Source organism: Gorilla gorilla, chromosome 14, assembly GCF_029281585.2.
Source record: "Gorilla gorilla gorilla isolate KB3781 chromosome 14, NHGRI_mGorGor1-v2.1_pri, whole genome shotgun sequence".
In the NCBI taxonomy this organism is placed as follows: domain Eukaryota; kingdom Metazoa; phylum Chordata; class Mammalia; order Primates; family Hominidae; genus Gorilla; species Gorilla gorilla.
In genome coordinates, this window is record NC_073238.2 from 36,181,807 (window position 1) to 36,253,895 (window position 72,089).

A 72,089-nucleotide genomic window follows, 5' to 3' on the forward strand; every position below is an offset into this window, starting at 1 on the left:
AGCTCTGTTAGGCTCAGAATCAGAACAGCACAGATTTATAGGACAATTTGTCATTTTCTGGGACTGAGAAAAGATGAAGAATTCATCCATAGGGGCTACTTTTGGTGGCTTGGAATCAGAAAGGTTTACCTAGCCCAGTCTGTGCAGATGGAATTTCTAGAAGACTTTTGGAGAGACCAGAAAGCGAATGAAAAAATGGTACATTTTTGATAGGAACAGAAGAAAATGATGTGTGAATTCACCTAGTTATGTGGGACTTGATGAATCCAGATGGACTCTAAATCATTCTTTTATTTGCTGATTAGTGCCAGGGGTTTTGAGCCTTGTAGAGGGGCACAACACTGAAGCTCTGACATCAAACAAACTGGTTTCAGTCCTTGGTTCTCAGTCAGGGCAGCTGTAAAATCAGATGTGAGGACCTGAGACTGAGGAGCAGATGTTGTGTTTGCACTGGGCCTTTATGGTAAACAAGCTGCTCCTGGGCACAGCCCTTCACTCCTGCCCCCTCCCAGCCCAAGTTCGTGTTCCTTACTGATGCTATTGAAAGAAGCTTCCTGGGGAGCCCAAAATGCATTCTTCGTCGGGCCATGTTAATTATTGTTTATAATCACCGAATACAGTTTATATCCAGATCTGACTTGGAAAGTAAGCTCAGGCAGGGGAGAGGATCTGAGAGTGGATTGCATACTTGGAATTCTAAATCATCGTTCCTTGTTTTAATTTTCCCATCAGGAGGATGTTCTTGGCCCTTCATGGGCTGGGTCACCTCCAGCTTGCACATTAATTCACAATGGAATTTCTACAGGACAAACAGGAGGCGGGAGGTTTAGGACACTATTGAAAACTATTTAACTCTCTTTGGTCTCAAACTGGAGTCGACAGGCATTAAATGCACATGGGCAAACATATTGACACATGATTGGCTGTTTCAGTAAGCAGGGCCTTTACAACAATTCCAAGCTGTTGACACTTTAAGAGAGCACTCCTTCCTCCCAAGTTACACTGGAGGATGCCTTGAATCTGTCTACACACTCAGTGGCTGCTCCTAAGTCTCTGTGTGGTGACCGATGTTGACCGGGGTTAGCAGAAGCTGTTGAGAACACAAGGAAGGAAGCCTCAAGGAGCTGACAGCCTGGGCGGCCAGTACACCTCACCTGAAAGATGAGGCATGGGCCAAAGCTTGGACACCAGAGTAAGCCCTGGCGTTGAATCCTAGTTCTGTGACCTTGGTCAAGGAGATTAATGTTTAGTAGCTTTGGTTTCTTCATCTGTAAACAGGAATCAGAGTGGTAGTGACACTGCAAGGCCCTTACAAGAGGAAGTAAGCGGCTTTAGAGTCCTTCCAGCTTTTGTTCTGAATTTGCCTGGTAACTGGCTTTCTAGAAGAGCTCATTGCTGGATGGTTTGACTCCATGGCACGCGAGGAGTTTTGGCACCTGCTACCATCCTCATTATTCGTTCACACGCTGGATAGTCCATGGAGTGGACAGGCAGCAAGAAGGATAGCAGCATGGAAGTAAATTGTGGATTTGTCAGCACCAGTGCTTTATTTGGACAGTTTTGCTGGAACTCAGCTCCTTGTGACTGCACCATTCATGAGTGAGTTCACTCAACAAATACTGACTGAGCACCTGGCAGGTGGCAGGCATTGTTCTGTGAGCCAAGCAAAGTCCTTGCCGTTGCGGATTTACCTTCTAGCATGGAGAGAGAGAATAAACAGATAAATATGCAATATGGCAGAGGGCAGTCCTCACTGGAGGGAGAGATTAAGAAGGGTAGAGGGTAAGGAGTATTGCAAAAGGGGTGTGCAGTGCTTCTGTCCATGGGGTAGTCGGGGCAGGCATTTCTGGTTAGGCACGGAGGCAGGCAGCTGGGCTGGGCTCTGAGGAGGACATTCCAAGCAGGGATGTAGCAAGTCCGAGGACCCCGAGGTGGGAGCTGACTTGGTCCTTTTGAAAAGCTTCAAGGACTGTGATACCTGGGAAGCAGGGAGAGCTGGTGAGAAGTGAGTTCAGAGGCGGCAGGAGGTGGGCAGACCACCGTGAGCATCCTGGCTTATTTCTCTGGGTGGGAGGGGAAGCCATCGGAGGGTCTGAAGAAGGTAAAACTGAGATCTCTGCAAGGAAGCTGCTGCGATTGTCTGGGGAGACAGGATGATGGCCGGGTTGGGTGGCAGAAGTGGAGATGGTGAGAAGTGATCCGATTCAGGACATATTTAGGATGTAATGTGAAGACAGAAACTGTGGGTGGGTTGGTCCTGATTGTGAGGAAAAGAGAATGGATACGGGTGACTCTAGGGCTTCTGGCCTGGGCACTGAAATACGTGTGTGGACGTTTCTGAGGTAGAGACAGTGACAGGAAACGAGGGATTGTGTGTATGTTCAGTTTGGGACACACTAGGATTGAGACGCCTGTTACCGAAGTGGCCTGTCCAGGCGGCAGTTAGCTGTCTGAGTGTTGAGAGACGCTGGCAAGTATACTTACATCTTACTGTGAATTTGAGGAAGGAATTGGGGCTTAGAGTAGAAATAAGGAGCCGAGTAAATTTTGCCAACATTCCCTAATTGTCATAGCCTTTGTCACCCGGATATCTCTCTAGATTCTAGAAAGTTTCCTCCGTGGGCATCCACCATTTGGGCCACTCAGAGGTAACCTGGAGGGTCAGGTGAAGTGAGTGTAGAGAAAGACCTAGGGCCCCTGGGAACTGTTCGCAGTGCGTTTGGGTGCACAGGTTGTCATGAGGGGAATTCACTGTTAAAGCGACCATGAGGAAAAAGAGCACTGTTCTCTGTCATTCTCAGCAGCTTCAAGCGTTAGAAAGAAGAGAAGAAAGGAGCCAATCGTTTTAGTGCCCTAAAGTGAGAGCCAGAATGTCTTCTCATAATGTTTATTTCAAGGATGGTGTGTTATTCTGGAATTGGGGATGTTTCTAAACTTTTCTCCTAATTGATTTTTAGCTGGCCATTAGTAAAAAGAAAAATGATGAACAAAGTGATAACAGGTGGAAGGTTGATTCACCAAAGCAGGATTGCTGCTGCAGAGGACGTTGAACACAGTACTGGAAAGAGCTCAACTCGGAAAGGTCAATTTGCAAACAGCATGTAGTTTTCAAGATGGCATTTCCAGTCTTAACCCAAGGGATTGTGCTAGCTGGCAGGACATGTGGGCAAGAGTCTTTGCTTGTTGGTCTTCTCAGTTGCATCTTCCTATGAAGCTATCAGTAGCACCATTTTTTGGAGATGAATGCTGAAATCTTAACAGTAAGGATTGCACTGGCTTAACAGGAGTATTTTGAAAACGAACACATTTATATACACAAAAGCTTAGAATCTTCTTCCGGTGATGGGTGTTGGTGGTGGTGGTTTAGTCTGCAAAAGAGGAAAACCTAGGAATATTACATTACACTTATGGATGATGGAGAGTAAGATTAAATTGGAGAGCAAGGTTAAAATGGAGTAATTAAAATGACTCAATTGGAGAGTAAGATTAAAATGTTGAGAGACATTAGCAGAAATGTACAAAGTCTGCCTGTAGTGCCGGCTTCCTGAATCAAGGGTGTACAAAGCACATTGGGAAACTAACTTTTCGAAACAGGAATCCAGATAATTTTCTCTATCATTAAAACCCCAACTGTGATTCCACTACACTGATGATAGATTGCTTTTTGCACTTAAAGTTGGAAAAGCCTTAGTGTAATATGAAAGAATAAAGTCACTAAGAGTTAGCTTGGAATCAGTACACTTTTTTTTTGTTGTCTAAAGAAAGACTTCATTGTACAAAGTTGAGACTTGGGAGCACAGTTACAAATATATGGGAGAATTTCCTTTTTCACACACACACACACACACCCACACACACACACACACCCTTACATCTGATGATGTATGGCATTCAAAGCCCTGTAGACTTCTCACCTCTCTGGGAAGCACTTTCTCCAACAGAGCCAGTGTTTCCAGCGTGTTACTGGTTGTTTATGGGCGAATGGTGTGGGTTGATGGAGGGTCCCCTGGGGCTGCCATCCACTTTCTTGATGCTCTTTGCCATCTGAGTCTGTGTGTGTGTGTGTGTGTGTGTGTGCATGTCTGTTTTGATGAGGCTTCATGGTGAGGAAAAGAAGAGCTTTCATATTTCATAGGCAATCCGAGGCAGAATTATTTTTATTTGCAATAACATTAAACTCCTGATGTATCTCTGAATCTGAATAATATGGAAACAGTGAGTAACAAAAGCAAAAGAATTCTACCAGTGAAGTGGGGAGTATTGGATTTGGAGGAAAGAGACCTCATAAGATTTTCCTATTTGCCTTTAAAGGAAGAATCTGTCTATAAACGCAGAAAGGTATAGCTCTCCAGATGTTTTGAAACAATTGGTCATGTATTAAAAAATGTAAGCTACTGTTTTGGTCTTTGAAATGGGAAATAAAAAGACTTCTGATTGTTTCTGAAGCCTCAACAGGATCGACATATGTTTTCAATGACCATGGTCTAGCAGGCATTAAGTTCTAACTATAAATTATTTGTTGCAAATGGAAAATGAGTTGTCTGAAACAGGCAAAAATAAATCTGTTGCTGTGTATCGTTGTGCTCGTGAAATTTCAGGCTTGGGTTTGCACACTGATGGCCTTAGGTTTTCTTACTAAAATTTCTGGTTTTGTCCAAAAGGCTGAAAAAAGTCCCAGGAGCTAGGAGCATGCTGTAGAAGGAGTTGGATCAAGGAAAATAGTGGACCACCTACAGCGTGACACAGCTTTGGATGAAAGGGGCGTAAAATTGTGGGAATCGTCCACCACAGCCTCCAGTTTTAAACCAAGCGTCGTGCCTCACGTTAAAAACGAAAAAACAATGAGTGCGATTTAGTTCTGCTTCAGTAAATTTGGAACCTACCTCATTTATTTTATTTGATTCAGCTTTTGTGCTCAAATATTATTCATGAGTGTATAACCACACTTTGTGGCTCAAAAATGGCTGGAAGATCTAACCATGGTAGTGATGTCTTAAAGTCAGATTTACTTTCTTCTGTGTTTTAGCAAGGATTAAAGAGTTATTTCATCCTTTTCTTTCCTGTGTTAAAGACCCGTTCTTTTCTTTTGCTCATATATATGAATCCATAGCAGTAGCTGTCATGTTAAGTGGGTTTGCCTTCGGAAAAGCATTTTCCTTCTTCTTAATTTTTGGCTTTTACAGCTCTCGAAATGGACCAAAAAATCCCTCATATTCTAGACAAATGAAAGCAAAAAATTGTAATTACTTTTTTAATCACTTCATAAATTTCCAGATCATTTTCCAGTATGTTTTAGACAGCCAGTTAAATAGCTTCTATTTCTTCTCCTTCCTATTTGATAAAAAGTACATAAATTTAAGTAGCAGCAATCCCTCAAAATACTAATATCTATCAATCACCTTTATTCACAAATAAAGGAGATATAGATATATATGTGTGTGTGTGTGTGTGTGTGTGTGTGTGTGTGTATGTATATTGCCCAGATTTAAGGGAAGAATGAAATAAGTGGTATCTTGGTCGATTAGCTCCAAAATCCATAAAAGGTGAGGGCAAATTAGAATCAAATTTTAAAGAATTTATTTCATTTTTCCAATTACATAAAAATTCAAAACAGACGCATCTACTTTGTGGATTTGATTTTCATATGATTGCGATGCAGTTAGTATTTTGGAGTGAAGGCTGAGGAAATCTTGAAGCAATCTGATGAGATTTCCTGACTAGGACACACCCCAGGCTGCCCAACTCAAAGCACTTTTGGCATTTCTATTAAAGACACAGGCTGTCTGGAACAGATGACTTTACCATAAATACTTGTCTCTGAGCCATATGGCTTGGCTAGTGGCTTGGCAAGTGCTGTGTCCCTTGCAGGTGCCTGTGGGCTTTGGTAAGGACCATACTGGAACATGTAAGTGTGTGTGTGTGTGTGTGTGTGTGCTTGTGTAGGAAGGAACATTTACTCTATGTATACAGAAGGCACACATACACACCCACATCTACACATGCACACACCAACATACACATACACACTGCATACAGAACACACATGCATAATACATACCTGCACAGCTACACACACTTAAACACAATACTTCCACTCATACATACACACATTTGCACCCACACATATACACATATGCATACGTGGCAAACATGCAAACACAGGCACACATTCACATATACACATGCATACAGAACACACATCCATGCACATCCACATATACACTGAACACAGAACACGCATACATACACACATGCACACACATGCATACAGAACACACATGCATACAGAACACACATGCATACATACACACATGTACACAGAACACAGGCATACAGAACACACATGCATACAGAACACACATGCACACAGAACACAGGCATACAGAACACACATGCATACAGAACACACATGCATACATACACATACACACATGCACACACACACCCACATACACACATGCACACACACAGATACACATATGCATACAGAACATAAATGCATGCATAACACATGCACACCTACACATGCACATATACACAACCCCCCACACATACACACTTGCACATCTACACATATAGACACCTCAACACATGCACACATACACACATACACACACACCTGCACATACAGAGCACACACGTATACATATACCCACACCCCATACACATACACACATGCACAACCCCCTACATACACACACACGTGCACACATATGTACAAAACTCACGTGCACATAGCTGCACACACATACACAAGTGCAAACAGTACACAGATGCATACACATGGACGCCCACACACACATGCATATACATACACTCACATCAACACATGCACATGTATGCACACATATACACATAACACACATTCACAATACACAGATATAACCACAGGCACATACACACAGACACACACATACAGATACACATGCCCACACCCTTGCCTTATTGTCATATAACCTACTGTCTGTAGCACTAGCCTCTTTTTTAGCGATATTGTCTGCAAAATGTCGTGGAACATTCTGGTTCCTGTTCATGATAACAACTTCAGGCCTATCCTGGCCCAGGGCAGGGTGGGGAGCCTGTAGGGTGCTATGGACTGTCTTGTGATTTTTGATAGATAGAGAAACTTCTGGTGGTGGTAAAACCCAAATGTTTGCCATCATGGAAGATGCAGGAAGGGGGGCAACCCCTGAACACACTCCTGTGTCCAATTAAAGGCATGACCTCCTAGAATCAGGCCACGTCCTCAGCTAGCAGCTGCTGCCCTCTCCCCTTTTCTGTTTCATTTGCTTTTTAAGCCCGGCATGATACTAGCTCTAGCTAGTATCGTTTATCATTGTTTCTTTCTTCTTGAAGTCCTGTCTTCTCTTTTCTAGGTTTGGATGATATTATTTCCCCATTGTTAGAGTTCCTAGAAAATGGCTTGTCATGGAAACCTTTTCCTGACTTTTCTGTCTCCCCCTAGTCTCACAATGGGCCCCTCCATCACCCTTCCATCCTTGGAGCCTGCCAGTAGGATGAGGAGCAGGTGCTGACTTGACCTGCCTCTTGCCGCAGGCTCCGGGAGCCGGGGAGTCAAGATCCTCTACAGGCGACTGGCTCCAGAGGAGATCCAGAGGAGATCGGGAACCACAGGGCACCTGCTCTTGCATAGGCCTGAAGGGAAGAGGGAGCTGGGTTAGACAGAGGGTGAGAGAGCAAGGGAAGGATGAGCAGAAGGAGGGACTACGGGCAGGAAAGCCCGGACAAAGCTCATGTTTCTGTCTTTTAGCCACTGGCTACGTTCCCGCCCCTGGGCTGACGGTGACAACATTTCATCCTCACTAACATTTGTCCCTTGCTGTGTGATTCAGCCCAAGCATGTTTTGGATATTTGCATCCATGTGAAGCCTTACTTCCTAATTGGTGGTGTTGTGCAGGCTGTCTGCCTTCTTGTGGTCTAACCTCCTTGGGCTTTAGGTCCAGGACCATCTAAAAACAGGAGAATCAGGAAATCAGCAGAAGCAGCCACCTTCAGGCTTCTGGAAGCAGCTGGGCTCCGGTGTGGCTGGGCTAGAGCCAGAGGTGCCCTGCTCCCCCTCACTCCTTCCTCATCAGGCTCCCTGGTGCTGAGTGTCCTCTCTTCCTCGACAGCCATTGGCCATGTGACTGGGCAAAGCAAAGGTAACATGGAACGAGCAAGGGAACAGAATGTTAAATGAGGGGAGGAGGTGGCTGCCTTTAACAGGAGTCCAGGAAAAAAATCCCTCTCTCTAGAGGATTCATTGATTGCAGAACATCTTAAAATAGTGGATTTTAAAATGCAAAAGGCCAGGAATTCCCAAATGTTTTGTGATGAGGGGATGCGGAGCATCTGGACTTGTGCAGGCAGAAGGCTAATGGAGAGATCTTGGTTGGGCCGGTGGTGGTGGGGCCTTGCGGGGTGTGGCAGGTGACAGGAGAGATGGGGGCTTCTGGGGAAACGCCCATTGGAAGGAAGCAATTGAGATGCAGATTCCTGGATATGGATGCTGTTAGGGCTCAGGAGTTGTGGAGTTGGGACTGTTTCACTGCCAAGAGGACTGGGGACTGGAGAGTGACCTGTGACTCAGCTGTGGCAGGCCTGGAACTCAGCACTGCTGCTGCCGCATCTATGTGGGGCCCTCAGCTCCTCTGCGCTGTGTTGCAACAAGAATTGGGGGCCGGGCACGGTGGCTCACGCCTGTAATCCCAGCACTTCGGGAGGCCGAGGCAGGCTGGTCATGAGGTTAGGAGATCGAGACCATCCTGGCTAACACGGTGAAACCCCGTCTCTACTAAAAAATAGAAAAAAATTAGCTGGGCATGGTGGTGGGTGCCTATAATCCGAGCTACTCAGGAGGCTGAGGCAGGAGAATGGCATGAACCTGGGAGGTGGAGCTTGCAGTGAGCCAAGATCGTGCCACTGCACTCCAGCCTGGGTGACAGAGCGAGACTCCGTCCCAAAAAAAAAAAAAAAAAGAATTGGACAATGACCTTGACAAAAGGGAAAATCAAGTGATGGTGGGCATTCAGCTGCTGCTTTTTTTTTTTTTTTTTTTTTTTTTTTGAGATGGAGTCTGGCTCTGTCACTCAGGCTGGAGCGCAGTGGCACAATCTTGGCTCACTGCAACCTCTACCTCCCGGGTTGAAGCAATTCTCCTGCCTCAGCCTCTCAAGTAGCTGGGATTACAGGTGCACGCCACCACTCCCGGCTAATTTTATATTTTGAGTAGAGACAGGGTTTCGCCTTGTTGGCCAGGCTGGTCTTGAATTTCTGACCTCAGGTGATCCACCTGCCTGGGATTACAGGCATGAACCACCACGGCCCAGATTCTTTCCTTATGCCCTGGTCTCTCCCCTTGGACTTAACAGGGTGGGCTGTGGGGATGCAGGGGATTTAGGGCCTGACGTATACCCAGCAGCAAACTCAGTGTGTGGGGAGCCCCGGGCGTTAAGTACAAAACAGAAAGCGCTCCTTATCCATGGCTGGAGCTCAAATGCCCAGACCTTCCTCATTACAAAACTGTTTCTGCTCTCGTCCTCTGCTCTTCTCACACCCCCAGAGCACTCTTTTTCCTTTCTCTTCTTTTTTTCTAGATTTTATTTTTTCTTTGTAATCATCAAACCCTCCAGGGTCACTATGGCCCAACATATTCCACCAAATCAGAACAAGGGAAATATCCTGTATTGCTGGTGGCAGTGCTTGGAGGTCCTTTGTCCTGAGGGGTCTATTTCTCCCCCAGCATTGCAGTCGATATTAATTCTGGAATTCTGGGAATGTTTCTGGAGGGCTTCAGAAATGAAGGCAGTTTGCTCACTGTTTCATCTAGCTTGAGAGAAACATTGGTTTAAGCTGAGGGGACCTGAATAGCTGCCTGTATTTTCCTATGCATGTGGGTTTCCATGAAGTCCAAACATTAACAAAGAAGGGAGAGGCGCCATATAATAAGCATCTCGTTGACGCACTTGACTTTCATTAGGTCTATGACACCTAGCCAGGTGCTCGTTTATGGGGCTGTTTGAGACTAATTGCTGAGGCTTTGTGCCAGTGCATGTGATTATGAGGAAGTTTCAGAACTACGTGCAGTGTGGAGGTGACGGGCTATGGTGCTCCAGGAGGGGGATGCATGGAGCTGCTGAGCAGACATAATGGAGTGCCCGCAACGTAAAATGGTGTCTATAATTGGATACTTTGCTGTTAAAAGCAGCTTGGAATCATGGTCACAGATGCCACTTCTCTGTTTTCACGGGACAGAGAGTGCAGACAGAATGAAAGTAAGCTGGAATCGGCAAGGGGGCCATTAGGAATTTCTCTCCAGTATCCACCGTGTATCCTTTGGGTGGTCACAGGGTGGCTGTGCTGGGGGCCACACTGAAGCCCCAGGTGATGCTGGCCACAAAGTCCAGGGGCTTTCTGAGAAGTTGAAACTTGAAGGAGAATCAAAACCCCAAATTGGGTTTTCTCATGAAATCATCTGGTCATTTCTGGGGCTGCAGATTAGTGGGGCCTGATGTTGAACAAATGATGATTTTTTCAGGTAGCAAGTTTCTATCCTTCGAAGTTTCTAGAATGAAAATCTGAAGAATTTATGGAACTCATTGAAGCTTGGGTTTATGTGCTCAGATTGGAATCTGGTAATATGTAAGGATCAGCAGTTCTGTCTCAGAGAGGCCTGATAATAAGAGGGAGTGGCAAAGCTTGGAAGGACAGGCAGAACACTGCCACTAACCCTCTATAACTGAAGACATGGGAAAACATAGCTAGTCCCCGCGACTTACTGGGCAAAGAGAGGAGTCAGTAATTTGTTGGGTGTCCCGAATGAAGTTTGTTTTGTGTTTTCCTGTTAACAAATTCTTCCCAGGTGGAAGGGAAGATTCAATAAACATCTGTCCCAATAGAGCTGTAAAGTGAAGGAGGGAAACGGGGAGAAGGAGAAAGCAACTGCTTCATTATCACCTTTGCTGATGAGCAGAAGGAGGGTAGAAATGCCAATCAGAGTTTGTGATTGTGCAAGTTTTTCGAGAAGCTTGCATCACAAAGCAATAAGAAGAAATGAGTTCCAGGAAGCAATGGGGGTGACGGGGGGTGCGGGGGGAGGGGCGGGGTAGGGGAGTGGAGAAAGTCTTTTGAAGATCTCGTGGGAAGGCAACCTGACAAGGATCCATGCCTGTGTGCTGAGGGCAGCCACCAGGCGAGCTCCAAATGAACCCCAGGATTATTTTTAGCTATCATGATAGAAATGAGGTGCTATTTTAAGCACTGATTGCACGTGTACCTATAACGTTATGTACAGGTGAGGCACTGTAGATAAAAATAACTTTAGAGAAGAATAGCCACGTGAAAGTCACGGTGTAAATAGGGACATCTTTTCAGCGCACACTAGAACAGTGTTCCCGAAGCCAGGGCCTCCCCTGTCACCAATCCACAGCCACGCCGGCCCCTCTACTCCAATCTGTAGGAGGGAAAAGACATTTCCTATCTTGCTTCTGCCTTCTCTGGATTAAATTCTCCCTAGCACACTCTGTTCACAAGCTATTCTTTAAGCTGCGGAATATTGTTTCAAAGAGGGGACTAGCCCTTCCTTTACTTTAACTGACATTTTATTTTCTTGATTCTGAAGGTCTCCACCCCCTATTCATGTTATTTTTAAAAACATTAAAAATGTTATTTTTAAAAACCACCGTGCCACTTTTCTCCCCACATCTTTATCCAAAGCCTGGAGTGGACGGGCCTGGTGAGTCCAGAGTCTGTCTGCACTTTGATGAGGGGTGGGGCGCGTGAGTCAAGAACATTTGTGGAGGCAGCAGGCAAGGCCAAAGGTCCAGGACACCAAGACGAAAAATCAAGGATTTTGCTATATCTACGATCAAGAATTATTATTGCCACACAGATGTGCAGGAATGATAGTGGCATATGTGATAGCTTTCATCCTATCAAGGCTGCTGAGGAAAAGTGGAAAGAAATAAATGTGCTTACTTTTCTACCCAAAGAACTCTAGCACTGTCCAAAATCACACCTGCACATTTCAACACAACTTACTTCAAACTTTAAAATTGTTATGAAACAACTAACTTCTTGCCTTCTAAGTTTTAAGAAACTTCAAGAAATTCAATCAGTTCTTTTTTTTAAGAGAACAAAATTTTCTTTTTGTCCTTGATAGTCTTAAATTTTATGATGATGTGAAAAGGTGTAAGTCTGTTTTTATTCAATGTGGCACACACGGAATCTGGGGATGGGGACCAGGGATCTGTTTTATACACACGCCCTCCTTGTGAGGCTGATACAGCTCAGATGTGGGGATGATGAGGGCTTCGGATTAATTTTGCAACTTCAGCCACCGCATGAAGTCAGGCATTGTGGTGTCCTAGGGGGTTGTCTAGATGTTTGGATCAGTAGTTCCCAAAGTGTGGGCCCTGGAAACTTGTGAGATGTTGCAAGCTCTTGGGCCTTATTCCAGACCCCCCCAAAGCAGAAATGCTGGAGTGGGACCCCCACACCCTGGTTTTAACCATCCCTCCCTCTGATGCACGCTCCTGTTTGAGAACCACGATTCTAGACCATTGTTTCTCCAATTCTGTGCATATAAGGATCACCTGGGGATCTTGTTAAAATGCAGTTTTCATTCTGTAGGTCTGGGTTAGGGCTTGAATTTCTGCTTTGCTAACAAGTTTCCAGGTGCTGCCAACACTGTGGATTCGTGGACCACCCTTAGAGTAGCCAGGTTCTGAAATATTATGGTCACTGCAAATATATATTTTCTATTGTAAATGGATAACGTGGCATTCTGATTTAAATGTCATTCTCCTGTGGGGCAGCTGGAGTGAGAGTCAAGATCTAAAATAAATCATCTCCTTGAGTGAACCTGATAACATTGTGAGTTCCTGAACAGAAATGCCTGAGGCTCTAACTGTGGCTGTGGTTTCATTTCTCTTTGGCATCTAGTAGGCACTTCATAAATGCTTATGGAAAGAATTAATGGGGACCCCAAGGTACTCCAAGGGGCCTTTGCCTGAGCAATGGGCAGCATCGTTCTGTTGACTCTTTTTTTTTTAATCTGCCAGGATAAGGGACTGAAGCAGGAGAGAGTCACACGCACAGCCAGATGACCCCAGGGCTCCAAGGGAAGAGCCAGAGAGGCCTCAGCACTTGAGCCTCTGAGGATGCTTTTCCGCCGTCAACACTTGGCTCGGTTTTTTTCCCTGGCTCAGATTCACCCTTTTAATCAAATTTCATTTATTCAGTGCCTCTGTGCACTCAGCACTAGTCATTTTTGCTAAATCCCATCTCTTCCTCCAGCACTTTATTTAACTGCAACTGAGGCAGAAATACTTGGATGAGGCTTAGCAGGAACCCACAGGGGTTAGCTGCTGGCAGCCTTTGTTTGCAGGGGGGAATCCAAGGACACGCTCTCCTTGTCCCTGCCCGTTGATGGCGTCCTTCCCCCATTCCACCTTTCATCCTGGCCTCTTTGCATTTCTAGGGTTTCATCCTTTATTTTAGACAAATTGATTGTTTTCTCTGCAAAAGGTCTCCCTGCCAACCCACTTGCACCTTCCTTCATTCTTCTGCATCTTCAACATGCCCTTGTTGGTAAGTAGTGGATGTGAATCCTTGTGCATGGGAGGCTTACAGCCTAGTGGTTCTTTCTAGTAGGACTCCCTTTTGGTTGAGAAGATCCAGGCTGTTGGTTCTCGACCTTTTGCAAATCTCAGGAAAGAAGGAAATGTGTGTGCCAGCCTAGTTGCTGGAATGTCTGGGACTCTCTGCTGTTTGTGGGGGAGTCCACCATACAGGAGGTTTACAAGTGCCACCATTCCCATTGTAAGGATTCTGAGAGGCTTGCAAAAATCAGCTGTGATTCAAATTAAGTCCTAGTTCTTTGGCTCATCTGGATCCCCCAGGGAGCATCTAGAACCCTCCACTGGTCAGGCCTAGCCTTTGCAGAGTTGATTGCCAGAAGAAGCTGCTGGAGCTTCTGTCTACCCTCCTTGCAATGACCTCCTGTCTTTGTGCTGATTCAGGCTGTGCAAACAGCCTAATGAAATGGCATTACAAGCTTCCCAAAGCAGTTTGTTTTCCCATATATATATAGCCCTGTACTGTAAGCATCTACTAATACCTTACAAAAAATATAAAAGGAGCTTGAAAAGTGTTCATCCTTCTACTTTTTAGGGCAACAAAACATTTGATTCCACAAAGGGACAAGTAAATAATATCTATGGGAAGACATTAAGAAGATAGATTTTGTTCCTTCCCCTGCCACAAAAAAGTGAAGCTGGCATTGCATTTTTTGAGCTCAGCAGACTAGAATCAGGCCTTCTAGAGTGAACCCTGAGTGTCCTGCCTTGAGTGCATTTTAGTCTGGTGTGGAGTTGCGGGCCTCCTTCCACCGTGTAATATTAGTAGTGCTCTCCACTGTGACAGAATGCAGCAGGCACGATTCGTCAGCCCATTCAACTCACAGAAAATGTGACCTCTTCAAAGACAATGGCATCAGGTCCCTCCCACACTTCCTCACCTGTTCCACATATTTTCTATAATGCATCCATAAAATGCCTCCACATCAATGCTCCAGTGAGGATAAGAATTTGATTTCACAAGTAGAAAAACATTCGGAGGAATGTCCAGCAGTCAAATCAACCTACTTTCAGATTCGTGGGATTATTTCTGAACACATGATATGTAGACTTTCATTACTTTGTAAATACATGCTATTAAATTTACGGCTTAATTCTGGCATGTAATGTGGCTAAATTATGGTTGCTTTGTGGATCATAACTTCCCTGCATGGATTCTAAATCTTTATCTTGTATGAATATACGTGTTTTTTTCTCCTTTTGCCCTGAGTCATTCTAATTTTTTACAAAGTGAACTTCAGACTCAGAAGAGTGCTGGCGTCTCCAGGCACACCCCCAGCTCCAGAGGTCTTTGCAGAGAGTACAGAATTGATTCTCTGGCTGAAGCATCCTCTGCAGTGCAGACTGACAGTGCAGAACACGGCCCCAGGAAAGAAGCATTTCAATCTGCTTGTAGGAGGGAGCTTCAAGGACAGGCCTGCGACACACCCAGTGACTGAGCGTGGTGGTTGCTGCGGAAGCTGCTCTGATTCCCAGTCTCAAAGCACCTTTGGCCAGGGGTCTGTTGGGACTGCAGGGAGCTCACCCAAGAAGCACCCAAGGCTCAGGTAGGGCTCAGTGCTTTCTGTTGGATGGTCCCAACCACTGCCATCCTTCCTACCAATGCTGGACCTTCCTCCAAGGCCCGCTTCTGTTTTTCTGCTCTGAACTGTATCCCACCCACTAGCCTGGAGTTTGAAAAAAAGCAAACAGGCCAGACAAATTTTACACCCTCTCAGAACGTTTAATGGAGTTGAGATCAGCCTCCTTCCCCACGTCCCCAGGAACTCCCATCATCCCTCTCCTGCCAAACTCAGGGACCTTAAGCTCAAACAGAGGATGCTCGAGTGACTTCATCAATTAAATATAGGACGTCCAGAAAGGAAAGTGACCATGTTCTCTGTATGGGATTCTCCATCCTAGCTGAACAAGGATAATCATAACTCGTGAGTGGCTCTATTTTAGCTGGCTTCTTCAGTGTGCCAAGGTCTTGACACAAGATGCACCCCGAAGCTGTGGCAAGTGCCCCAACTGGCCTCTGTGTCCACCCAAAGGACTTTTGAGGTTATCTGTCCCCTTTGCCCTGTGCCCAAACCATTCCCTGTGGACCTGTTATTGGTCCATCTCTCATTTCTGAAATGTGTGTACTGGCCTAGTTGCTGGGATGTCTGGGACTACTCTGCCATCTGTTTAATGCAGCAGAACTTTGAGACAGGAAGCTGGCTGCTCCTTCGGGTTTAGAGCAATTTGCACAGGGTCACATGAAGTTAGTGCCTTTCATATTTTCTGAAGATGCCTTCATTTGCAGTGATCACCTGGTTTTATTTTTTTCTATAAAGAATCTTAAGGGACATGGCATTTCTACATTTGCTCATGCATGATGACAATTCTTTGGTCATGTTTTGGCTTAAACTGAGCTTAAGTAAGTGGCTAAGAAACATCTATCACAACTGAAAAATCTTTCATGCCACTCTTCTTGCCACAGTGATTCCCTTTCCTCCAGTTAATAAACAGTGCTTGGGGAGGCGTTCCCTGGAAATAGTCGCCCAGAGTTCATCTGCTGCCTCTGCCCAGGGCTCCCTCCCTTGGCTCCTCTGGGGGTGCGGTGTGTGGTTGTTCATGGGCGAGAGGACTGCCCGGCTCCAAACAGAGATTAGGTGACAGGCCACAGCAGCAGAAGCACCAGCCTGGCTTTCTCTTAAGGAAGCAGGGTCTTGTGAATGTCATAACAAACAACCCCATCAAAAAGTGGGCAAAGGATATGAACAGACACTTCTCAAAAGAAGACATTTATGCAGCCAAAAGACACATGAAAAAATGCTCATCATCACTGACCATCAGAGAAATGCAAATCAAAACCACAATGAGATACCATCTCACACCAGTTAGAATGGCGATCATTAAAAAGTCGGGAAACAACAGGTGCTGGAGAGGATGTGGAGAAATAGGAATACTTTTACACTTTTGGTGGGACTGTAAACTAGTTCAACCCTTGTGGAAGTCAGTGTGGCGATTCCTCAGGGATCTAGAACTAGAAATACCATTTGACCCAGCCATCCCATCACTGGGTATATACCCAAAGGATTATAAATCATGCTGCTATAAAGACACATGCACACGTATGTTTATTGCGGCACTATTCACAATAGCAAAGACTTGGAACCAACCCAAATGTCCAGCAATGATAGACTGGATTAAGAAAATGTGGCACATATACACCATGGAATACTATGCAGCCATAAAAAATGATGCGTTCATGTCCTTTGTAGGGACATGGATGAAATTAGAAATCATCATTCTTAGTAAACTATCACAAGGACAAAAAACCAAACACCGCATGTTCTCACTCACAGGTGGGAATTGAACAATGAGAACACATGGACACAGGAAGGGGAACATCACATACTGGGGCCTGTTGTGGGGTGGGTGGAGGGGGGAGGGATAGCATTAGGAGATATACTTAATGCTAAATGACGAGTTAATGGGTACAACACACCAGCATGGCACATGTATACATATGTAACTAACTGGCACATTGTGCACATGTACCCTAAAACTTAAAGTATAATAATAATTTTTAAAAAATGCTCTGCTGGTAAGAAAACAGCAGGGAAGCAAATCTCCCCACTGTGGCCTGAGTTGGAGAGAGTGCTGGGGTGTTGGTTGGAAGCCACATGCTGCTTTCAGGCTCTTTCCACGTGTTTGCTGGAGGAGGTCCCGCCTGCTGCCAGCCTCGCTTCATCCCTGCTCTGAGGTTATTCTTCCTATTGGAGATTTGTTCCCCAGCCCCTGCTTCTCATGAGTAGATTGGGGCATGGCTGGAAAAGGCACCTCTTTATTCCAGAGCATTGATCGTTTTCAAAACACAAGGTTGACATTTCTTAAACCTGGCCATTATGGCACAAGGAAATCGGCTGGCATCGGATGGCAAGGCAGAGTTGGCACGGCCTCGTGGGACTGGCACCCCTAGTTGTACCTGCCCTGTCCTCTCCCCTCTTGGCTGTGCCTTTCAGAGGGCACTCCTGGCCACACAGGCAGGGCGCACCCCAGCTGCGGGGCTCCGATGACAGATGCTGGAATGTGTTTTTCCAGCAGCAGCCGTGGCAGCGGTGGCAGGAGCAGCATGGGGCATGTGGAACTCACTCCCTTCCTGGCTCCTTCTCAAGCTTCTCCGCTGGCTCTCCTGCAGAACTTTTGCTTAAGAGGACAGGCTGACAATCTGCTGGCTGCTTTGCTGGATGCCATTGTGTTTTGACTTGCTTTTGATGGCACAGACTTTATTGGCTCTGGGTGTAAAGTTTCTATGCAAACCTTTGCTACGGTGCGTGCCGAGTCAGTGAGTTCAATGTCCATCAGAAGGCCTTGCCATGTCTCTTAATCCTCTGGGTCTTTCAGGGGGATGGATGAGCCAGCCAGAAATAATTTGGAGCTGGCAGGAGAAGACGAGCCGAATTCTCCTCCTGGGCATGGAGAGAGGGCCAATCTAAAGGCATAGAGGGGAACCTTGTATATCCTTGGATGTCCTCGTGCACGGGGTGGGGTGAGGAAAGGATGGGTTTCTTTCTCTCCTCCTCACATTACCCGTGCAAGCAGTATCATGTGTTTCCTGGGTTCCAGAGTCCTACAAAGTGGGTGGAGTGAGAGGCAGAAATTCCATTCACTGCTCAGCAATTCAGAGGCATCGACTGCCAAGTCAAGAGTTTCCTCTCAGACATCTTTTGGAAGCTTTGCAGCCGGAGAATTTGGGTTGCATAAAGCTGATGGCAGATGGGAGGAGGGGAGGGAGATAAGACTGTCTCTCTGGAATGGGAGAACACCATGATGCTGCAGGACCCAGCCCCTGCTCCATGTAAGCTAGCTTTGAGGCAAGTTACTGAATGATTAGGCACAGATGTTGGGAGAGCTAACAGATCTTTTTGTCTTCTGTGCCCAGAAGGACTTCATTTCAAATGACTCCTTGTGGACAAAGAGAAGAAATTGAGCTTGAGAAGTTTTACTTGCTGTGATAGGAAGACGATCTAGGCGTGCTTTGGGTGTGGCTAGATTTCCTTTTACGGCTGCAGCCTTGTTTCTCATCACCTGCCCCTCACATTCTTTTCTCTGGCCTGTTCCACAGTGGGCAGGTCTATGCAAACCTACTCACAAAGTCCGAGGAAGCCAAGAGGCTGAAGAAAGAGGCTGATGTATCCAGTTTCTCAGAAAGAAACATTTAATAGGGACTTACGAACAGGAGCCCCGTCAGCATCTCAGGTGGCGGTGAGACAGGATGGTGGGTCCCCTGCTCCATGACCCCCAGACCCAGGGCTTATAGATCATAGGGAGGGTTGGTTCAGAAGGGAGGTGCAGGACGATTGAAGTATGATAACATCAAGGTTGGCTGACCTAAGGGCAGGATTTACAGTAAGTACTTGCTCTTATACAAGGAACAATAGACAGACTGAAAATCTTAGAGGTGTGCCTGGAACAGAGGTTAATCGGAAGCCAGTATGATGGATCATCCTCCAGATGGAGTCACTGTAGCCTCCAAACGGCCACTGCAGTTCTCTGCATGCACCGTCCCTCCTTCCCCCCCCGCCTCTGCACATACCGTTCCCCCTCTTTGAGCTCGTCCTCCCCTCTTCATACCAGACTGTCTCAAGTCATCTGAGAGATCTCAGCTGCCACATCACCTCCTCCAGAGAGCCTTCACAGATGCCCAAGGACTCACATAACAACCTGGGTTTCTCTCTACTAGAGGCCACCTCCACTAGGCTCTACTTTATGCCTCTGACTCCTCTTCTAGCTTGTTCAGCTTTGCTCAGGAAAGGACTCCTAGGTAGTGATTGTTAGACTTTCAGATAAATATTTGCTGATGTTGAATGCAGGTCTAGGGCTATCGTCCCTTCCTATCTAGACTCATATTACGCCCCAAACATCTTGTAAGTAAAAATTAATGTAATAACTGCTACCATTTCCTGAGCATTCACTATGTTCAGGAGACCACAGAAGAATCCATAGGAACCGTCCATACATTATTCTGACAACAGCGCTGCAATCTAAGTGCTCAAGTTTCTGATTTGCACACCGCACCATGCTGATGATGGAGCCCCTCTCCCAGGAAGCAGAGAGGGAGCGGCTTGGTGGCACTGGGACTTAGCCTTCCTTTGGCCCTATCCACTTCTTTCGCTCTGCTAGCAACCTAGCATATCAGGCAGGGTCAGCTGGATTACGCTGCAGTAACAAACACCAAAGAGCCTCCAATTTCAGCAGCTTTACAAAATCTCTGTATTTCTCATCCACACTGTGTACTTGTCTCACATATGTGTGATGCTCTGCTCACTGTCGTTTCTCAGGGACCCTGGATGATGACACCGCTGCCAAGTCAAATGTTGAGGTCCCATGAAAAGGAAACTGAGCAATGGAGCATCTTCCATCATCGATGAAGCACTTCAGTCACTATTCATCACAACTCGTTGGCTATATGGAGTCTCTCGGTCCTACCTATAAAAGAAGGGCTAAACAATTTAATCCTCCCTGTCTTCAAAATGAGAAGAAAATAGTTAGGCATGAGCTAGCTACCATTAATTACTGTTCCATTGGGTACTATATACTCGCAGATACGGATACAAAGGATGGTTCCGGGTGGTGCAGGAATCCAGCTGTCCTTCCTTCAGGACTCTGTTTCTCCATCATCACTGAAGGTTTACAAATGAATAGCTTCACGTACAGTAAGTCCTCACTTAAGGTCACCAGTAGATTCTTGGAAACCGTGACCTTAAGCAAAATAACACAATAAATCTAACCTTACCACAGGCCAACTGATATAAACAAGAGTGAAATTCCTAGGACACATTTCTGTTCACAAAAACATCACCAAACTTCTAAATAAAGACCCAAAACACTGCAAATATTAAACGTTGAAATAAATGTGAGCTATACATTTAAGAAAAATTAATAAAGACAAATAAGAGAATATACCTGAGTTTTGCTGCAACAGTGAGTGACGGTGGTCATAGTGGTAGTTGGTTAAACTAAGGAAGAAATATTTGCAAAGCATAACTTGTAAGGAGCACCTCTTTGCAGTGCAAAAACAAGCCATCATGAATACGAGGGGCTTGTTGAGCTCTTTCAGACCTCATTGTTTATTGTTGTGCATCTGTGAGGTTATTGTAGACTTGATGCATTTTTATTTTACAAGAATTTGTGAAATTTTTTTCATTCATTCATTCATTTATTCATTTTCTAACACACTTATTCCAGCTCAGAGTCAAGGTGCAAGGGGGGAATAAGTCCTGGCCAGGATGCCATCCCATTGCAGGGTACACACACTCTCACACACCCACACTCACTCACACTGGGACCAATGAACCTAATGTGCACAGCTTTGGGATGTGGGAGGAAACGGGAGTACTCAGAGAAAACCCACACAGACATGGGGAGAACTGCACACACCACACTGACAGTGACCCCAGCTGGAATCAATTTTTTTTTCTCACCAATATTATAATGAAACGACATTGAATGACACGAGGTTATTTGAGGACCTGCAGTATATTACTTTTTACCTTGGATCAATGTAGTATCTTAAAGGGGTCTCAGTCCAGGGTGTAGTTATGAATACAGATTAAAGGTAAAGACAACCTGTAACATCTGCCAATTCATTTCCATTCCTTTCAGCCACGTTGAAGTGAACTTATAATAGCAAATCTCTTGGCTGTAAAAATTAGCAGCCTAAAAAACACATCAGAAGTGCAGTCATTCATATTTCCAACTGGCCTGCAGCTCTGCCATGCAGCCCCCGCCTGGGGCTTGCATGTGAGTTCCAGTATGTATGGCTTGTGTTGTCATCATTCACGTTATTTATTTCAAAAATTCAGAGTGTTCATGAAATGCAGGGATTCCTAGAATTCCTGTGTTTCAGTGCCAGGGTGAGCAGTTTTCCCAGTGTTGGAAGCTCTTCTTTCCCATGGCACATCTCTCTCAGGGGGTGGGGCTGTGGATAGGGAAGGCTGATTTATTTCTTTGGAGCATCCTACCTCTTAATCTGATATTTTGAATGCTGAACATTTTTAGAAGCTTGTGTCCTGGTATCTCATGAAAATCTCGATATTGGTTTATTTAGTAAGTCGGTCAGGTTGTCAGCAGCGAGTGCCTGCCAGGTGCCAGGAGCTGGAGATGCAGAAGCCACTGGGCCTGAGTTTCTGCCCTCAAGGGTTTCACACTCCAGTGACGAGTTAAAAAACAAATGGACAAGAAGGGAAGGATTTAGAGGCCATTGTTATTACTTTTTTTTTCTGAGCAAACAGTATAAACTTAGGGGGTTATGTTCAAACTAAAAAATACTTGGACTTTTCTACTGATCTTTAACCCTTCTTTAATATCCATAATCCCTTATGAATTCATTTGTAAGATCAAAATATTCAGTTTGGTAGATGGAATATTCCTTGAGAAGGCTGTCTTGGTACCCATATGCTTTGTAGATTGCCTGGAACACAAGAGGTGCCCAGTAGATATGTCGGAATGAATAAATTCAGAAATCAAGGATAATATAACTGGAGCCAAATATGCTGATAATTTTTAACTAAATACTCACTTCTAGGAATTTAAAGATGAGAAAGACAACCTCCTTGGCCTCTAGGGGGGAATAGTTTTGCAACATATATACTATATGTAGGCATAGTTTAAATATAACTTGTATAAGTAAATATAATAATCATTTTGTGTTTGTGTGTGTGTGTGTTGTGTGTGTTTGTGTGTGTGTGTTTGTGAGTGTGTTTTTGTGTGTGTGTGTTTGTGTGTTTTTGTGTGTCTGTCTGTGTGTGTGTGTGTGTCATGGACGCCTATGCCTAGGCTGCTATGAAACTGCAGTTCAATACCATTCACTTAATGAGAATGTCTTTCTAAAGAACCCAGCACCCCTTAATGACCTCAGAGTACTCAGGCAGGGAAATGAGTGCACGCGCAGCCACACCAAATTGCTGGTTTGCCTTGGTATCTGGTCTCCGGTGGAACTCTTGGGCAGGCGGCAGAGCGCAAATCCTTGCCGCTCCATGGACGGTTTATGTAGACGGCCAGCTTTAATTTTAGCTTGAACAAACAAACAAATCATCTGTGGTTATATATAAAAATTGTGCTATAAATTCAATTTAAGAGCAACTTAAATGTTCTGTTCATGAAGTATGCAAAACCTACCTGGATATTACGCCTTACAAAAGAAATAGCTTCAAGAAATAAACTGGGGATGTCTGTGTTTTTTTCTTAAGAGCTTCTCACCCAAGAAGAGCCAAATGAAGGGAAGGACGGCCGCCTTCCCCTCTGCTCTTAGGGTTATACTGGGAGCATAATTAAAGTGGGAAGTTGGTTGTAACCCACATGCATTTAGAAGCCTGGGCTCTAAATGTTTTTGTTTATGTTTATGTAAATGTTTTTCAGATTTCCCTTCTACAGAGGCAAATGCAATCCTGACAATTAGTTATTGACAGAGGACAAACACTTCCTGCAGGCAAAGGCAACGTGGAGTTATCATCATTTTGGACAGGGCCAAACTGATAAGGGGGCTCTCTCCTCAGAAGAATGTCTCTGTGTTTGGAAGTTCACAATCCACTCTATGGGATTAAACAGAAGAATAAATTATCCTTGCTTTATCCTTTGAGTATCTGCTGAAAAGATCAGCGTTGAGTGGATATTGGATCCTCTTTACTTAGTTTAGACAGGTGAGGAAAAGCAACCCTGTGTCAGGGAACATGTCACCCAAGACAGGAGCTTAGAGATGATTTCTTTCTGCTCAGGGCAGGGCTTAATGGAAGAAAACAATCCCCTGCTTCTTGCTGCATTCTCAGGAACCCAGGGCATGTGCTTGCACTTCGAGGACCTTTCTGCTCTGTTTCTTGCAGAGGAGTATGGAGAATGTCTGGGGAGACACAGAAAAAAACAAAGACTCAGGAAAACAGATGTCCAAGACTCCCTGGAACGGCAGCCGATATATCCCAAGTCTCCGCAAACCTGCGGCCAGTGAATCGCCCCTTCTCCCATGGCTGATCACCCTGGTGAAATTGAGGCCCCAGAACCTCGGCCCCACCACTGTGAGACCCCAAGCCAAGCCCTTGCCTGGAAACCAGCTGTCTTCCCCCAGGACATAAAGACACGTCCTTTATGTTAGATGCTGTCCGTCCTACATCACAACATGGTTGTGGTGATACCCGAATGGAGTGGTGCACGTGAAATCACGCTGTAAGCGTGTTCAGCCTTGCGCTGGCACAAACACGTATCTTTCTCTTACTGCCTCGACCCTGGGGCCAGTGTCCCTGTTTGCATCCTCCACAATCACTCAACACACCTTCCTACTGTATTCCCTAACCCTTTCCAAAGAAGGCAACAGAGAGTCTGGTATTTCAGTTTTAGGGAAATTATTAAAAACACTTGGCTGGGCAAGGTGGCTAATGCCTGTAATCCCAGCACTTTGGGAGGCTGAGGCCAGAAGATCACTTGAGGCCAGGAGTTTGAGACCAGCCTTGATAGTATAGGGAGACCCTGTCTCTATAAAATAAATAAAAAATAAATTAGCTGGGCACTGTGGCTCATGCCTGTAGTCCCAGCTACTTGGGAGGCTCAGGCGGGAGGATCACTTAAGCCCAGGCAGTTGAGGCAACAGTGAGCCGAGATCGTGCCACTGGACTCCAGCCTGCGTGACAGACGAAAACCCTGTCTCTAAAAACAAACAAAACAGAACAGTAGGAGTTTGATCCCAAAAGCAGGAATTTCCACAGCAAATAGAGTGGAGCTGGGCAAAGCTACGTCGATGAGCTGAAAAGTATGAAAAGCCAGATTCTGGCAGAACAGCCTATCCACGTTTGATACTGTGCCTTTGTCTACTGTTTGGAATCTAATTGGTGGTCTCATAGTCTTTGAATGCGAAGGCTTCTCATTACAGTGCCTTCAATGAGCCCCAGGTGTGTCCTGGGATTGTTAATGTTAAAATGCTACAATAGATCATTCTATACGCCTGACACAATTCATGATGCCCTTTCACAAAATGTAGCTCGGGTGTCTTGGTAGCCAGCTGGGTCCTGCCTCACGCTCTTCTCCTCCGAGGGACCCCACGTGCTGTAGTAAAGGAGAAAGGAGTCCAGGGCCTGTGGGCAGTGCCTGAGCACAGTGGTGCTCTGATCTGCGGCCGGCCAGTGCAGTTCAAAGCTCTTGAACGCTTTCCACTTCAAGGCATGTAGGCAGAAATACAAATGGGTAAGCTCACATTATACTTTAGGGAGACATATCCATGATACCAAATTTTAGTATGTGCTAAAAAATAGGACTCAGTAAATATGGAGATTCCTGGGCCTGGTGCCTACTGATGCTGGGTCAAAAAGGCAGAAGGCAACCCAGGAATCTACATCTCTGCAAGCCCTCACGTGATTCCAGTGAAGACAGACCCAGGATTATGCTTTGAGGATTAATGGTTGATATTTTGGGTGCAAAAAGGAGCAAATTATTTATTACAGTACAAGGCAAATTTTCATGGGATAAACACTCAGTGGAGTCACATTTGTTTGGCAAACTTGCTTCTGATTAAGGAATGGAAGAACCACCCAGGGTGGTCGAGGTGATTGGTCCATGTTATTGGGTGGTTTCTCCTCCTAGCAGACCCAATAGGATGGCTCAGCCTGTGTGAGACGGCGGCTGTCTTAGTGAACAGGAATGGTGAATGACTCACACACCTGCAGGGCATCTGAGCCAAATGCACTGCCTGGTGCAATGCACAGCCTGACAAGTCCCGTTTCTCACCACAGTAAAGCATCGACTTTTCAGGGCAGGCAATGTGGTGCCCCCCAAGGAGCTGTGGAGGAAGGAGAGACCAGGCAGATTTGTCCTGTGCAGGGACCATGCTGGCTGCAGTGTGGGTGGCAGGATTTTGAGAGATGTTAGAGACCAGAGCCAGGGAGAGGGTAGGAAGTGCCTGTGGGATTCTAGGGGACATAGGGGGAGTCTGAAGCAGGGCAGTGGTAAGAAGAGTGGGATGGAGGGTTGCGGGATATGGAAAAGGGAAGCTCAGACATGCCTGCCTGATGTGGGCGAAGAAGGGCAGGAGCCCAGGAGCTCCCTGGTGGCTGGTGGGCCAGAGAGAAATGAGTGCAGGAAGGTAAGGACACAGGGGAGCTTGTCTTGGATCTGGAGCTCACTGGGCTGTGGGGCAGTATGGAGAGCCAGCCCTGCCCTTCCCGCTACCCCTGGAGGCTTCCATTGCCACCACGTGCACCACCTAAGCTTCCTCACCTGAGCTTTTAGAAGGCAGGCTGCCATGTCACCTGCTTTGCTGTAGCTGCCCCAGGTCATGTTCATGTGGTACGTGATCCATGGTGTGTTTCCACCTCACTCCAGGGCTGCTCTGGGGCCTGTGGCATCACGGGGTGCCTCCTCCTGAGGGAGAGCAAAGGCCTCCACTTCCCATCTTCCCTGTCCTCAGAGAATACAGTGTTTTTGGCTTCCCAGCAGAATTCCCCTCGGTGTACCTACGTTCCTGCTCTCATAAGTCCCTGGAGGCGTCCATCTCATCAACTCAAATCAGTTTCTCATCACTAACTTACCATACAGGCATGCCAGTCCATGAGACCTAGTGGTCAGCCCGAGGCATGTCCCTCCAAATCATCGGGCCGTGGTCAGTCTTGGCTCTGGCCTTTTGAAGATCACTTGACAAAATCTTGTCAAGATTTACAGTAACAAAGACCTAGAAGCAGAGATGTTATTGATTCTGAGGAAATATCAGATTGTGCATTAGCATCAGTGTGTTTGCTTCTGAGGGAGACATTCGATGGGCACATTTTATTTTGATTCAAAAAATGATAATGGCATGCACAGTCCCCATGCTCTCTTGCTGGCACCTCTGCATGAATTGCTACCAACAGAACTTTTCGAAGCAGTGCCTTCCCTGGCTCTGGGACTCCTCCGCCTGCCCCAGCAGACTCAGGAGGATCCCACTTGGTGACTGTTGAGTGCTGACATGTCTCGATAGAAGGTGTGACTGACTGCTGAGCGGGATTTGCTCTCAGTAGTTTAGTTATGAGGTTCTTGTGTGTGAGTCTGTGTGGTGGTTTTAGCTAACAAATACGTACAGCACAGCCAGGTGCAGTGGCTCACACCTATAATCCCAGCACTTTGGGAGGCCGAGGCGGGCGGATCACTTGAGGTCAGGAGTTCGAGACCACCCTGGCCAACATGGTGAAACCCCTCTCTACTAAAAATACAAAAAATTAGCCAGGTGTGGTGGTGCACGCCTGTAATCCCAGCTACTCAGGAGGTTGATGCAGGAGAATTGCTTGAACCAGGGAAGTGGAGGTTGCAGTGAGCCAAAATCACACCTCTGTACTCCAACCTGGGCGACAGAGTGAGACTTCGTCTCAACAAACCAACAAACAAGACAAAACAAAAACCGTACAGCAAACCAAGAGATGTTTTTCTGTTCTTGAATCTCAGGGTCACTTTTAGCTAAAGGTGGTTATTTTCACTGACTGAAAATATAAATATATGAGTAGGATTTAAGGGATATTTTCCCCAAGGGTAGGAGGAAAGCTCGGTTGCTTAAGATACTTAAAATGCATGACTTATTAAGGTATCTGCTCTCTTGGACTCATGCCCCTGGTTTGGGGGCTTTTAAGGTAGGTCCAGACTCCAACTGCAAGCCTGTAGCAAGCCCAGATGCAGTTCACCCTCCACTCCGCCTCCACCTGTGTAAACTGTGCCATCTTTTAAGACTCAACTCAGATTCATCTCTCCCTTAGACCATCCTGGAGTGTTCTAGCTGGAAGTGACCTCTCCCCTCCCCCAGCCAGTTCTTCCACAGGCCTTTCCTCCTCCTTCTCTTGTTCTTTCTCTTATTCCTTCTTATTTTTCTAGCACATTTCTCTTACTTAGTTTGTTAGTTAACTTTTATTCTTCCACTTGGGTGAAAGCCCCTTGAAATCAGGAACCAGAATTATTCTTTACGTATTTATTAAACACTAAGCTTAATGCTGGCCTTATGGTAAGCGACAAATGGAAATTGTTGGGTGACTCATCAGCGAATTCTCACTGATCTATTAACTCAGCTGTTACTTACTGAGAGGGTCAGGACTCAGGGACCCAGTTGCCCAATTAGCCATTGGGTGTCCCTCTGGGGCCCAGTCCACCCACCCCCCTGTGCCCCCTTTCCCTCCCCCACCCCTACCCCACTGTGTGGTTCTGAGTGCTGCCTGCATGGGGAGAAGGTGCTGGCTGTGTGGATGCTTCTGGCTCAGCCTCCTTTGTTTTCTATTCACATTGTAAAGCATTGGTTTTGGATAACTCTGAGGTTTCCCAGCCTTGGGTGGCCCGAATAAGCATAATTCGTAGTGGGTATGTGGAGCTATTTCCAAGGTAGCTTAGATATCTGCCTTGTGTGTAGGAACTACAGGTTGTCATTCAGGGTGATGGGGATTACTGACAAGCACCATGCTGCACAGTGCTGTAAATGCTCAGAAGCCATGGGAAGCTACTGCTGAAACATCAAAGCCTATGCTTGATATTGGGGCCAGGGCAGGTGAGGTAGTATAGGGCTGGCCAGTGTCAGTCATTTATATAACTTCTTGATGTTTTTCTTAAATGTAAAGAAAAATTAAATAAAGGCTTCTTTTTAAAGAAAAACTTGTATCATACTGCAAATGGAAAAGTAATCTCATTTGCCATAATGAGTTAAAGCATAAACATATAATAAATATTTACTCATATGACACTCCAAGTTGTGCTGGTCCACGTGTCCCCGGCACCACTGTGAGCCACGGTGCATGTCAGTCTGGGAGTTCCTGGGGAGACAGAGGCCCTTGTGTACATCCACACCCTGCTATTGACAAGTTGTGTTGTTTGGAAAAAGTTACTTAATGCCTTTGAATTTCCATTTCCTCATCAAAAGAAAGGGAATAATGTTGCACCAGAACAACATAATATATGTGAAGTAATATTTAGCCCAATGTTTGGCAAACAAAGGGGTAGGAAAATAAATAATTTGGAGCCTTCTTTATTTTTTATCTATGAGCAAATATCATGAGAGTTTTTGTCAGAGCAGGCAAATGGCAAATGCTGGAAATGTTGTTATACATTAGCTATCACTGAACGTGGATGACACTTCATTGTACTTGAACCATTTCACATGTGAGTGTGTTTGGTGGAAATGGCTTAGGAACGTTCATGTGTTCCTTCCTAGAGCCCAGATCATGGTAGCAGAGGTGTGAGAATAAAGTCTTCGCACTCACACGATCTCGCTTCTTTACCATCCCTTTCTCCTTGACCTGTTTATTCCTGGAGTGGCTTCCTCTGTCCTCAGTCTCCAACAAAGTCCTTTTATTTCACTTCCTCTGGGAGGTGCTGTTGTTTGCTTCCATGGGTCAGGGTGAGAGAGAGTAGAGTGAGGCGAGGTAAGTGGGAAGAAGAGCTCAGGACAGCTGCTGCCCAGCCAGGCCCCAGCCAGGAGGGAGAGGCTCTGCTGGCTCATGCTGTGTGCCTGGGGCTTCCCAGGACCAGGCACCTATGAGCCCTTCCATCAGCCCCACTTCCCACTCCAGTCTTGCGGGGAGCCATTCCTCCTGCCCCAGAATAACCTTGAGCCAGCTGGGCTGCAGCTCCCAGGGCCCCTGCCCTGAGCCCACCCTCGCCAGCCCTTCTGTGGGCTGTGATGTGCTAGCACCCAGGAACACTGAGGGTCTCACTCTTGTCAGGGGACAGTAAGATCTACAGGAGTCAGGTGGCTTCATGATGAGGGGTTATAAAAATGGAAGCAGGCTGGGTGTGGTGGCTTATACGTCTGTAATCCCAGTGCTTTGGGAGGCTAAGGTGAGCAGATTACTCAAGTCCAGGAGCTCGAGACCACCTTGAGCAACATGCAAAATCCCGTCTCTACAAAAAATACAAAAATTAGCCGGGCGTGGTGATGTGTGCCTGTGGTTCCAGCTACTCAGGAGGCTGAGGTGGGAAGATCACTTGAGCCTAGGAGGTGGAATGAGCTGTAATCATGGCTCTACACTCCAGCCTGGGCAACAGAGAGAGACCTTGTTGCAATAAATAAATAAATAAACAAAATGAAATAAAATAAAAATAAAAAATGGAAGCAGAAACATCAGTGAGCAAATCAGCTTCCCAAAGCCCTTCCAATGGTGAGTCTTCACTCCTTTTATTCTGTGGATGGGTGAGTGAAGTCACAGGAAATGGAGGGACTTCTCCAAGGCCAGCGACTGTGCTGCTCCTAATTCACCTGCTTGGAGTAAATTTGTAATTCTGCTAATGGGAACTCAGGACTCATTTGTTTTATAATTCTTTATAATTATTATATATTTATGATTTTTACCATGATTTAGTAATTGTCACCATGAAGGTTGGATGCCTAGATGAGGCTACAAAAACACTTTAACTCATATTTTGACTCATATTGCAATGGAAAATAATGACACAATTTTATAGTGCTTGCAATTACATTATAAAAAGCTATGCATGAAAAATAGTTTAAAATTTTTAAAATTGGCTTCTAGTGATTGAGGACATAAGGTTTGCCGTTAGTGGGGATGGGGGCAGGTGAGGCCTCAACTTGGATTCAGGAGAGGACTGCTGTTCTCTCTGCTAAGTCATTTTCTCTTTCCTTCCCCCATTTCCATCCTCTGTCCCTGCCATCTTTCTCAAATATGTATTGAAAACATAGCATATTACACACTTTAGGCACAAGCAGGAAAAACTACAGTTCCTGTCCAACTGTAAAGACTCAGCATGACAAAAACTTGGTGCAATGAGTTTATCAAGAGAAGTGGGCTCAGAGGCATGTCCATATGTGCACAGATGCACGTGTGTGTACATGTGCCTGTGTGTGTCTGTGAGGGCTGGGCTTGTCAGTGAGATCTTTTCATAGAAAGGCACATTTTAGTTTCTTGAGCTGAAATTTAAATGAGAAGAGGGCACTGATATGGAAAGCAGGTGGTGACATTTGGGGCTAAGGGAACATGTGCAGAGACACGGAGAACTAAGAAAGCCAGGCATGTCAGGACCAGCCATGACAGCACAGTGTGCTTGGCAGTGGCAGCAGGAAATGGAGCGGCCAGGGGAATCGGAGGTCCCATGGGCCTCGGTGCTATGCTAAAGCCTCAGACTTTCTATGAAGGTGATGATGACCTTCTGAAGAATTGCAAACAAGGCCTAACTATGGTAGGATCGCCGTGGGAGGACTGGAAATCAATGCATTGGAGGTGGGAGCCATTGGGAGACAGTAGCATGTGGTGAAGAGGACAGGCAGGTGGGGAGATACAGGGCCTCCGTTTTATATTCTAATGATCTCTGTCTGCTCTTTCCTCCTCCATGGCTGCCCATGCAAGCAGCCTTGTCTCCGTTTGGGCTCACCTCAGTGCTCTTTCCACAGCCTTCCTAAGTCCACTTTGGCATCCCTTCCTTCTGTTCTTTGCTATTTTTATCTCATTCAAATATCATATCACTCACCTCAGTCTCAAAACTCCCACTGGACTAGAAGGGCTGCAAGGACTACCTGCCTGTCTGACGCTCCCCTTCCTGGCCATCCCTCCCCTGCTGGATTTCAGGTCTGGCTGTGACACTCATTGGTCCTGGGACTTGGAGCAGAACCCTCCAGACGCTGGTTTTCCTTACATGAGAAAATAGGATTTATAGGCTGATTTTCAGGGTCATCATGAAGATTAAATGAGATGGCTCAAGAATAAATGCCTGACAGAAATGGAATTTCATAAAGATTAATTTCCTTCTAGTTGTCAGTTTTCTTTGCTATTTGATAAATTTGGAAGTAATGCAAATGTTTTACTACAGACAGAAACCCAGAAAGAATTTGTGTTAAGTTGGCTGATAAAAATTCTGATGACAAAGGTGGTAGCTAGTACACTAACCTGTCTACCTATCTATCCAACATCCATCCATCCATCCATCATCCATCCATCCATCCATCCATCCATCCATTCCCCCCTCACACAGACACAAATACATGCAAATATAAATACAAATAATTAAACTTGGGATAGCAACCTTTTGTCCAGCTGAAAGGGCCTGTTTTAAATTTAAAGAGTTTCCATGTAAGTAGTTAAAAACAGACGATGATGTGGACCCCTGGCACCCAGATTTGTCTTTCTAATTGCTTCCTGTCCATCTCCATGTTGATGTCTCAAAATCCTGTTCTAAGATTGACCTTGATATTTGCTCCTCTTCTTAACATTTTTCATCTTGGTTAATGGAATCATTATTTGTCCACACAGTCAGCTAAGCCAGAAACTAAAGCCATCCCTTGTTTAATTTTCTTCTTCCTCATGTAGTGTCCCCTGATCCGTGCTTCCTAAACACTCTGGGTTCTGTCCCCTTCTTGCCCTCTCCCCTCTCATAGCCACATCACTGTGGCTAGGGTCTGCAGAAGTGGAAGGGAAGATGATCATCCCTTGGAAGACAAAGTGGATTCTCCATTTCTTGAGGAAAAAAAAATTTTTTTTTGAGATGGAGTCTCGCTCTGTCGCCCAGGCCAGACTGCAGTGGCATGATCTCGGCTCACTGCAAGCTCCGCCTCCTGGGTTCACGCCATTCTCTTGCCTCAGCCTCCCAAGTAGCTGGGACCACAGGCGCCTGCCATCGCACCTGGCTAATTTTTTGTAATTTTAGTAGAGACGGAGTTTCACCGTGTTAGCCAAGATGGTCTCGATCTCCTGACCTCGTGATCCGCCTGCCTTGGCTTCCCAAAATCCTGGGATTACAGGCGTGAGCCACCGCGCCCGGCCGAGACAATTTTTTATAACAATTTCCAAAGTAAAATTGATCATTAAAGGCTTGGAGGGGAGCTCTGAACACAGGAGTGGGTCTTCCTGTGGAGAGTGTAAATCCTGGTCACATATCCTTCCTGCTTCCTGCCCTCAGACCCTGGGCCTCACCTGCCCCTTTGAAGTTGTGAAACTGTGGCTTAAAATAGATTATCTAGTTGCTATCACATATTTTGGGTTCCTTTCATTTAGTATACCTTTTATTTCCAGTTCCCATTTTTTTCTAAATCCCTATCTTTAAAAAAAATCAGTGTTTTAAGGTCTTGCCTTTTTGTTTCTTTCATGTAGTCCTTAAAAATCTCATAATTTTAATTGTAATTATTTTTTATGGATTACAATATAATATTCCTAGAGAATTTTAATTTTCTTCTCTTATGTTTGGCTAAAGTACTCTATGTATTTAAATACACTTTTTTTTCTAGATTAAAGAAGTTCTTAATGTTTCTACTATGTCCTTAGTTTCTTGAGCTCCCCAACTACTACTAACTTCCAGTCGACTATTGTTGTATAAGAAAGGATTTGGCTGGTCGTTTTCTCTGGTTTCTTGGAGGAAGCCTCTAAACCTTTGTAATTTCCTCAGTGATGGGAGTGTCCTTGTTATTCGTGGTGGGGCCCTTAGACCATGCTTGAGTTTATGCCAACAAGCTGACTCATGGAGCATCACTGGACAGTTTCAAGATGGGGACTGGCATGCTCTAAAGACCAACAATGTGATTAGAGGGCTGGGGTTTTGAGCCATGTGGTATCAGTGACCCCTTGACCTCTGGGGAGGGAGAGAGGCTGGAGATTGAGTTCAATCACATGGCCAGTGCTTCAATCAATCCTTCATTCAATGAGGCCCCAGTAAAAACTCTGGACATCTGAAGCTCAAGTGAGCTTTCCTGGTTGATGATTCTTATTGACATGCCAGGAGAGCAATGCATCCTGAGATTTGTGACACTCGCAGACCTCCCTGTGTGTCTCTTCATTGGGCTGCTCCTGAGTTGCATCCTTTCTAATGACTGTTGTCATAAGAACAGCACTTTCTTGAATTATTTGAGTCATTCTGGTCAATTATCAAACCTGAGGGGGTCAAGGGAAGCCCTGAATTTGTAGGTAGTTGGTCAGACGTGCAGGTGGCCTGGGCACCCCAGAGCCTGCAGCTGGCATGTGAAGTCAGGGCAGCCTTGTGCAGGGCTATGAAGTTTGGCCCAACTCCAGGCAGTTAGCAGGAGAATTGCATTGCAACTGCAAATGGCCTTCGACACATTCCCTCCTTCCCGCAGGGCTTCTGTTTCACAGGCCTGACTTGCTCTCTGCTCAGCTCGAGTGCTATGCTCCTTCAGCCCCTGATGGGGATGCCTTTCCTTTCCTCTTCCACAATTCTTTTCACCCATCAAGGTTTGATTTCTGTGCCATTTCCTTTGGGGAATTTTTCCTTATTACTCCCTTTCCGGCTGCCCTCTCCCTTTATTGACCTCCTACAACACTGGAAATTACTGTTTTTGTTTGTTTGTTTGTTTTTGAGAACATATTATTTTCCCAACAGGATAGTAAGAGACACTGAGGCTCTTATCTTAAAAATTCTCCTGCTCGACTTAGCACAGCAGTCAGCACTCACAGCTCACTATGTACCAAAGAACTGAACAACAATTTATTAAAGTGATACTTGTGTGGCATTGGTATAGACTCTAGACTATCCCAACTCACAGAAGAGGTTCACCGAGCTTTAGGTTTGAAAGAGACTTTGAGGGTCATCTGGTAAGACCTCTTTGTTTTGTTTAGTAAGCACTCCATAAATATTTGTCGAATGTGTAAAATAAGGAAAAATGAGCCCCTGAGATACTTGACTTGTCCCGAGTCCCAAAGCTATTATATGCATTGAACTGATGAATCTAGGCCAACCCAAGATTGTAATAGGATCCCAGTCTCTCCTTTCTGTGTGATCTCACTCAGTGGACGCATTCTCTGCACTCACTCGGTTTTTGGAAACAGAGTAAAAGTCCCCTTTCTAAAACTAATACAATTCAAATGATCTTAAATTAAGTATCTTAGAGGGTAAGTGGTTTTTTTATTCCTTCTTTCTGAAATGGAAAGGCGTGGCCTCAGATCAAGCAGGTGAACAGTAGGAAAGCATACGAAGGCATTTAAATCCTTAATGAATATTTCCTGTTGCAAGGCTTATTTTAGGTATAATAAATTAAATCTATAATCCTAGTATCTATGATGAAAAGGAAGTAGGAAAAAAGCAATACCCAAATGTGAGGTCTAGTTACTACCTATGTGTAAATCTTATTTCTATCAAACTGCCTGTTTATTTACTTCTCAATAACAGCACAAAGACACTCACTTTCTAAGTAGTGATATTTTATTGCTTAGAAAGACGTTTTAAGTATTTTAAAGTACATTTACAGCAATTTTGCTGATTTTCCAGAAGAGCAGTGAGCTGGTGATGAACTTGATAACTCACTAAGGGAAGACTGTGGAGAGTCCCCTCTTCCCTTTAGGACTTTGGTAACATTATTCACTTGGTATCTTGTCACTCCCCTTCACCAAGGTTGGCTTGGAAGAGCTCTGGAAGGCAGACTCTAACAAGTAGCCTTGGGTTATACAATCTTATTTTCCTCTAAAACACGACAAAAGGTAGGTATGTTGAGCATATGGGAGGCAGGGGAAGAAGAAAATACAGTGTGATAGGGCTTTTGCCCGTGTTTGCTGGGAGTGAAGTAGAAACCGGGAGCTGCCTGGGCGTGCCTGTGGCCCAGGCACCACGTGCAGCACGCATCCTCCCGGTCCTCTGGAGGCAGCTATCGTCTCATGCAGGTGAAAACGAGCCTCAGCCTCCATCCAGCCAGCGCTAGTGGGTGCTTTCCACACGATGAGGAGCTCAGAAACATGCCGAAGCAGCTTCTTCCCAAGGGAGGGCAGGACTGGCCCTGAAGGTAGATGGGGGTTCTTAGGAGAGAAGGAGAGCCTTGCTTTCCATGCGGGGACTCCTTGTAACGAAACCAGGACGGTAGCAGCACTGGACTGAATTGTGCGACTCTAGCAGGTTGTTTATCCTCCACAAGTCTTCGTTTTTCGTGTGTAAAATAGCAATGACCATCCCCACCCGGTCACACAGAAATTCTGTAAGTGTGTTCTGAATTGGTGCGTTCTTGGTCTCACTGACTTAATGAAGCCGCTGACCCTCACGGTGAGTGTTACAATTCTTAAAGGTAGCATGTCCGGACTTTGTTCCTTCTAATGTTCAGCTGTGTTCGGAGTTTCCTCCTCCTGGTGGGTTTGTGGTCTCACTAACTTCAGGAGTGAAGCTACAGACCTTCCCGGTGAGTGTGACAGCTCTTAAGGCAGCGCGTCTGGAGTTGTTCCTTCCTCCTGGTGGGTTCGTAGTCTTGCTGGCTTCAGGAGTGAAACTGCAGACCTTTGCAGTGAATGTTACAGCTCATAAAGGCAGTGTGGACCCAAAGAGTGAGCAGTAGCAAGATTTATAGCAAAGAGCAAAAAAAACAAAGCTTCCACAATGTGGAAGGGGACCCAGCGGGTTGCCACTGCTGGCTCCAGCAGTGTGCTTGTATTCTCTTATCTGGCCCCACCCACATCCTGCTGATTGGTCCATTTTACAGAGAGCTGATTGGTCTGCTTTACAGAGACCTGATTGGTCCGTTTTGACAGAGTGCTGATTGGTGTGTTTACAATCCCTGAGCTAGACACTAAAGTTATCCACCTCCCCACTAGATTAGCTAGATACAGAGTGTGGACACAAAGGTTCTCCAAGTCCCCATCAGAGCAGCTAGATACAGAGTGCCGATTGGTGTATTTACAATCCCTTAGCTGGACATAAAGGTTCCCCAAGTCCCCACCAGAGTAGCTAGTTACAGAGTGTAGATGGTGCATTCACAAACCCTGAGCTAGACACAGGGTGCTGATTGGTGTGTTTACAAACCTTGAGCTAGATACAGAGTGCCAATTGGTGTATTTACAATCCCTGAGCTAGACATAAAGGTTCTCCAAGTCCCCACCAGACTCAGGAACCCAGCTGGCTTCACCCAGTGGATCCCGCACTGGGGCAACAGGTGGAACTGCCTTCCAGTCCCGCACTGTGCGCCCGCACTTCTCAGCCCTTGGGCGATCCATGGGACCGGGCGCTGTGGAGCAGCGGGCGGCGCTCGTCCAGGAGGCTCAGGCATGGCGGGCTGCAGGTCCGGAGCCCTGCCCTGTGGGGAGGCAGCTAAGGTCCGGCGAGAAATCCAGCGCAGCGCCACTGGGCCGGCACTGCTGGGGGACCTGGCGCACCCTCTGCAGCTGCTGGTCCGGGTGCTAAGCCCCTCACTGCCTGGGGCCGGCGGGGCAGCCGGCTGCCCGGGGCTGCCAAGCCCACTCCCACCCGGAACTCTAGCTGGCCCACAAGCACGGCGCGCAGCCGCAGTTCCTGCCTGTGCCTCTCCCGCCACACCTCCTTGCAGGCTGAGGGAGCCGGCTCCAGCCTCGGCCATCCCAGGAAGGGGCTCCCACAGTGCAGGGGCGGGCTGAAGGGCTCCTCAAGCGTGGCCAGAATGGGTGCCGATGCCAAGGAGGCATCGAGAGCAAGCGAGGGCTGCCAGCACGCTGTCACCTCTCATAAGGATCGAAGGTGATAACTTGGGCAGGGACTCAGAGCAGTGCCCGACACGGAGAATATGTGCAATAGCTGTTGTGGGTGAACTTACGGAAAATAACAACTACTGACCATCTTGTCTATCCAGATATGACTCGTGAAGGAAGGAAGGAAACTAAAGGCAGCCTGATGGTGGGGGGTAAGGTCCGGTACTCAAGGGGTGTCCTCTCTAGGGGGTTACCTTGGTTCTCCAGCTGGGACTGACTCAGGTAAGTTGTCCTTACCTCATCTTTGCGGCCCTGGAGAGGAAGCCTTAGGCAGTGAAAATGAAGGAGGAGGAAAACCAGAATTTCTTTCTCTCTGTTTGAAAGGCCTGTTTCTGGAGCCTCCCGTGGGAGAGAAAAATTTCTCCCAGAAGTTTTGTGTGGAAGGGGAAAACAGCTTTTACTGTTGGGTGGAGATTCCCAGGTCCTGCTCTTGACTCCAATGCTGGGTTGTTTATTTAGGTTAAAATGTATTCATTGTTCCTTTTAGTGCATTCCTTACCTTAAGTGCTTATTAACTTTCTAGGGAAATCTTATGGATTTGTTTAAAGATGATTTCAAAGTATTTTGAGTTCTTTTAAAGTATGCTTTTTGTTGTGTTTTAGAGGACAATAAGATTGTGTAACCCAAGGCTACTTGTTAGAGTTTAGTGAATATTAATGGGATAATACAAAAGTGAAGATCAAAGCCACCCAGTTTATAGTTTAGTTAGTGACTAGTCCATCTATGCGGACATTCTGCGGTTATCTGAGAAGAGGGAAAAGTCGCTGCTCAGAACCCAGGAACTGCAAAGGAAGCTGACTTCATCCGTCCTCTGCGGCCTAGGTCATAAGGACAGGGTCCCCAGTCTGGGGCGTCTAGCTCCCACTGCCTGTTAGGTGGCTGATCAGCATTGTCTTCCAGCTCTATCTCTGCGACTATTCTGTGAAATTTTACATATTGTATTTAAAATCAAAGCATATGATGTCTCCCCTGCTCTGCTGTAGGGTCTTTCCGTTGGCCTGGAATAGATAATATCCATTTGCATAGTCTGTGATGAAAGGGTTTGTTAAGCAAAATACCAATGTAAACAAGGCTTCAGAGAGGATGTTTCCAGTGCAAACACTTGGAAGCACTCATGAGTCAAGTGCAAATGGCTTACAAACTACAGATGTCTTAGCTGGAGAGTGTGTGCTTACAGATGTCTACATGCTTGCATTTCTATTTTTGCAATCCTTCCAGGTAGGTCCTATTATGATCCTCATTTAACAGAAGAAGAAACTAGGGGTCAGAGTGATTGAGTAGATCTTCTAAGGTCACATAGCCAGAAAACAGCAAAGCCACACCATGTTTTTAACAGCGAAGACAGAGTCTCAAGAAACAGGTATCTGACACGTAAACAGTGAGAGCATGTCTGACGCCGCAGGTAAGAGCATATCCAACTGAAGTGACTGACACACCTGGGGATGATTTTGCTCCCTTAAGGAGAAGTCCACAGAGGAGTGTTGTCCAGGGTTTGTTCTGTTGTTCGACAATGTCTAGGTGGCTGTCCTTATGATCCTAGGGGTAGTTTCGAACATCGTTCCCTCACAGGACAATGTTGAAAGGCAGGAAGGAAGGCTGGCTACAAGCACCCTCCTCGTGTGTCTCTCATGTTTTAATCAGAGAGAAAAATCTCTCCCAGAAGTTTTCCTTGGAAGGTTTTTTTCCCAAACCAGGCTGGTCACAGGCCCTTGCCCAGCTGCAGTGGAGATGGACAAGTGTCGGGGACTTGTGGGCTCAGCAATGGGAGGAGACGCTGCTGTCAGAGCAAGTGTGGAAGGATGGTTTTCCTAATCCAGCAGCCTTAACTCCCCGAGAACAGGGAGCTGTGAGGTCTCCTTCTGGGAGGGTGTCTAAACCCTCAGCTTTGAGAACCTCTACAGTAAAGACTACAGGTCTAGAATAAAGCTGTAACACTGGGCAGGATGCCTTTGTACTCTTTTGGTGACTATTTATTATAATTCATTTTTAAACAAAGAAATGATGGACTATTGGAACACTGAACCAAATTGGTAAAAAAGCTTAAAAAACACCTTCTATCCGGTAAGAAGGTAAGTGTAAATAATAGCTTGTGGTAACAAAAGCTAGCATGGACCACAAGTTGTACTAAGAGCTTTGCCTACGTTACTTTCATTAATCTTCATCACAATGAGGAGAATCCCCATTTTATTTTATTTTTTTGAGACAAGGGTCTCACTCTCTCACCTAGACTGGAGTGCAGTGACGCAATCTCAGCTCACCGCAACCTCTGCCTCCCAGGCTCAAGCGAAAATCTCCATTTTATAGCTGAGAAGACAGAGGCTTCAAGAGGGCATTTTGCCCATGACCCCGCGGCTAATACATCACACAGCCAGCCCTGAAGCCCAGCACCTTGTGACTCCCCTCCTGCGCTGCCTCTGGGTTGGTGGGTTAGGTTCCTTTCCCTGTTTGCTCTGATGAGAGAGGCCCTTTATCTGAGCACAACAAAGCAATCACTACTCCCCAGTCCCCTCAATAGTCCCTGGGACTCTGTCCTTCTGGTCTCTTTCCTACCCACCTCCTGGGTCCTGGGGATTCTGTCTTCTTTTGAGCTCTGCTTTATCCCCTGCTGGTCACCTCTCTACTTCCTTGTCCCCCGAAGGGACACCCGCAGTACCACCCTGCACAGCATGTTCTGAAGGTCTGTGGTGATGGAGGACCATGGTCCCAACTGAATCCTCTGTTTGAACCTCCTTCAGACCGTCAGCGTTGGTTTTCCACTCCTTTGCAAAATAAAGTATACGTGGAAGTTTTGGAATCGCAATTCCTCCTGGTGGAATCACATTCTCAGGTATTTTCTTCCCTAACCAGCGTTTATAACCAGAAATGCAACAGTGGGAAGATTCTTCTGTTGTCCAAAGCCAGTCTCTAGGGTTGTGGGCTGGTCTTTTTGTTCTTGTTGTCTCTTGCACCTCATGGAGGAAATGAACAGCCCAGAAACCTGGGCACAAAGATACCATTCAACCTTGAAATTCTTCTCCACTCTGTACTGCCTGGGACGTCTTCTCCACTGGTGTGAAGACCTAGTATTTATTGTTTATCTCATTATGTAACATTTCATATGTAGTGGAGGCTCCAGACTGAGCAGAAGCTGGGGTTACAGACGTGCCTGGGTGTCTGATGAACTCACTGAGGCAAGCTCAGAGTCAGTGTAGATTTGCATGGTCTTTATTTAGGAAAAGAGGACTACAGGAACATGAAGTGGTGAGCTCAGCCAGTGATGTTTGTCCTGGAGACGGGTCCCCTGGCCCTGCACCAGGAATGTGAGTCTGAGCCTCTCACTGGAGAGTGAGCCTTCAGGCACAAGTGAAGGAGCAAGAGTCTGAGAGTCTTGAAGGCATGAGAAGTCCTCTGGGGTAGCCAAACATGACCCAAAGTGAGGGAAAGGACCATTCTTGTTTCTGCATGGGGCATAGCATGGCTTTAGTGGATGCAATGTGCACAGTAGATAGTCAATGACTAAGCACTCATTAGGAAGAAGAGAGGGAGGAAAGGAAAGAAGGAGGACACTTGAGGAATATAGAGGTCCAAGCATCACCTCAAGGACATGCAGCTTTGAGAGTCCCAAGACAGTCTATCCAAGTCACATCCTCCTCAACTATCATGCAGATCCAGGCCATGAAGGCCCTTGAGAAGTCCCGTGACAGCATTCATGAGCAAAGCGGTCTAAGAAGAATGTGAAGAATACCAGGTAGTGAAGACTGTAATTTCACGGAAACACCCCCGAGCCTCGCAGGAAGAACCAGGTGAGGCTTTGTCCAGGGTGGGTGGAAGTAGGCTGTAGGACATGATTGTTTAGCTGTGAAGAGCACAAGGTATCTGGCTGTGGGGCAATGGGTTCAAAATCCACCCTGCTATCTGCTTGTGAAGCTTCAGCTGGGCACGGCTGCAGTCACTGAAGAGGCTGGCTTATTCTAAGTGCACGTGGGTGCCACATGGACTAGCAGTGGCCTCCACAGGAGCAGTGATTTTGATTCTGTCTGTACCTGGAGCCTGAGAAGCCCCCGAGGAGACTTCAACTACATGCTGTGCAGGGACAATTGTCTTCCTTGTGGCAACTTTTCAGTAATCATTGATTGATCAATTCATCGTTATTGCTTACTTTGGTCTTATGAAACTGATAGAGATACAGTTGTATTTCTACCTGTATAATTGGTTGTAAACTTTCAACCTTGATTGTAAAGCGGAGGCATAGAGGTGTGGGGCTAAGAGGCAGGAGCACATGGCCTGGGTTGGAATCATACCTCTGTCTTTGGAAAATGGATTGGACCTCTCTGTGCCTCTGCTTCTTACTTTGCAGGATTCTCCTGAGGATTAAATGGGCTGGCATTCATAAAGCTCCTAAGACCTGCTTGGTGCTTGAACAGAAGTCAGATGTGCCAATTCGTGGTTTACATGGAATACCTCCATTCCTGCCTATCCTCCTGTCTCCACCTGCTGCCACTGGAAGGGTTGCTTGGAGCTTTGCGATAATCTTTACTTTCAGCCAGGGAGAAAGGAGAAGGCTGCCCAAGGCAGGGAGTGCTTGGGGGAGCATCCTGTAGGAATGCGCTCTGTGGACCTTGCTCAGTTCAGACCAACAGGTGTTCGTTGCATTCCAGGCCTGTTTGCTTCCAGGAATGCACAGGTGAGTATTTCATGGTCCTTTCTTCATTTCCTCCTATCTAGATTCATGCGAATTTTCAGATATCTTTGACGATGGAAATACTTCTGAGTAGTTTGCAGGCATATCACGAGGTGGGCTCGGTTCAATCAGACTCCTTTCCTTATAACAGGACAGCATGGAGGCATGGGGATTATAACAGGGCGGCATGGAGGTGTGGGGATCATAACAGGGCAGCATGGAGGCATGGGGATTATAACGGTGGCATGGAGGCATGGGGATTATAATGGTGGCATGGAGGTGTGGGGATTATATAATGGTGGCATGGAGGTGTGGGGATTATAACAGGGCTGCATGGAGGTGTGGAGATTATAACAGTGGCATGGAGGCATGGGGATTATAACAGGGCAGCATGGAAGTGTGGGGATTATAAGAGGGTGGCATGGGGCTGTGGGAATTATAACAGGGTGGGATGGAGGTATGGGGGATTTTGACTGGGAAGACAGCAGACATACTCATTTTGAAAGTGGGGACATTTGAGGGTCTCAACAAAAATGAGCAACACCAGGAGAAAGGGCTTTAGAAAAGGGCACAGAAGACTGGCAAAGTCAAATCACCTCTTTTCCAAAGCTCACAAAGGGTCCACCCTGAGCAGTGCATGGAAGGAGAAGACACTCTTTCTCCTCTTGATCTCACTTTCTAATGGTGAATCCATGTTCTTGGGACCCAGAACTCTTAATAAAACAATCTACCTACTTTATGGATTCAATAATTTTTTGCTGTGTAGCCTAAGAAAATGACTTTCAGTCATTCACTCCAGCCTCTTGAGGGAGCTCCAGCCCCCAGTGTCCTTCCCCTACCTGGTAGCTCCCTGCCCTATCTCTCTCCAAAATGTCCTGTGTCAAGACCAAGGAGTCTCCTGGCTGGGGGTGCTGGTGAGAAGACGCAAGTGGTTAGGGGCTCCTGGGTCCTCACGGCTATGCTAGTTGATATCACCTTCTTTCAGGGAGCTGGGGGTGGGAGAAGGGTTTGTGCTTTTTTTAGCTCTTGGCCCTTTTATTGTGCATTAGTCCATTCTGCATTGCTATAAAGGAACACCTGAGGCTGGGTAATTTATAAAGAAAAGAGGTTTATTTGTCTCATGGTCTGCACCAGCATCTGCTTCTGGGGAGGCCTCAGGAAGCTTTCACTCATGGTAGAAGGTAAAGGAGGAGCAGGTGTGTCACACAGTGAGAGAGGGAGCAAGAGAGCACTCAGGCTCTTTTAAACAACCAACGCTTGTGGGAGTGAATAGAGTGAGAACTCACTCATTCCCGTGGGGAGGGCACCAAGCCACTCATGAGGTACCCGCCCCTGTGACCCAAACACTTTCCAGCAGGGCCCACCTTCAACGTTGGGATCACATTACAACATGAGATTTGGAGGGGATGAGCATCCAAACTATATTATGTAGATATATTTTTTCCCACATAGTGTGAAAGGATGGGTTAGTGTGAGTGAGTGGGCCTGGGCCACCTTCGATGTGAGGGAGCTCCCTCCAGCTCTGCTGTAGATCTTGGGAACAAATAACTGTGTATCTTCCCTTTGCTCCTCTATTCTGAAGAGAAATGAGCTCTGTTAGGGGCTGAATTGCATTGCCTCATATCTCCCATCCAAATTCGTATGCTACAGTCCCAATCCCCAGTACCTCAAAGTGTGGCCTTATTTGGAGACAGGACCTTTAAAGAGGCAATTAGGTTAAAATTGGGGCAGTATGTTGGGTTCTATTCCAACCTGACTGGCGTCTTCATAAGAAGAGGAAATTGGGACACACACAGGGATGCTCACACAGGGGAAAGGCCGTGTGGAGACCCAGCAAGAAGGATGAGGGAGGCCCCAGGAGCACCGACACCTCCTGACACCTTGATCCTAGACTTCTTGACTACAGAACTGTGGGACTATACATGTCTGTTTAAGCACCCCAGGCCATGGGACATTGTCATGATGGGCCTGAGCAGACAAATACAAGTACCATCCACCCTCCCCACTCCACCAAAGATGAGGATCAGCGCATGGGGTGAGAGGAAACGGACAGAAGTAAATCAGCTCCCAGTCCAGGCTCTGGCTCATTAGGTAGAGCCCCTGTGGCCCACGTATTGTCCCCATCTAAATCAGCCGGCTTCGGGGCTGGACCTGTGAGTAACAGACAGGGTGCATCTCTCCTTGCTGTCTTCCTTGCCTTCTACCCCAGAGAGGGAGAACCTGCAGCTGATCCGGGTGAATATCTGGTCCAGGACCAGGATTTGGCTAAATATCTTTCCATGTGATCCGGGTGAGTGTCTGGTCAAGGACCAGGATTTGGCCAAATAGCTTTCCATCTCATCACACAGTTAACACTAATTGTCACTTGTAACTTCACTGTCATGGGAAAATATGTTCTAAACTACCAACAAGAATTACACATGTTATTTTTGGATTGCAATGGGACTAGCAATATTTGTAGATGTCTTATCAACATTCAAATTGTGTACACTTTTTTTTAACCAACATGTCGTTTAGTTCAATCTTTGCCCTAATGTAGGCCAATCTTTCCGTAACTAGTTCTAATTGCTGTACTTGTCAGGTTGAGTAAATGGCTTCAGAGGATTTTTCATAGATAAGATATAGGCTGGGCCAGGTGCGGTGGCTCACGCCTGTAATCCCAGCACTTTGGCGGGCAGCAGGCGGATCACGAGGTCAGGAGATCGAGACCATCCTGGCTAACACAGTGAAACCTCATCTGTACTAAAAGTGCAAAAGAAAATTAGCCGGGCGTGGTGGCGGGCGCCTGTAGTCCCAGCTGCTCGGGAGGCTGCGGGAGAAGAATGGTGTGAACCTGGGAGGCGGAGCTTGCAGTGAGCCTAGATAGTGCCACTGCACTCCAGACTGGGCGACAGAGCGAGACTCCATCTCAAAAAATATATATATATGTGTGTGTGTGTGTGTGTGTGTGTAGGCTGAAGAGGTCCTTTTTATGGTACTGTAATTGTCTAATAAACAAAACTCACAGAAAATTTTAGCATTTGGTATTTGAGATACTGTCTCCTATTTGTAGAAAATACTCACTTTGAGGCATTGAAATGCTGGGTGTGGACAATGTTCTGCTTAATGAATTGCCATGAAATATTTGTTTCTTTTGCAGCAGTCCTCAGTACCTTATAAAAGAGAATGATGCGCTAACTATGCATTCTTTAAAAGTGTGTTAAACAAGTTCCACAAACATTATTTAAAGGCATTGTCTCAAACGATGTAGGTGAATATTTCCAGCCAGATCATAGCTATCAAATCCTGCATGAGGTTTTATAAAAATGATTTTAAAAACATTTTTGAAAGCTCACTCTGCCCCTAGCACTGAGCTAGGATGAATGAAGCTTGGTGCTTGCCCTTAAGGAAACCTACAATTTAGTAGATCTTATTCATAGTCACTAAAGAAATTCCCTTTAATGCTCATTATTTCTAGAAACGAAAGGAGATAATCATATAATAAAGTGCTAGGCCAAATGCTAGGCCTATAATCTAGTGTTTCATAAATGTTAGCTATTATTGTCATTATTATAAAAAAGAGTCAAAGAAATACAATGGTATACTTTTTTGTCTTTTGTCTTGTTTTATCTGTTAGTCACCTTCAGGGCAATGCCTGTAAAAGTAATGTTAATGATGACAGAAGTCTATAATGCTTTCCCAAGTGTTTGGTGACTACAGTATCACCTTTTCTACAGAGGGATAAAAATAAACACTTCCCGTGGGTAACAACATGCTGATCTTCAAGCATTTTGCAATTCAGATGTTCTGTTTCACTCTCTTTAACAGCTCGGAGAATATTTCCATCTTATCTGGTTGTAGGACCCAGGTTTGAAGGTTTTACATGCCCCTTTACCCCCGTCTTCTTGCCAGCATTAGCTAAGTTGTCCACTGAATTTTTTTTTTTTTTTTTTTTTACAGGAGTGAGGCCTCAGGATTCAAGACTTCTGGATGTTGTTTCACTTATATATTTTTCACTTTAGGATAATGCATTTACTGGGAAAAATAAACAATTGTAGCTCAAGGCTGAGGCCCAGATGAAGTGCGGGTTCCCTGGCAAGAGTGTAGCCCCGCATGCACGTGCCCTCCCTGTGCTGTTTTGGTGGGGAGGGCAGCTCACAGGGCTCACGGGAAAGGAAGCAAGCATGTTAGAGGTGGCTGCATTGTAAGAGTAAATTCCATCTGATTTACAAAGTCCTCAAAGCAGCTCCCTGTGGCTCTGGCAGCTAACTGATCCAGTTAATGGAAAGGGCGTGGCCTTCTGCCTGGCTTCTGATGTGCCCTCGCTGTAATCCCACCCACACCATGGTCTAGCCACACTGGGCGGCCTCTCCCTGCTCGCTCCTCTCCTCTGCTTTCGTCTGCTGGGACTTCCACGGCTGCACCACGTTAGGGCCTGCTGGGTGGCCGCATGGGATGCATTTTCTACCACAGATGGCCATGACTGAGGGCAGATGGGCCTCCTGAAGGTAGGTCCATCCCGGCTGCAGTGGACGCAGGGCTCCTGAGAAACTCAGTTGCTGAAAAGTGTTGTTTTCCAATCAGCTAGCCTAGGGAAGCCCTGTCATGGAGTCAAAGATGCTGCTTGCCTTTTGCTTTAGCATAGAAACTCCTTAATTAAATATGTAAATATGGCCTTTAAAAAAATTCTGTAGGAGTAGGGATGTTTTTTATCTTTTTTTTTTTTTTTGAGACAGTCTTGCTATGTTGCCCAGGATGGAGTGCAGTGGCTTGATCTTGGCTCACTGCAACTTCTGCCTCTCAGGTTCAAGCGATTCTCTTGCCTCAGCCTCCTGAGTAGTGAGTAGCTAGGATTACAGGCGCCCACCACCACGACCGGCTAATTTTTGTATTTTTAATAGAGACGGGGTTTCACCATGTTGGCCAGGCTGGTCTGGAACACCTGATCTCAGGTGATCCACCCACCTCAGCTTCCCAAACTGTTGGGATTACAGGCATGAGCTACCATGCCCGGCCTTTTACCTTTTATACAGGGGAAGGATCCATTTATTTAACAAGGGACACAGACCAAATCTCACCATGTGGCTCACAGGGAGGTGAAGAGAGACACGTGGAAGGACAGAATTTCACAGGAAGGATCTTTCAAAAAACCTCAACCAGATAGAAGGACAAATCTGGAGGTGTTCGGGCCTCATCCCTACATGGGCAGGCAGAGCTGGCTGTGGGTACAGTGGGGAGCAGAAAAATGGACTTGCAGTAGGAAATCCCCTTGGGCTGGGGGCAGGAGGCCTGGGCGTGGTCTAAGGACTGCGGAGTTAGGAGTAGCCTGGGTGACATAGAGAGGGTGGGCTGACCTCCGGGGCCTCCAGCTTGTCATTTCCGCAGGAAGCCCCAGCTGCTGGTGACTGGGCTGTTTCCTCTTGCGGCTCCACACACGTGTCCTTCTCGAAGTCATTGTGGGTGGTCACTCTGACAGTCTGCTGGGGCTTCCCCTGTGCCTCCTGGGTCTCATTACCAAAAAGTAACCCAGCTCTGGCACAGAGTGGACACTCAGCAAATGTTCATGAGGATGATGGGGGGAGCAGAGGAAAAAGGGGGAAAGGTGGAAAAAGGAGGAGGGGAGAGAAAGGAGTGAAAAACAATTGAAGGAAGGAGAGATGTGAGAGAGGATGTGAGGAGAGGATGGAGGGATGGGGGAGGAAGGAAGCGGGAAGGGACGGAGTAGGAGGGAGGGAAGTAAGCGGGCTCACTGTTGCACCCTGCAGAACTCTTCTCTATTGTAAAACAAATGTCAGAATTGGAGAAAGTCAATCATTTGCAAAATAATACATTTGTAAAATGGTAAGAAAATGATGCAGTCTGAAAGGATGGTTTTTGGATCAAGTAATCAATCCCACAGTGAGTGTAATCACTTCATTACCCACATATTATTTCATACTTAGATAAAAATTACATGTATGTGTGTTCTAATGTCACCTTTATCCTATTTATACTTGTGAATCTACAGAAAGTTGGCTGTTGAGGGTCATACTACGAGAATGGATTAGGGCAAATCTTAATTTAAGCATTCCCAATTTTGAGTTGGTGTACAAGATAGAAAACAAGCTATCTGAATAGTACTGTCTTTAGAGTGTTACAGTTAAGCACTGACTCCGGTGGCACGGTTTGCCTGCCATCAGCCCACTTCCAGTGCTGGCCCCAGAGTCCTGGGGCTGCCCCTCTGTTGTTCTTTGTTGTTAGCAGTACGGTGCTAGGAGTATTTGAGAAGCTCGGAATCTTAAGAGGGTCTCTGATATCCCCACTCAGATTTTTATCAGGGCCAATATTTGTCTCTGTACTATGTAGAACTTTAAGAGGAGAAAGGTGATATTTTACAAATTCTATAGGTTGCTTTTTAAGAGCTCTTCACATGCCTACTGAATGTTTAAAAATAAATGGTCTTTGTCACAGATGTTGCAAAATGATCATTGTAATTGATCAAATGTATTACAAGGTCTGCGGAAAAGGTCAATTTCTTGGGCATAAAGCTGCTGTTTGTATGTGGACTGATTTAAGCCATAGGAAGTCTATTTTCAGAAGCAGTTTTCTGTGAGTAGCTTTGAGGAGGAAAGAGTTTGAGGTCTGGACAGTGCAAATGAGGAATTACTGAAGGGTAAGTCATTTTCCTGGGAAGCCCTTTTTACCCAGTCCAAGGAAACCAACATCTTTGCTGAGGATGTGTGTTTTGTTCCCTGTTATTCCAATTCCCAGCCCTCTGGGAATGTCTTTGGCAGAACCCCCCCGGGGACCCAGTGGTAGGGGTGGAGTGAGGACTGGGGGGTGTCTGGTTCCATTTTATCCCCTGAATTCAGGCCCTTGGGCTGTTGAATAATATTACTAATACTTTGTGTTTATGTAACAGTGAACAGCTTACAAGGTACTTTAATATATATTAGAATCACAATTTTAGACCTGAAAGGAATATCAGGAATCCTCTAATCTTAGGGATATAAGAATATCAAGGATCCTCATTGCCTTCATTTTGGTCCTTCCAATGACCCCTCAAGGTAGGAAGAGCCGGCTATTTAGGTAATTCAGGGTATGCTTAAATTACAGATGAAGAAACGGAGACTTGGACAACAGGAGCATCTTGTCCGAGCCACATGACTTGTAAGCAACAAAACCAGCCCTTGAAGGTAGTTGCTCTGGCCCGAAAATCTTGCTGCCCAGAGGCCACCTCCCTGCCCAGGAATATTGCCACAGTCCTGGCTGTCCACAGCCTCCTGCCCACCCTTAGGGCAGCTGCAGAAGTTCCCTGCAAATTAAGGAAAATTTAACCAAAGACGACTGGATGGAGGATTTTAACAAGAATTAATTACTGGAACCTATTATTCATAACACAGAAGGGCTATTTTCCCTGCATAGTTGAGGCAAGGATAGTGGATTTTGCAATAGGCTTTGGAGAAGGAAATTGCAGGTTTCATCACTTGTCACCTTTGGCCCACTCTCTTGCCACCTGCTGACTTCAAGAAAAATTTGCCTGAAGATGAGGATTAATGTAATGGCCGATTCCATTACTTCTGTACTTTTTGGATGAAATTTGATCATTCTGCCTCACATTCCTTCTCCTCACCTGCTGGGGAAAGCAAATTGAATTCTTTGAAAGAAAATTCAGTCCAGACCAGAACACACACAGAACCAGCCCCTCTTAAAATGTAGGGGGCTCATCTTAGTCACAAATACTTACCTTCTGGTTTGTTTACATTGCACGGTTTATTCCATTAAGGTCCAATTTCAGGTGCTCAGTGAAACCCAGATGGCTCGAGGCTGGCTGCCCCGAAGAATCTAACCACCCATAAGTAAACAATTTCTTAGACTAACTTCCTTAAGGATTCGCTTGGAGTTCCCTGGGAACTTGGCTGGCAGAGGGCTTACTAACCTCCAGAGCTGCGGGCTGTTCTTTCCTGAGTCAGCCATTCTGAGCTGGGCATCCATTTGCTAACCCAGCTTCTCAGCTGATGATGGGCTCTGTGCAGTCCGGGAAGGAGGCTCATCCCTCCTTTAGGGCCTCCTTGGACCACTTCTTCCTGCTCCCAAGCACCTGGTGCAGGCTGCAGCTGCTTGGTAGCTGAGCAAATAAAATATCATCCAAATCATGGTGTCCCCTACCCCCACATTTTAAAAATAGCTATTTGTCACAGTTTTTTTCCCCTTAGGGATTTTTAATATGTATACAGTGCATAATTGACACTCTTTGCTGAATCAGGATTTGTAGCTAGAAGGGACTAATATATTTCATTTTGTAATTGAGCAAACTGAGGTGCAGAGAGGTTAAGTCACATGCCTGAAGCCCCCAAACCAGTGAATGCTGGAGCTGAGAGGGCAATCCCAATGTGACCTAGAGTTCAGGACCACTTATGCCCTCCGGATATGGCCTCAGGCCCTCCTTCCTTTGAGGTCAAACTCCAGTTTCTCTCCTCCATGACTCTAGCCTACTGGAATCTTTCCCCATTTTGAACTGTTTTTGCACTTAAAAGTTCAGGCCATACAAATGAACACTGAGGAGTTCTTGTGTTGTTTGAGGACACTGGTTTTCTCCTCCCAATGAATCTGTAAGGTCTATAGGGATTACATCGTTCACTTCTTCTGTGTTCAGGGAACAGCAGAGTAAAGCTATATACACATCTAGTAAATGCGGATTGATTGATTGTTGATGTATGACCACCTGTCTTGGCTGCCACTCCCAGTTTAACTCCAGAGGGATAATGGTGCGTTCTGTTGAGCCTGGTGGTTGTGGTATATTCTGTGATCTGCTTGTTGGCAATCCCAATCTGTCTCCTCTGGATTACTCTCCACATTCAGCTGCCATCCCTTTCTCCACCGCTTTCCATAATCAAGTGCTCCAGGTCCTCTTGACTGGCTTCTTGCTTCCTTGCTCCGTTCATTCTGTCTGAAGAGCTCTTCCCTTCATACTTGTCCTTTACCAGATGGCTCAGTGTCACTGCCTATGTAGGAAAATAGCATCGTTTCCTCTCTGCCCTACAGCGTTGTGCATCTCCTGGGTCTAGAGCTTGCCTGCTTGTGTTCGGGTTATTTGTTTGCAAATCTCCCTCTCCACCAAGCCTGGGTGCCCCTAGAGAGCCAGGACCTGTCTGCTGTATCTTTGCACCTGCCTTGCCTCAGGGCCTGGCACGGAGCTCTGAACTGAAGTGCTTCAGAATATTTGTTGAAGGGAATGACTGACTTGGCATGCGTTGTCAGACGAGGTAGCAGAAAGACAATGCACAGAGGGGTTGGCTAAGAATTCCTAACTGCGCCATAGCATGCTCTAAGCACTCACTGTCTGCAGACCATAGAATCTTGAGGAGCGTGAGAAGTTTTCTTTTTTTTAATTTTTGTTTTTTGAGACAGAGTCTCGCTGTGTCACCCAGGCTGGAGTGCCGTGGTGCAATCTCAGCTCACTGCAACCTCCGCCTCCCGAGTTCAAGCAATTCTCCTGCCTCAACCTCCTGAGTTGCTGAGTTTACAGGCGTGCGCCACCACGCCCAACTAATTTTTGTATTTTTAGTAGGGACGGGGTTTCACCATGTTGGTCAGGTTGGTCTCCAACTCCTGACCTCGTGATGCGCCCGCCTCGGCCTCCCAAAGTGCTGGGATTACAGGCGTGAGCCACCGTGCCTGGCCAAAAAGTTTTCTAAACTTCTAGAAGGCCCAGGCCCCATCCTTAGTAAAACTTTTCATCTATTGGGAAAACCTGAGTGTAGAGGTGAATTTATCCTGACGCTAATGGAACTTACACTTTAGGAACTCACTTGCCCAGATCCCTTCTAACATCTTATACTAAATTTTGGACTTGCAATTTTGTTTTCTTTTCCTTAAAAGAAAGCTTATAAAATGTAGACCTTCAGACCTGTACACTGGCATCTGCACCTGGCCTCGGGATGCCTTTTGGGTCTTCCTCGGCAGAGGCACAGGAACACACGAGTCACTCTTCAGAGCTGAAGGCATGGGCTGGACAGTTCGAGAGCAGTTAATTCAGAGGTCTTACTGAGGACCCCGGGATTCTTTAGTGGATGAGATCCATTGTCCTTCTAGCCCATTATTCTTTCTTTCATAGTTACACCAAGGAATGCTTTAGGAGGAAGTAAAGCACTTACCCTCAATGATATCTGCCTTAAAGACATAATTACATATGAGAGGTGTCTTTAATTAAATAAATACACCATGCCCGGTGCTGTGGTTTGAATGTGTTCCCCAAAGTTCATGTGTTTGAAACTTAACTCCCAATGCAACAGGGTTGGGAGGTGGAACCTAATGGGAGGTGTTTAGGTTAGGAGGTCTCTGCCCTCATGAATAGATTAATGTTGTGATTGAGGGAGTGCGTTCATTATTGCAGGAATGGGTTTGTTATAAAAGTGAGTTTCAGCCCCCTTTGCACTCTCTTGCTCTTGCCTTCTCTTGCCCAACCACCTCCCACTATAGGATGACATAGTAGAAAGCTCCTTGCCAGCAGATGCTGGTGCCATGCTCTTGAACTTCTCAGCCTCCTGAACTGTGAGTCAATAAATTCCTGTTCTGTAGAAATTGCCCAGCCTTAGGTATTCTGTTACTGCAGCACCCATGAACTAAGATACATAGTGTGTTTAAATTGTGTTATATGCTTTTGAAAAATTGTTTATGTTTGTTACACCATTCTTTCTTTCCATGTGTCCTAGAAAGAGGATTGAGATAAGGGTCACCATCTGTATTAGCAGATGAAGAAGCTGAGTCTAATGTCAATCAGTCATGGAAGGCCACAGAGCAACCAAAGTCAGAGTTGAGGTAGAACTTGAATCTTGTCTAACTTACAGTTTGTTTTCTTCATGAGCTTCAGAGAGAACAAGCATTATAAACTGTGTATTGAGAAAAGCGCAGACTTTCTTTTCGCCAAAAAAGTGTTCCATTGTCAGAAGCATAGGGGCTGGAGGAAGTGATCAGAGTAGAAGGGGTCAAGACAGGGAAGAATATGTGTGTGTGTGTGTGTGTGCAGGAAAGTGTAGGTGGAGGTGTGTGTATGTGGGGAAGAGTGGGTGGTGTGTGAGTAGGTATGGGGAAGAGTGTGTGTAGGGAAAAGTGTGTTTGTGTGTGTATGTAGGGAAGAGTCTGTGTGTGTGTAGGGAAGAGTGTGTGTGTGTAGGGAAGAGTGTGTGTGTGTGTGTGTGTGTAGGGAAGAGTGTGTGTGTCGGGAAGAAAGTGTGTGTGGGGGGGTGGAAGAGTGTGTGTGTGTAGGGAAGAGTGTGTGTGTGTGTAGGGAAGAGTGTGAGTGTGTAGGGAAGAGTGTGAGTGTGTAGGGAAGAGTGTGTGTGTGTAGGAAGAGTGTGTGAGTGTGTAGGGGAGAGTGTGTGTGTGTGCAGGGAAGAGTGTGTCAGGAAGAGTGTGTGTGTGTCGGGAAGAGAGTGTGTGTGTGTCGGGAAGAGATTGTGTGTGTGAGGAGGAAGAGTGTGTTTGTGTGTAGGGAAGAGTGTGTGTGTGTGTAGGGGATGTAGGTAGTGGGTGTGTATGTAGGGAAGAATGGGTAGTGTGTGTGTAGGGAAGAGTGTGTGTGTAGGAAAGAGTGTGTAGGGAAGAGTGTGTGTAGGGAAGAGTGGGTGTTTGTGTGTATAGTGAAGAGTGTGTGTGTGTTTAGAGAAGGTGGGTGGTGTGTGTGGGTGTGCATGCAGGTATGGGAGAGTGTGTGCTACCTAAGAAGATATTCAAGTCAGAAGTCCATGGACCAGCATATATCAAGCCTACAAATGAAACGATGAGGGGAGGATGGATCCACAGTCATCTGATGGCAATGGTGATTTGATTCATTGACACATTTGGTGTATTATTGTGAACACAGTCAATAGCATGGATTGAAAGAGGCAGCTGTAGCTTAGACATTTTTAGAATGTAACACCTATTTAATATTTTGTTTCCTAATTTAGTGCCCCCTCTCCAAAGAAACTAAAACGCTTCCCCTAACTTCATGCCAAGGTTGCTATGTGAAACAAAAGTAGTGCAAAGCTGCTCTTCCCCGAGGCCCCCATGTGACTATATCTGAGGCTATTCAAAAGCCCATGCCTGCATTTTCCTAGTGAATTCCAAGCATGTCAGAAACATTTCCTAATTAATCTTCACAATCTACTCATGAAATAAATGGCAGTGCTCGGTATGAGTGAGTGTCACACATGGGATCAAGCAATGGCAATACTGGACCTTTTAGTTTTCCACTGCACATATGTACCCTGCCAAGGCATAAGACAGAACTAGGTCTCCTGTCTGCAGACAGACGAGTATCAGCAGCTTCTTTCCTATGGTCATTTTACATTTTGAACATCATGCAACAGTCGCTTGTGGTAATTATTTCTTCAGCCTAGGTCTATTTAATTTAACGTTGCTTGGGAAAAAAACGATAATAAAATCCCAAAAGATACCGATAAGTTCTGCATCCCGATATGTCTTTATGATGACGTAGGGTGACAAATGAGGCAAGTTACGTCATTGGCTAGAACCACAATCGGAGCCCCAGCCACAGAGTTTTCTGAGCACTTTGCTTGGTTTATAGCCATTGGTCTACATCCATTCTGTAATGGTCAAGTGTCTGGTTTCATACATAGCTATGTGATCCTCACATTTTCATAAATAGATGGACATCTTTGCATTCCAATACCAGACAAAAACTAGTGCCATGAACCCTCTGTGGGAGCTGTGGCTGACACAGCCTGAGAGTCTAAGATGGGGAGGAAGGGAGAGAATGTGGCCCTGCCATTCTGGGTGAACGCGGTGGTGCCATTTTTAGGTACAAGGGGGTCTGAGGGTGGAACAAAAAGCCTGGAGCCACAGAAGGTGAGCGTGGAGATAGCAATTGAACCAGATGGATTAGGGAGATGAAAAAGGGAGAAAGATGAGAGGTAGAGGATTAGCAGGAAAGAAGTGTCAACTCCAGAAGAGAAGCCTTGGGTTTTGTGGAATGTGCTCCATGTAAAAAATAACTGCATTTTGATGTCTCTCCCAGGCTTTTCATAGTTAAGACAGCTGCAGAGGAAGAGAAAAATCCAGGGCCCTAAACAGGAGAAGTGTTTTCAGAAGATGTGTGACTCACATGAAAAGTCCCTGGAGGGTGATCTGCACACTGTCCTTTTTATGATATCACGCACAACTCCACTAACCTGGCCAGGCCACCAACCAGATTCTGTCTCTCTTGTGGCACTTTCTGGGAAGCATTAAACTCCTTGCAGAGGCACTGTTATGAGCCAGCGTACAGCAAACACACGGGCTGGCACTGTAAGGTGTCACGTTCCTCTTTTGAACGTGTAGTTAGTCCAGGTTATGCCTCTTGATATTGGAGCACAGCTAAGTGTGTGGGTGCACATGTGGGCACACCACACACACACACACACACAATGCACACTCCTGAGATGGGTTAGAAAATGTGAAAGTTTAGCTTTGTCCCCGGGTGTTGTTAAAGTATTTAATCTGAGGCAATGCACGTTTACAAACAAAAGGACTGTCACTTTGATGCCTGAATACAGAAAGCTGTGCTTGTCGGCCACCAAATAGCTCCATTTCCGTACAGTTAATCTTCAGAGCGTCTGTTCACGTTAACTCTGGTTTGTACTTTGTAGAGACTTGCTTTTGCTGTTTGGACAGGTGAAAGCATCCACTGCACAATTCTGTTAAAATAATAACTTGTCTGTTGTCTGTGTGAGGAGAGAAGCATTGAAGCCTGTATCGGTTATCTTTAATGTCTATTTTGATGGCTTTTTATTTATGGAATATCGGCGCGTTTTGATCTGCAAGGCCTCTGAGTTGTTTTTGGAGGAGAGGGCTTTAGACACAAATGAGTGATGGGCACAGCCACGGACAGCCCATCCTAAATTAAATATTCCCTGCTTGATCTTGCCACTTTATTTTTAAAAAAGCGAAATTAGCATGAGTTCATTTAATATCTTGCACTGTCCAAGCCAGAAATAATACCATAATCCTAAGGGATAGCCCTTATTTTATGCTCCTATTTAAGCCTTCAAACAGCTCTTTAAATACATGTGTCTTTATCTTTGCTTTTTACTTTCTTTCATGTTTCTCTAGGCATTTGACTTTGGAGTCTGTCTAAGTCACACTGCTGTTTTTCTAAATTATCCTTAAAGCTGACCTCTTTTGGGAAGTCCTTGCAGGGCTAATGGTCAAACAGCATTCCTATATTTATCCTGGGCACTGAGGGAATTCATTTTCCTTTTTTTATTCTGGGCGAGGGGGACCAGATGAAAGTGGGCATCTGGTCTGTCTTTTATCTAAAATGTAAAATATGCTTTTTAAAACACCATATTGAAACCAGCCACACAATGTTGAGGGGACAGCTGGGGGTCCAGATCATTTGCCTGTCGTGGTTCTCTGTTTATTAGGAAGCATTGCAGCTCCTGGAGCAGCCCTACCTCACTTGGGGATCCAGCAGTTGAAGCTGAGTTTTGATATGCGTTACATAATGGAGCCCACAGAAGGTGCTCTGAGCATAAAATCTTATGAAAAGAATTTCTCTGAGATCTTTTCCCTATTTTCTATTTCTAGGGATGTAGTTAGATGTATTTACAACTTCAGAGCCTGTTGCAATTTTAGTGTTGGTTACACCTAAGGTAGGCTCCAGTCAAAATTATAACATTGGCAAAGAGTCTCCTTGGAGGCTTTTCTCCAAGTGCTCAGATCTTGTTTAGATGTACTTGGGACCCCACCACCCTCCCCACTGGGCCAGACATTGTCCTAGACCCTGTAGTTCCCATCTGCTTCCCATCCTTCAGTAGGGATCTTGTCTGTTCATTCACTCATCCTTTCATTGAACAAATGTTGAGAGGCTGCTGAGAACCAGGCCTTCCAATCAGCCCTGGGGATACAGAGGGGGCATGCAGTGGCTGCTCTCAGGGATCTTACAATGTGTGTGCAAGTTACAGAAGCAATGAATTAATGATGCTGCATTAGGTCAGGTGAGGGAGGTAGGAGGAGGGGGAGGGAACCACCTAATGGGGAGGCGTCTCTGGGAAATGAGGAGCCTGCCTGCAAGAATCCAGAAGGAAACCAGTGTGGCTGGGGAAGAGGATGGACTCCACGGCTCTTGGCCACGTTCTGAAGATATCTCAGCAGTTGCACTTGACTCTTTTTGTTTCATCTTCTGGGTACCATTTTAAGGAATACTTAATTTATTGATTGCTAAGAGTCATAAGGTAACTTAGACTTCTTACAAATATATTCAGTGTTCAGAAAAGTCTATTTTTATTATCAGCAACCACAGCTTCAACATTTCATCTGACCTTTTTCAGTATATAACAATTTCCTTTGACTTTATGTTGATGTCATTTCTTAGCTTGCCAAAGTTTTGGAATTTTTAGGATTTTTTTTTCAGTTTCTCAAGTAGCACATCAAGTTTCCTTTATTTCCAAGACTTGATAGCAAAATTCATTTGGATGTGGTATTTATTGTTGCTGTTATTGTTTCTTTCTAGGTCATTCCTTAGTTTACTCATCTTCAGCATTCCGTAAGTTGGTCATTTCAATGATTTTCAGTGAATTGGCCTGATCCCACACCTCTCTTCTAAACTTACTTTCATTATGTTTTTATTTAAATTGTTCTTTTTACATATGTTTAGTTCTTACAAAACTTCCATTATACTTTGGAGTTTGGATGAATGTAAATTCCAAATAAATGTACTGATTTCTCCTCTTCCCTTATTGATCTCCAGCATCCTTCTCTAATTAAATATTTATTGAAGGTCCGTTCTGTGCCTTGCATAATGATAGGCTCTCGGAATAGAAAGAAGAAACAAAATCTTTGTCCGATAAATATATGGACACTAAGTAATGGAGCTTATCTGCAGTCTCTTATTCTGTTAGGCAACATTTTACTTCAGTGAATTTAGTTTCTTACGCCATAGAAATGCATGATGCACCTACCATTTCTTAGGATCAGCCCAGCTGTAGCAAGTGATATTAGCTTTTTATTTTCTCACAAAGACATACAAGGCTTTGGCTTAACTTTCTTTTCTTTTCTTTTTACTAACTAGCTTTTAAGTCTGGTATTGATAGCACTTGACTCTGTTATTCTGATTTTTGAAAACCTAAAACTTGCCTTCTTAAAATTTACTAGCTTATTCCCTACTTCTTTTTTCTTCTCCAAAAAAAAAAAAAAAAGGAAAAAGATAAAAAGAGTCCTCACAACATGGCTACTACCTGGTGTGCGTTTTCCAAGATGGATCCTGGGACTTCGGTGTTTGGCAAACCATGGCATGGTCACTAAAAACTTGCCTGTTTGAACAGTCTACAATTGTTCCACAGTGAGCAGGTCTATGCAAACCTACCTCCAAAGTCCGAGAAAGCCGAGAGGCTGAAGGAAGAGATTGACACATCCATTTTCTCAGAAAGAAACATTTAATGGGGACTTAGGAACAGAAGCCAGGGTCTCGAGTGGTGGCCAGACAGGATGATGGATCCCTGTGCCATCACCCCCACAAGACCCAGGGCTTATACACCAGAGCGACCCCTCGGGGAAAGGCGAGAGTGCTGTATGAATCTGCCTGACGGCAGGATTTATGGTCAAGGTTTTTTTGTTTGTTTGTTTTTTGTTTTTGTTTTTGTTTTGTTTTAGATGGAGTCTCGCTCTTGTCACCCAGGCTGGAGTGCAGTGGTGTGATATGGGCTCACTGCACCCTCCGCCTCCCAGGTTCAAGTGATTCTCCTGCCTCAGCCGCCTGAATAGCTGGGCCATCACATGCCCACCATCACGTCCAGCTAATTTTGTATTTTTAGTAGAGATGGGGTTTCACCATGTTGGCCAGACTGGTCTTGAGCTCCTGACCTCAGGTGATCCGCTTGCCTTGGCCTCCCAAACTGCTGGGATTACAGGCGTGAGCCACCGCGCCTGGCCAGTCAACATTCTTTTTTTGACCTAAGAGCAGGATTGATGGTGACAGTAGATAAAGTAGAAATCTTGGAGGCATTCCTGGAACAGGGATTAATCAGAAGCCAACATGGTGGATCAGATCCAAGAGGGGGCTTTAGGCTCCACAGTGATGCTTCGCATATTCAAGCTTGGTGCTGTACAAACTGACCGACAAGACAGCCAATAAAACATTACAGATGTGGAATTTGTTTTATTTCCTGTGCCAGTCAAGTTTCAGGGTAGAACGCAGAATCTACTTGAGGTATCTTAAGCAGAAATGACTGTATTTTAATGAATTAAGTCAAGTGCTCACACAATTGTTGGAAAGGCTGGAGAAGCAAGTTCCAGTCTAGAACTCTGAAAATAATGCCCAGGTGCCAGAGAGTCTGGCACTGACCCCTGGGCCTGTAAGATTCAGGAACACACCCTTAAGTCTGAGATCCATAGATAGATTGGGAAGGCCCTATCGCTGGGGCTACAGTGGCCTCCCTACACCCACGAAGCTGGAGATGGACTTTCAGAAGCAGAATGAGGTCCCTGTCTTACCTGTAACTGCCTCTTATTACCCTGGAAGCTGGAGATGGGGCGGTGGAGCACAGCCACAGGAAGAAACCTCATATTCCTAAGACCTTGCTATCAGCAGATAAGAAGCTGAAGGGCACCAATCTCTCCTCTACCTGGCTTTCCCCTTTAAAATGTCAGTGACTTTTAATATCCGCAGGATCTTTAGCAGAAAAGAAGTCTAGTAAATGTAGTTTTTAGCCTCTCAGGGTCTACAGTGCAGGAAAGCACCCTGGAAAGGGTTGAGAATGAATGCTGAGTGCCAATTAATTACATGCAACACGATTACAGAAGGGCAAATAGTGGGATGTGCCACTGAATACTACACGATGGGCAGCTAGGTGAAATATCTAATATAAGGAGAAGGCCTCCTGGAGTTTATTTTACTGGAATCTCCTGCCATTAAGGCAACCAACCCTCCCTGCCTGTGTCATACTTGAAATAAGAACTTTCAGGGAAATTCCAGTTAAGGCTAGTCCTGTGTAGAGAAGAGAGGGAAAGTAAGGTGTGCAGGAAGTCCCAGGAGATTTAAGAGAGCTGAAGTTTACACTAATTCTCCCCATGTCAAAGTAAGTGGAGTCCATACTGGTGATACAAGCAGTAGGTGTGAATCTGGACTCAAATTTTTACTCACATATAATTCACATGGCATTATGTAAGTTGGGGAGCACGAGTAAACTAGATACTTGAGAACACAGTGATGTTAGATGTCATATATCATTAATGAAGTCAGCACAGATTCCTTAGGCTACACTGTCTATGTGAAAGCCTTTGGAGCGAGGCCGCCATCAGGTGACATTGTTCTAGGTTCAATGGGAAGGAGTGTATCAGTCTGTTCTCGTGCCTCAATGAAGAAATACCCAAAACTGGGTAATTTATAAAGAAAAAGGTTTAATTGACTCATAGTTCTGCATGGCTGGGGAGGCCTAAGCAAACTTACAATCATGGTGTAGGCATCTCTCTTCACAGGACAGCAGGAGAGAGAATGGGTGCAAGAAGGGGAAATGCTGGATGCTTATAAAACCATCAGATCTTGTGAGACTCACTCACTATCATGAGAACAGCATGGGGGAACTGCCCCCATGACCCCATTGCCTCAACCTGGTCCCATCATTGACATCTGGGGATTATGTGGATTATAGTTCAAGGTGAGATTTGGGTGGGGACACAGAGCCAAACTATATCATTCTGCCCCTGACCCCTCCCAAATCTCATGTCCTCACATTTCAAAACACAATCATGCCTTTCCAACCAACTGTCCTCAAAGTGTTAGTCTTGACTCATTCCAGCATTAACCGAAAAGTCCAAGTCCAAAGTCTCATCTGAGACAAGGTAAGTCTCTTCTGTCTAGGAGCCTGTAAAATCAAAAGCAAGTTAGTTACTTCCTAGATACAATGGGGGTACAGGCATTGGGTAAATACAGCCATTCCAAATGGGAGAAGTTGGCCAAAATAAAGGCCCCAGGCAAGTTTGAAATCCAATAGGGCAGTCATTAAATCTTGAAGTTCCAAAATGATCTCCTTTGACTTCATGTCTCACATCCAGCTCATGCTGATGCAAGAAGTGGGCTTCCATGGCCTTGGGCAGTTCCACCTCTGTGGCTTTGCAGGGTACAGCTCCCCTCCCAAGATGCTTTCATGGGCTGGCTGTGAGTGTCTGCTGCTCTTCCAGGTACACAGTACAAACTGTCAGTGAATCTACCATTCTTGGGTCTGGAAAATGGTGGCCGCCTTCTCCTAGCTCCACTAGGCAGTTCCCCCATAGGTACTCTGTGTGGGGGCTCCAACAGCACTGCCCTAGCAGAAGTTCTCCATGAGGGAGAAAACTTCTACCTGGACATCCAGGCATTTCCTTACATCCTCTGAAATCTAGGTGGAAGCTCCCAAACCTCGGTTTTTGACTTCTGTGTACCCACAGGCTCAATACCACATGGAAGCCACCAAGGTTTGGGGCTTGCACTCTGAAGCAATGGCCTGAGCTATACCTTGGCCGCTTTTAGCCCCACTGGAGCTGAAGTAGCTGGGACGCAGGGCACTATGTCCTGAAGCTGCATAGATCAGGAGGGCCCTGGGCCCTGGGCCCCTCAAAACCATTTTGTCCTCCTAGGCCTCCAGGCCTGTGATGGTAGGGCCTGCCTTGGAAGTGTCTGACATACTCTGGAGACATTTTCCTCATTGTATTGGTGATTAACATTCAGCTCCTCATTACTTATACAAATTTCTGTAGCAGGCTTGAATTTTTCCCTAGAAAATGGGTTTTTCTTTTTCATTGCATTGTCAAGCTGCAAATTTTCCAAACTTTGAAGCTCTGCTTCCTGTTGAACTCTTTGCCACTTAGAAATTTCTTCTGCTGGATACCCCAAATCATCTCTGTCAAGTTCAAAGTTCCACAGATCTCTAAGGCAGGGGCAAAATGTCACCAGTCTCTTTGCTAAAACATAGCAAGAGTGACCTTTACTCCAGTTACCAACAAGTTCCTCATCTTCATCTGAGATGACCTCAGCCTGATCTTCATTTTCTGGATCACTATCAAAGCTATTCAAGTCTCTAGGAAGTTCCAAACTTTCCCACGTTTTCCTATTTTCTTCTGAGCCCTCCAAAATGTTCCCACTTCTGCGTGTTACCCAGTTCAAAAGTCATTTCCACACTGTCAGTTGTCTTTACAGCAGAACCCCACTCTTGGTACCAATTTACTGTATTAGTCTATTTTCACGCTGCTATGAATACCCAAGACTGAGTATTTCAGTTTCAATTTATAAAGAAAAGAGGTTTAATTGACTCCCAGTCCCACATGTTGGGGAGGCCTCAGGAAACTTACAATCATGGCGGAAGTAACCTCCTCACAGGGTGGCAGGAGAGAGAATGAGTGCAAGCAGGGGAAATGTCAGATGCTTATAAAACCCATCAGATCTCATGAGACTTACTCAGTATCATGAGAACAGCATGGGGAAACCACCCCCATGATCCAATTACCTCCACCTGGTCCTGCCCTTGACATGTGAGGATTATGGGGGTTACAATTCAAGGTGAGATTTGGGTGGGGACACAGAGTCAAACTATATCAAGGAGGTATCAACTGTGTGAGGGGCCACAGTGAGCCAGGGTTTGAAGAGACCCAGGACCTCATGAGGATCAAGTGTTCACTGCAGGCTGGGAGACCAGCATGGGCCTTGTTGATTCAGAAGACTAGACAAGTAATGCATTTTCTTCTTGCTGTTTCAGCATTGGATAGAGACTGGCTGCAATTTATCATTCACCAGAACAATTTTTGGGTAGAGATTTGTAAGAGAACCCTCACTTTGGTTTCAATGAGGCCTTCTGGCCTCAAGAATCTGAAGAGCTTTTGCGGTTTGGTTTTATTTTCATAGAAAGACCAAAAAAAAAACCCTCTGGAACACAAACGAATTCTGTATTTTAGGTTTGTCATATAGCTTCTGACAACCACAAAGTGCTCAAGCGTTTAAACTTATGTTAACTAAATGAGCAAGGATTCCTTCCAATTCAAAGAAACCTATGAGTGTGGCAGGGATTCTGTGCGGTGTTGCTTGCCTACTGTTGGCCACATGCTTCTTTTTAGCTGTAAGGATTGAGAGTATGAGTCACCTATAATTTTATGCTTCTTGAAAGCTTTCCTGAGAAGTTATCTTCAGAAATCTCCTTTCGAATTCTGTATCAGACTTTTATTGCGTTTATATATTTATGTTAAAAGTGCCTTGTACATGGCTGCACCAACTGGGATGGAGTCTTTTTCCAAAAGGGCTTAAATATCTCATGAAAATTGTATTTTCTTGGGAAACAAAGAAAAAATGAGGGCTTGGTACTTCCTCAGAACTTTGTTTGGGTGTGAATTTTTGTTTTTAACTCCCTGTACTCTCATTCCCAATGGGCGGGACTTTTTTTTTTTTTGAGGATATTTTTAAGGTTTTAATTACTGTTTTCTCACATGACTCTGCTCCCTACCTCATATAATTATACTATTTGTTGGAACCTAAAGACATTGAAACATTACAGGGGATGTAAACCCACTTTGCTGGTCTGTAGCTTTGGAGTGCTTCCTCCTGCTACTCAAAAACCTGTCGAGCTCCTGGTGGCTGTACTGGAGTCAGCCTCCTGTCTTGGTTGTCAACATCTGTGGCTGTCAGCCCACAATGACTTTTGAGGAATGCCTTGGTGGCCACTCAGGCACTTCCTGATCAGGTTCAGAGTGACCCAGAACCGGGGTTATTCCAACCCACACTGGTGCAGCCATGCAAATTCTGAGTGGAATCCTCAGGGCGTTGACCCAGTGGCTGTGGTCAGAATCTGTACAAGACTTTCTGCAAAGACATATTTCTTGGCTTCAGTTCTATAGACTCCAGTCAGCCAGGGGAGAGGGGACTCATGAGCTCTGCAGTGATGACAGCGTGAGGAACGTTTATTTCAATCTGCAGCTTGCAGCTCGCTTCAGATTTACGCACTGTAGGACGTACGGACACATCCTACTCTGGCTGTGGACTCATTTACTCTTAGGTAAATGCCAGACATGACAGGAGATGGTAGCATTTTCTCACATGTGCCACTTCATATTCAGTGGGGCTAGTGGGGCCAGTGGGGCCAGTGGAGCCTGGCCCTGGTATGTATTATATTTAAGCTCCTTGGATGATTCTGGGCAGCTGGGTTTGGAACATCTGACCTACAGGATTTTAAAATTTGAGGATTCCAAGTAAACTGTGGTATCCCCTACCCCTCAGACTGGGCCAGTGATGACCAGGGTCATTTGGAGTACTCACAGGCCTTCCAGTGCTTGATGGTCTTCCCAAGGCATGCCGGAGGCATCCAGCCAGCATAATGCAAATGCTGAGCTCTGAGAAGTGACATCGCATGTGGTGTAGGTAGGGGAAAGCCTGCCCAGTAGAGGTGAACCACCATTACTGATGTTACTGATGCCTATAGACCTCTCTCCTCCACCCCCAGGGGTGGTGCTGGGCACTGGGTGGATTTGGCCTTACAGAGATCCCAGAATGAATGGAAAACAGAGGGAGGAAAGAAAGACTTGTGTGCGTTGTAATTTCCTTCTTGAAAGCAAAATTCTGCACCTTAAATTATTTGCACACACACACTGAGTATACCTGTGTGTAACAGCAGACTTGGAAGGACATTGTAATCCAACTTGGCTCTGCCCAGTGGAGGGCAGAAGAGAACGGGAGCATAGGGATCCTCGGCTGTCCACCCTCCTCTGCTAGCAAGCATCGCAGCCAACGGTCACTCCTTCGATGACAAGGAAGGTGACTACTGACGGGGACAGCCACGGTCTTAGACTTGCAAGTCGATACTTCTGGTGGAAAAGGAATCCTGGGCCCGCTGAGCCCGCGGCATGCACTCTGCTATTCCAGAACATGGTTTTGAACTGAAAGCAGTTTTATGGGTTGCAATCAATGAGTAGGACAGCAACTTCCTATTACTCAGAGGAATATGATCACATAAGTGGTCCCAAGTCAGCAGACGGAGGGGCAGATGGGTACTCAGAGGACAGGGAGGACAGAGGTTGGCTGAAAAGTCAAGTCCTTTGGAGCCCTTTCTATATTGTAAAAAAAAACAACCTTTCCCTGACCACATCATAAATGTTCACAGGAAAAACAGAAGACTTTTTTTTTTTTTAACAGAATGTTTAAAAAGTATGCTACTTTAAGATAAAAAGTTCAGCTCTAGGCAGAATAGTAAACTATGGTTGCTCTGATTTTATTCAGTAAATGGATTACTGTGAAAACATCATTGCTGTGTCAAAATAGATGTTTAAAAAATATGCAGTTGATTTTACAAACCTCTCTCATGGATTCTTTCCCTTTCCCTGCTGCGGCTCACCTTCGCCCCATGAGGTTGCATGCCTGCCCCGAGCCTGAGAAGACAGCCTTGGCCTCCACCATCCCCATCTGACCATCTCTGGCACATCCTCCAGGCTGACTCTCATGACACTTGCTAGGGGACACCTTCACCTTCTCCCTCTGTCAAAATCAGGTGCACAGATCTCAGTAATTTCCACCTGCAGCACGTTTCTCATGCCTCTGCTGTAAGGGAGGATTGCATTGCATGGTAATTCATTTTGTTGTTTACTGCGCTGGAGAATCTAGCAACCAGACATTTGTCTCATGGGTCTTTATGCTCCTAGGGCCCTGCAAAGCCTCTAAAGCACACAGGCACTTTGCAAAGACTTCCTGCTGAATGAGAGGAGGAGCTCCCGCGAGTCACACTGCACAGACAGCGGGGAGCAGCATCACCTTCCTCCTCGGATATGTGGAGGGTTTCAGGTGCGAGAGGATGGTACCTGGAAGGGAGTGTGTTGAATGGCTTCCCCAGTGAGAACACATGGCCCTACCGTCACTCAGCTCCCAGTAAATAGTAAGTGCTCACAGATGTTTTTTGAGCACGAAAACCTTAAAATGTGCATTGTAGGAACTACTGACTATTTTTGGAGGAGGAGACCAGGTCCCAAAGGGAGATGAGACTTACCAGGTGTCACCCAGCAGTTCTGGGACCGCGTGAGGCTCCTGTTCTGGTTCCCAGCCATGAGCTCAGCTTTTACCTCCCCTGGGGGGTTCTGTGGTTGAGGACAGACTGCGGAAACCCTGAAGGCAGTTGATACATAGCCACAGGCTTCTATGTTTCTGAGTTTACTTCTTAAAGAAAGTCAATCTTGATGCCCACTGCAAATGAGCCGAGTGCTGCAGTCTTGTGGGTGGGAGCTGGAGGGGAGCTGCTGCCTGGGCACACTGCCTTCCGAGTCACCTGTCTCGCAAATAACACACAAAATTCCCAAGGACCTCAAGTCCTGCGAAGCAGCGAGCGCATCTGCATAAGGGCTTCCATCTGTCACTGTCATGTCCAGAATTCACATCGATTTTGCTGTTTATAACATAAACTGTGACTATTGCTGTGGTTTGAGGGTTTGTAACAAGCAATAAAATACAAGTGGACGTTCAATTTACTTAAAGCTTATACATGTCAGCACCTAACCAAATAAAAAAGAGGAGGAAAAATAAACTGACAATGATTAATATCACTAATGATTTGTTTTGCTTATTTTCTAAAGTAGAAACTTGATCCCTTCTGTTTAAAATAGGCAGAGACATGATACCAGGAAGCACGAAAGCAATTTAGCTTCTGTCCTTACTTGTTCTTCTGCCATAATTGGGAATTTTTTTATTTTCTGTGGAATTAAATGTGCAAATACTAATTTTCACTAAATAAGAAAAATGTAAATGAGGTTGTGAATATGTCAGTAAGAGATGAACATGTCTAATTTAATAATGATTCATTTTTTTGTTTGTTTGTTTTTTGAGACACAGTCTCTCTCACTGTGTTGCCCAGGCTGGAGTGCAGTGGCATGATCTCAGCTCACTGTGACCTCTGCCTCCCATGTTCAAGGGGTTCTCCTGCCTCAGCTTCCTGAATAGCTGGGATTACAGGCATGTGCCACCATACCCAGCTAATTTTTGTATTTTTAGTAGAGATGGGGATTCACCATATTGGCCAGGCTGTTTTTGAACTCCTGACCTCAAGTGATCCACCCACCTCAGCCTCCCAAAGTGCTGCAATTACAGGTGCGAGCCACCCCACCTGGCTTAATGATGATTCTTTATCTAAACTAACCACACTAACAATGCAGTGCGTGGTGAAATCTGGATTTTCTAGCATCTAGAGACATAAGCTGGAAAGTCCTTCAATAGCTCACTCTATTCCCTGTGAAAGAAGTCATTAAAACATGTTTAATGTTGGCAAATTTTGCTTCCTCTTGTTTGGGCAAATCAAGAATGATAACAGATTTGGAGACCAACAGGGCCTTTGAGAATTGGTCATGAGACAATCAAGCCCTTGCTTTTAGATGGGCGCTTTTTTGGTTAATATTTAGCACTGGCAGGTTCTTCTAAGATCTCAGCATGCTATCCTCCATGTTATTTCTTTTCTTCTCACATTGTGTTTGAGACCAAAGTGATTTCAGGCATCATTTGCCCTTTTTGGAGCTTCTCCGGATGGATGACTTGGACACTTGTGGGACATGTTGTAATTTGCCCCAGGAACTCCAGCTGCCCCACAAAAGCAGGCTAGATACTGCCGATCAAATGGTGCTACAATGTTACAAATGCAATTTTGAGTGGCAGATTTGGGCTGCAGAGGAATTAGTAATCAAGATGTAAAGAGAGGCAGAGTGGATTGTGTCAAAATGGTACTAGCTCGTGAACCACACCAGCAGGCACTGGCTGGAAAGGGGAACTCAGTGGTAAATAGGGTAAAGAGTGCCTGTGTTCTGTTGTGGTAGGGAACAATGGTCAGTTCATTGCTTCCATGGGGAGCTTGAAATGAACAAGGTGAGAAGGCAAACCAGGTTCCTCCATGACACACAGGGCTAAGAGGCCTTTGTCTCTGCCTGTGAGGCCCTGGTAGTTGGCTTCTTCCTTATCCAAAGGAATCAGTAAGATCTCATTCTGTATTATTACTGGCTCATGAAAACTGTTGAGTAAACACAGGTTGTTGAAAAATAACATGTTAATTTTAAAATGCTTGCTATGTTCTCAAGTGGGGTATTAGCAAATTGTGGACCATGGCTGAATGCAGCCTGACACCTGCTTTTCACATAAAGCTGTACTGGAGTACAACCCTGCTCGTTTGTTTACATGTTGTGTGGCTTCTTTTCCTGTAACAGTGGAGTGATGGGGATGGTATAGCTTCCAAAGACTAAACTATTTACTATCTGGCCCTGTTCTGGAAAAGTTGCTTATATTGGCTCTAGAGTAGCCTTGTCCAGTAGAAATACAATGTGGGTAACCTGGTAGGTCTTGACTGATTTGTTTCGATGGAGGAGGTAGACATCCGTCACTTGCTGTATGAGAGTGGAGACTCTGGGCTCACCCTGAACCTCAGAGAGGTCACATGGTAGCTAACATCTGAGTCTTACAGCCTTCAATTGTAAGATTGGAATCTTAGTTGTATTCTACCTACATCAGAGATAGTTGTGGGAATCAGTAAAATTAGTATGATAATACACTGTAAGCCAGAGCCCCAGGGAAAAAGGTATCACAGTAACTTTCGAGAATGAGGATCCATCCGGTGCACAAAAGATTGATGGGCTTTTGTCTTCTGTCCACATTTGGGTCCAAAGTGTTCCATAAAAAGTATCCCCTAAAGGTGACCCCAGTGATATGAAAGTGAGTAGCTTTCACTGCAAAAACACACCAAAATATAAAGACCAATGACACTATGAAGAAACTACATCAACTAATGTGTAAAATAAGCAGCTAGCATCATGATGACAGAATCAAATTCACACATAACAATATTAACCTTAAATGTAAATAAGCTAAATTGCCTCAATTAAAAGGCACAGACTGTCAAATTGGATAACGAGTCAAGACCCATCAGTGTGCTGTATTCAGGAGACCCATCTCATGTGCAAAGACACACAAAGGCTCAAAATAAAGGGATGGAGGATATACCCAAAGGATTATAAATTATACTACTATAAAGACACATGCACATGTATGTTTATTGCAGCACCATGTACAATAGCGAAGACTTGGAACCAACCCAAATGTCCATCAGTGATAGACTGGATAAAGAAAATGTGGCACATATACACCATGGAATACTCTGTAGCCTTAAAAAAGAATGAGTTCATGTCCTTTGCAGGGACATGGATGAAGCTGGAGGCAGCATTCTCAGCAAACTAACACAGGAACAGAAAATCAAACACCGCATGTTCTCACTCATAGCGGGAGTTGAACAATGAGAACACATGGACACCGGGAGGGGAACATCACACACCTGGGCTGGCTAGGGGTCAGGGGCAAGGGGAGAGAGAGCATTAGGACAAATACCTAATGCAATGCATGCAGGGCTTAAAACCTAGATGATGGGTTGATAGGTGCAGCAAACCACCACGGCACATGTATACCTATGTAACAAAGCTGCACGTTCTGCACAAGTATCCCAGAACTTAAAGTAAAATAAATAAAAAAAAAAGAAAGTGAGTGGCTTTCCCAGTGGGTTACAATATAATATTTAGGAATTTCTCTTAACAGTAAAGAGAAAAAAGTATAACAAGAGATAAACAATTTTAATAAAGAAGGGCTAAGAAGGCATAGTTTAAGAAAATGATTTTATTCTGAATTTTTTAAACTTTGAGCTGCTTGATGGTCTGTCCCAGAAAAACAAGCCTCTGCATTACAGAAGGATGGGTTCAGAGAGTGCACCTTGCCTCTAGTGTCAGAATGTTGCAACCTGGGCTCCTGTGAAAAGCCTGTGCGTTTTGTCATGAAGGCAGGAGGCCTTATACAATCCTACCAGTACTCTTGTTAGCTTTGGGAGATGCAGGCAATCTGTATTTAGTGTGAAGTCTGATTACCTATTGAACAAAGAAAAAAAATTGGAAACAATTGCTTTGGAAAGCACAGAAAATACCTATTTTCTTGCCAGAGTTTTTATCTGAAAGTGGGAAAAACAGGGTTTAGAATGTCTATTTTGGAATCAAGGATGCTTTTAGCTCTGTTATCTTCTATTTAACAGGAGATTCTGATTTTTAAACATTTGTTCTGCTGGGTCTCAGAGATCTTTTGGTGTTGGACTGATCTTAGCCATAAAAACATTTTAACAGGTCCTGTTATTTAGTAATGAAATAGTAGAGGTCGTACACAGCATTCGCTTAGAAATATTTTTTTAAATAGATCATGGGGAGACAACTCGATGATTCATTTTAAGTCTGGAAGTTTGAAATTTAGGAAACTCCTTGAAGAAGGTTGTTGACGCCACTAGCGTTGTGGCCATAAAGATACATAACAAGGTTCTTATTTGTCAGAGACCATGGAAATATGGATTTACCTGAAGGAGTGATAGGAACTAGATGATTCTCAAGAACCTTTCGATACTTAAATTTTAGAATGTTCAAGAAAATAGAAGAAACTCTATTTGTTGCATTTATTGGGATGATGATTTGTCTCTTTTCCTCCTTCCTGCTCCTTCTTTTCAGGCTGTGGTGGGGATCTTTTCATTTTAAATATACCTATTGTATTAGTCCATTTTCATGCTTCAGATAAAGACATACTTGAGACCAGGCAATTTATAAAAAAAAGAGGTTTAATTGGACTCACAGTTTTATGTGGCTGGGGAGGTCTCACAATCATGGCAGAAGGCAAGGAGGAGCAAGTGGCATCTTACATGGATGGTGGCAGGCAAAAAGAGCTTGTGCATGGAAACTCCAGTTTTTAAAAACCATCAGATCCCGGTGAGACACATTCACTATCACAAGAACAGCAAGGGAAAGACCCTCCCATAATTCAATCATCTCCCCCCAGGTCCCTCCCACAACACATGGGAATTATGGGAGCTACAAGATGAGATTAGGGTGGGGACACAAAGCCAAGCCATATCATTCCACCCCAGGCCCCTCCCAAATCTCATATCTTCACATTTCAAAACCAATCATGCCTTTCCAACAGTCCCCTAAAGTCTCAACTCATTTCAGCATCAACTCAAAAGTTCACTGTCCAAAGTCTAGTCAGAGACAAGGCAATTCCCTTCCACCTATGAGCCTGTAAAACCAAAAGCAATGTTAGTTACCTCCTTGATACAATGGGGGTACAGACATTGGGTAAATACAGCCATTCCAAATGGGAGAAAATGGCCAAAACAAAGGGGCTATTGGCCCCATAGAAGTCCAAAATCCAGCAGGCAGTCAAATCTTAAAGCTCCAAAATAATCACCTTTGACTCCATGTTGCATATCCAGGTCACACTGATGCAAGAGATTGGTTCCCATAGTCTTGGGCAGCTTTGCCACTGTGGCTTTGCTGGGTTCGGTCTCCCTCCTGGCTGCCTTCACAGGCTGGCATTGAGTGTCTGCAGCTTTTCCAGGTGCATAGTGCAAGCTGTCAGTGGATCTACCATTCTGGGATCTGGAGGATGGTGGCCATCTTCTCACAGCTCCACTAGGTGGTGCCCCCATAGGAACTCTATGTGGGGTTTCCCATCCCACATTTCCTTTCTGCACTGCCCTAGCAGAGGTTCTCCATGAGGACCCTGCCCCTACAGCAAACTTCTGCTGGGCATCCAGGCGTTTCCATACATCTTCTGAAATCTAGGTGCAGGTTCCCAAACCAATACTTGACTTCTGTTCACTAGCAGGCTCAATACCATGTGGAAACTGTGAAGGCTTGAGGCTTACACTCTCTAAAGCCATGGGCTGAGCTCTATGTTGGCCCCTTTTAGACATGGCTGAAGTGGCTGGGACGCAGGGCATCAAGTCCCTAAACTGCATACAGTGGAGGGACCCTGGGCCCGGCCCATGAAACCATTTTTTCCTCCTGAACCTCCAGGCTCGTGATGGGACGGGCTTCTGCAAAGGTCTCTGACATGCCCTGGAGACATTTTCCCCATTATCTTGGTGAATCACTTCGGCTCCTTGTTCCTTATGCAAATTTATGCGGCCAGCTTGAATTTTTCCTCAGAAAAAGGGATTTTTTTTTCTGTCACATTGTCAGGCTGTAAATTTTTCAAACTTTTATGCTATTTCCATTTTAAAACCGAATGCCTTTAACAGCACCCAAGTCACCTCTTGAATGCTTAGCTGCTTAGAAATTTCTTCTGCCAGATACCCTAAATCATTTCTCTCAAGTTCAAAGTTCCACAAATATCTAGGGTGGGGGCAAAATGCTTCCAGTCTCTTTGCTAAAGCATTACAAGAGTTGCCTTTGCTCCAGTTCCCGACAAATGCCTCATCTCCATTTGAGACCACCTCAGCCTGGATTTCATTGTCCATATCGTTATCAGCATTTTGTCAAAGCCATTCAATAAGTATCTAGGACTTTCCTAACTTTTCCACATTTTCCTGTCTTCTTCTGAGCCCTCCAAACTGTTCCAATCTCTGCCTGCTACCCAATTCCAAAGTCACTTCCACATTTTCGGGTATCTTTTCAACAGTGCCCCATTCTAC